This window comes from Azolla caroliniana, unplaced genomic scaffold (genome assembly GCF_043228905.1).
Source record: "Azolla caroliniana isolate FFs.n. ecotype wild unplaced genomic scaffold, voAzoCaro1.0.p SCAF_10, whole genome shotgun sequence".
In the NCBI taxonomy this organism is placed as follows: Eukaryota; Viridiplantae; Streptophyta; class Polypodiopsida; order Salviniales; family Salviniaceae; genus Azolla; species Azolla caroliniana.
Window position 1 is genome coordinate 8,046,793 of NW_028230445.1, and position 70,878 is coordinate 8,117,670.

The 70,878-nt window shown below is 45.0% G+C and overlaps 2 protein-coding genes across 2 annotated transcripts; both read left to right on the forward strand.

Annotated features, from left to right (window-relative positions):
* Positions 1 to 26,906: 26,906 nt before the first annotated feature.
* Positions 26,907 to 32,631, forward strand: LOC147858920 (endoglucanase 24-like). The gene is made up of 6 exons (XM_087326009.1): positions 26,907 to 27,153; positions 27,777 to 28,063; positions 28,646 to 29,086; positions 29,753 to 29,900; positions 31,299 to 31,465; positions 31,953 to 32,631. The coding sequence occupies exons 1-6, from the start codon at positions 26,922 to 26,924 to the stop codon at positions 32,289 to 32,291; spliced, it is 1,614 nt and encodes a 537-aa protein (XP_087182135.1). The 5' UTR covers positions 26,907 to 26,921; the 3' UTR covers positions 32,292 to 32,631.
* A 2,414-nt stretch (positions 32,632 to 35,045) lies between these two features.
* LOC147858921 (cytochrome b561 domain-containing protein At2g30890-like) lies at positions 35,046 to 45,289 on the forward strand. The gene is made up of 4 exons (XM_087325217.1): positions 35,046 to 35,370; positions 35,772 to 35,951; positions 36,115 to 36,263; positions 44,707 to 45,289. Exons 1-4 carry the CDS (start codon positions 35,140 to 35,142, stop codon positions 45,056 to 45,058), a joined length of 912 nt encoding a protein of 303 aa, XP_087181343.1. The 5' UTR covers positions 35,046 to 35,139; the 3' UTR covers positions 45,059 to 45,289.
* Positions 45,290 to 70,878: the final 25,589 nt, after the last annotated feature.

Genomic DNA, 70,878 nt, shown 5'->3' on the forward strand with positions numbered 1-70,878 from the left:
GGGACGTGAAGCACATTCATAAGCTTCCCTTTTTGTCCAACATGACTCAAGGGAACTTCTCTAACATGCACGATCAGGTGAGGAGTGTCGTCTTCGGTTTCGACAACTCTCGGTTGCTCCGGCTTTTCCAAAAACGAGAACCACTCTTCATGGCTAGTCATGTGGTTTGATGCTCAAGAGTCAACATACCACACTTCCTCCAATCCGGAAGTAGTCTTCTTCATTGAGTTCACCTTCTGCTTCATTACAAAGGCTAGCCTTTTCCCGGTCTTACCAGTCTCGGATCCTTCTGATCCTTCTACGTAGTGCGAGCTTTGTCGATTCCCTTGTCTGGCCTTGCCGAATGTGAATTTATCTAAATTGTTGCGCTTCTTCTAGCACTCGTTCGCTTGGTGGCCCTTCTAACCACAATACCAGCATTCTGTGTCGGCTTTCGATTGCTGGTTTCCAGCGCCGCCTTGATTCCCCTTGCTTGTGCATGGTCCGGAACTGTTGTCGGCACCATCTATGTGCCTCCGATTCTGCTCTTGTCAACTGCCGATATTTCATGCCAACCCACCTCGTCCTCCACGCCCACGGGGCCGATCCGCCTCCGTGTACAACATCGGGTTGTCCGATTGAGTAGTCCTTAACCCACTCGCGTGGTTTTCTTCGACCATCAGCATTGATTGTAGGTCGAAGAACGGTGGTTTCTCCCGGATGCAAATTGTTGTCCGGATTGGCCCGTATCGATGTGCTAGACCACTGAGGCCATCTAGACCATCTCGTCCTCGTCCATCGTCACGTTGATGGAACCGAGCGCATCGCAGATCTCCTTGATCTTGGCGGTGTAGTCGATGACTGACATGTCTCGTTGCCGGATACTGTTGAACTCTTGTCAGAGCTGCAACTTCCGAGCTGTGGTACTTGCGACAAAAATCTTCTGGAGAATTTCCCAAGCCTCTTTTGGCATTTTTACATCCCTGATGTAGCCACGCATATGATCATGCACACAGGACGCGAGGCAATACAATACTCTGCTCGCTCCTTATTCCCATACCGAGAAGTCCTTTTGTGCCGAATCCGGCGCTACTACATTTGCTCCTTCCACGTAGCTCTAGAATCCGTGCCCCAACAGGTACTGTTCCACTTTATACGACCATGACGCATAATTGCTCCGATCGAGCTTTCCTGTTGGAAGCAAGCTCGCCATACTTTTGTCCATATCTTCCTTCTTTTTCGGTCTGTGCTTTTCCGGAAGTTATGGTTCATCTTTGGAAATTGCTTGTCGGCAGTAAAGGTTCTCAACCCTCTCGCTTTGATACCATGTCCAAGTTAATATGCATAAGTTTTGACAAACCGGATTATTTGGATAGCAACAGAAAACAAATACAAGGTTTAATGGAAGCTTGAATCACTAAAACAAAGAGCGGAAGAGACAGAGAGAGCAAAACAGTAAGCTTAATTCAAAATAATAATACTCTATATTTACAAATGTTCTACATAACACTTTTTATACCAATCCTTAAAAGGACTAATAAAACTACTAACAAGTACTTCAATGCTCATACGAGCGACTGACACTGACTCCCAAAACTATGCCTACGTACTAGGCTAGATTCATAGGCCTCTAACGGCCTACCAGTTCCAATCTGAACCGCCTCTCTAATCCGGCTCTTGGTTCCAGATACCGATCCGGATACTGATCCAGCTCTCGCTTATTCTGTCGATCCGGATATGGTTGAGCTTGTCCGCTTAACAAAACTTGACTCAACATACCAGCAAAGAAAGGAACCGACAAAGGAGTCCACCAAGGAGAGAAAATTCCAATGCTAGATCCAAGTCCATAGGTAAGCTGACATGCTTTTACTGTGGAAAGAATGGACACTTTCAAAAGGATTGCCGACACCTCATGAAGGACAAGAGTGTCGGCAATATTGTCCAACCCAGGAAAATTCCTAATGAAAAGGACACATCGGTTGTAGCTATGAGTGCAAAGGAGATTTTGTTCATTTGTGAGCAGGCAAACACAAATCTTGAAAGTGAAGAGTACACCATGGTAATCGACTCGGGTGATTCTCTCCATATAACTCCGTCGAGTGAGTGCTTCTCGACTTACATCGTTGGAGATCATGGCTATGTAAATATGGGAGACAATGGTGAGTGCAAGATAGCCGACATTGGAACTGTGTGCCTGATGACGTCGACAGGTTGTCAGCTGACATTGATGGAAGTTCGACATGTCCCAAATATCAGATTGAATCTGATATCGGCTAGAAAGTTCGATGACAAAGACTATAGTGGTAGCGTTTGGAATGATAAGTGGAAGTTTTGCCGTGGAAACCTCATAGTGGCAAGAGCACAGAAAGAGGGTACATTGTATATGATGCATGACCGACTATGCAAGTCGGTAGTGAATGTGGCACCCGACTCAAATGGAGAGTTATGGCATAAGAGGCTCGACCACATGAGTGTGAGAAGAAAAGCGCAGAATATTGCTCGGCCACAACCGAGTCTTGAATCACAGAAATGGGAATGAAACACAGAAATGGGAAGTGGAGAGTACACAAAAGAAATACACAGGATGTTTATGTGGAAAACCCAAATAGGGAAAAACCATGGGAGCCCACGGATTCCAACTATCACTATACGAGACAAGTACAATCAGAGCCTCGGAGGCAACGACCTCGAGCTCTGTATCTTTGCCAACCGGCGGTTACAACAGAGTATTTCTCTATATCTCACACTCTCTCCCTCTCTATCGCTCTCTATACAATAGTTACAACAATATGAACAACAACACTCAACACTTACATAAAATGATTGCCGTAACTCATATTTATACTTATATGAACTTAGGTCTATTTACAAATATAGCCTCAATAGGCTTACTCAAAACATATTTACAAATATGTCTTCTCTTCCGGTTCTCACCGGGTCCTCTTCATTCATAACCGGATCCCATCCAGAGGAACCGATTACCCAACAAAGTGAAAAAGGAGTGCACATCCTAGCTGACCAAGAACTTCTCCCAAAAGTGAAAAGAGTACAGTTGGAGAAGTGTCAATTGCTTAGCTAGAAAGCATAATCGAGCGGCATTCCACACAAGAACACCGAGAAGAAAAGAAGTTGCATTGGAACTAGTACACATGGATGTGTGCTATGTAGATGCTCCATCGCATCGAGGTGGACAGTAATTTGTAACGTTTATTGACGACTATAGTCAAAAGACATGGGTTGTTGTGTTGAAGACGGAGGATCAAGTAATGTCAATGTCCAAGGAGTTTTAGGCAAGAACGGAATGAGAGTCAGGTTGGACGTTGAAGGCTATCCGAACTGACAATGGTGGCAAATATAAAGGGCAGTTCGAGGACTACTTCAAGGCCCAAGGCATTCAAATCGAATTTGGAAACAAATTGTGGTTCTCGATCAGAAGTGATATCGTACCTCAACATGTCGGATCTTACCGAGAGAATAAATCACCTCATGGAAGCCATGCATCAACTTCAACTTGAGAATGACAACCTTCAGGAATCATTACAGAAACTTCAAGTTGGAACACCGATGGAACTTGAAGAAAAAATCAACTCTCTTCCTACATCAACAAATGGTCTACCTATCGAGCCTGTGTTGGGAGACAGGTCCCTCCGGATGGGAAGGGAGAAGAACAGTGCTGATGAGGAGTACCCGGCTACGGAGAGCCGGATGGTGCAGACCCGGTGAGAACCGGATGAGGAGTACCCAGCTACGGAGAGCCGGATGGTGTAGACCCGGTGCGAACCGGATGAGGAGTACCCCGCTACGGAGAGCCGGATGGTGCAGACCCGGTGAGAACCGGATGAGGAGTACCCGGCTACGGAGAGCCGGATGGTGCGGACCCGGTCAGAACCGGATGAGGAGTACCCGGCTACGGAGAGCTGGATGGTGCAGACCCGGTGAGGAGTGCTCTCCGGATGAAGAGACATATTCATAAATATGTTTCTGAGAGTCCATCGTGGCTATATTTGTAAATAGCCAAAAAGTCATATTAGTATAAATATGACTTAGGGCAAACTTTAGTGTTGTTGTTATTTTCTTGTTGGTGTAGAAGAGAGTGTGTGTAACAGTGTACAGAGAGTGAGAGAGAGAGGAAGAGGTCGTTGCCTCTGTTGTAACCGCCGCCTGTGGCAAAGATCGTGAGCACGAGGTCGTTGCCTCCGTGAACTCACTATTGTACATTCTAACATAGTGATAGTTTGCAGCCTGTGGGCTGCCGTGGTTTTTTCCCTTATTTTGGGTTTTCCACGTAAACATCCTGTGTAATTTTTTTCTCTCCTTTGTGTTGTGTATTTATTTCCCGTTTTCTGTGTATGATTCTAAGCTCGGTTGTGGCCGAGCGCTGCGCATAAGGAACGAGTAGTTCCCATCAACTGGTATCAGAGCGAAACGACACAGAAAATGGACGATTCGTTGGGAGGCATGTTCAAGCTCACCGGCTCCAACTATTCGGTGTGGAAGTCGAAGATGAGGGACATGCTCGTGGTTAAAGACCTCTGGCTGCCGGTTCAGTTCGGGGACAAGAGTCCGGACAAAATCGACGTCGCGATATGGGAGGTGATGCACATGAAGACAACGGCGTACATACGGTGCTTCATCGACATGAGCCTGTACAACAACTTCAATGAAGAGAGCAAGGCTCATGAGCTCTGGGAGAAGATCGGCATTATGTTTCAAAACAAAAATGTTGTTAATCAGGTTTCGGTATTCCGGAAGCTAGTAAGACTCTGGTACCAAGATGGCTCCAGCATGGCGGAGCACATGAATGCCTTCCAAGGACTGATACACCAGGCAACGTCATTGGAAGTACCTCTCGCCAACGAGGTATTAGCACTACTCTTGGTCGGTTCCCTCCCGGATAGCTAGGAGACGTTGGTTGTCACTTTGGGCAACACCGGGCCAGAAGGAAAGCGGTTATCCCTAGCAAGAGTAAAGTTGAGCTTGCTAGATGAGGAGGCGCGTCAGAAAGATAAAGATACGAGCTCCGACTCCAAGGCGCTCCTTACCGAATCGGAACGCGGAAGACATAGAAACCGTAGTCCCCAAAACCGGGAGAAGTCGGGGACACGGTCAAAGTCAAGGGGGAGGCCCATTTGCTTCTATTGCGGCAAGCCGGGACACTTCCAAAAGAACTGTCGGCATTTCCGAAAAGATAAGGAGACCGACGGTACCGATTCGAAGCGGACCCCGGACCGGAACGGTAAACACCGGAGGGGGCCGGACCGGAAGGGAACGACGGCAATCGCGGCAAGTGAAGAAGAGTTGATGCTCATCACCGAGGAGAGTGAGATAAACCTTGCCGGCGATGAGATGACCTGGGTGGTAGACTCCGGAGCGTCGTTCCACCTTAGCCCGGACCGGAAATGCTTCTCATCCTACTCAGCCGGTGATCACGGCTGTGTCCGGATGGGAAATGAAGGTACATGCCAAATTGTCGACATAGGAGACGTGTGGTTGTCAACACCAACCGGATGCAAGTTGTTGCTGAAGGATGTTCGACACGTTCCGGAGGTTCGACTGAACCTGATATCAGCCGGTCCGCTAGATGATGAAGGCTACACGGGTAGCATCCGGAACGGTGTCATGAAGTTCAGCAAAGGGAGCCTAATTGTGGCTCGGACCCGGAAGGTAAACACGTTGTACCTCATGAATGCCCGGTTATGTCCGGAGGAAGTGAACGTGGCATCCGACACTGCCGGTGAGCTGTGGCACAAAAGGTTGTGTCACATGAGCGAGAAGGGGATGAAGAGGCTTGCAGACGACAACCTCATTCCAGTGAAGAACGTGCACTTGGAGAAGTGCACTGATTGTCTGGCCGTTAAGCAAAACCGGACCTCCTTCCGATCAAGGCCACCGATGAGACGTAATGCGCCACTGGAGTTGGTGCATACGGATGTATATCAAGTGGACACGAAGTCACATGCAGGATCGCAGTACTTCGTGACGTTCATAGATGACCACATCCGGAAGTTGTGGGCCACACCGTTGAAGACGAAGGATCAGGTGCTATCCGTCTTCAAAGAGCTCCACGCGAGAGTGGAAAGAGAAACCGGCCGGAAGCTGAAGGCGGTTCGAGCAGATAACGGAGGAGAATACCGGGGGCAGTTCGAGGAGTACTGCCGCTCGAAGGGAATCCGGCTCGAATTTACCGTGCCGAAGACGCCGGAACTAAACGGATTGGCCGAGAGGATGAACCGGACCATAATGGAGAAGGTCTGGAGTATGCTAGCGCATGCAAATCTACCCAAGAAGTTTTGGGCTGAGGCATTGTCGACGGCGACATATGTGATAAATAGATCACCCTCAGTACCCTTGGATGGAGACACGCCACAGAGAGTATGGACCGGTAACGAAGTATCCTACCAGCATCTGAAGGTATTCGGGTGTCTTGCGTACGTGCATGTAGCTAAGGACCGGAGAGGGAAGTTGGATCCAAAGACCCAGCCATGCATATTCCTCGGTTACGGCGACGATGAGTTCGCCTACCGAGTGTGGGACCTGGTCGACAAGAAGGTATTCCGGAGTCGAGATATTATCTTCATGGAGGACAAGACCCTTGTCGACTGGGAGTCAGAGAAGAAGATAATGAACTCTGAGTTGATCGGTAAGGATCGATTCTACGATGAGCAGACCCAACCGACAAGAGACCGGTTAGCACTCGAGGAACCAGCTGGTTACGGTGAGGATACCGAACCGGCAGAAGAAGAAGTAGAGGAAGCTGAAACCGGAACCGGCCAAGACCCCGAATCAGATTCAGATGAAGAGCAAATAGAGGAGCCGGTCACCGAAGCCCAGAGACGGAGATATCCTCTCAGAGAGAGAAGGGCCCCCCAGAGATTTCTGGATGCAGAGCATGTGCTATTAACTGATGAGGGGGAGCCAGAAAGATTCGAAGAAGCGAAGGATGACATCCACAGCCGCAAATGGTTAAGTGCCATGTAGGATGAGATGGATTCCCTGCATGAGAACCATACGTACAAATTGGTGGAGTTGCCGAAAGGAAAGCGGGCACTCCGAAACAAGTGGGTGTACAAGTTGAAACCGGGAGATGCCGGCAAACCCCCGAGATACAAAGCCAGGATCGTGGTGAAGGGGTTCCGGCAGAAGAAGGGCGTGGACTTCGACGAGATATTTGCCCCGGTAGTAAAGATGACCTCCATCCGGATAGTGCTGAGTATAGCGGCAAGCATGGACCTCGAGGTAGAGCAGCTAGACGTGAAGACGGCATTCCTTCACGGCGACCTCGAAGAGGAGATCTACATGCAGCAACCGGAAGGATTCGTGGAGAAAGGGAAGGAGCACCTGGTTTTCCGGTTGAAGAAGAGCCTCTACGGGTTGAAGCAGGCCCCCCGACAATGGTACCGGAAGTTCGATTCCTTCATGACCGATCAAGGGTACCACAAGACGCAGGCCAATCACTGCGTGTTTGTGAAGAAGTTCGAAGGAGACGACTTCCTGATACTCCTTCTGTACGTGGATGACATGTTGATCGTCGGACGGGACCAAGTCAAAATACGGATGCTGAAGAAGGCTCTCAACCGAACCTTCTCAATGAAAGACTTGGGTCCGGCAAGACAGATGTTGGGGACGCATATTATCCGGAACCAGTCAGTGAAGCAATTATGGCTCTCACAAGAGAAGTACGTGACAAAGGTGCTTCACCGGTTCAACATGTCAGATGCGAAACCGGTCGGATCGACACTTCCGGCAAATTGCAAGTTATCCGGTAAGCAAAGCCCGACGACGAAAGCAGAGAAGGCGAATATGATGAAGATTCCATATGCCTCTGCCGTCGGAACCTTGATGTACGCAATGGTGTGTACCCGACCGGATATAGGATACGCAGTCGGAGTGGTGAGCCGGTTTATGAGCAATCCCAGCAAGGAGCACTAGAACACGGTCAAATGGATACTCCGTTATTTGAAGGGTACTTCAAATATGTGTCTCCGATTCGGCTTCGGAAAACCTCAACTTGACGGTTTCACCGATTCGGACATGTCGGCTGATGTGGATACCAGTCGGTCTACATCTGGGTATGTAATGACATATGCAGGGGGAGTTGTTTCGTGGCAGTCGAGGCTACAGAAGACGGTTGCATTGTCAACCACGGAGGCGGAGTACATGGCGGCTGTGGAAGCCGGCAAGGAAATATTATGGATGAAGGACTTCATCGGAGATCTCAGTATCCGGCAAGATGAATGCCGACTCTATTGCGACAGTCAAAGTGCCATCCATCTTGCTAAGAATGCGGCCTACCATTCCCAGACAAAGCATATCCAGCGAAGATATCACTGGATCCGGGAAAGAGTAGATGACCAGGAGTTCGCACTGACAAAAATCCACACGGCCGAGAACGGGTCAGATATGTTGACCAAAGTGCTGATACCCAACAAGCTGGATGTATGCCGGAAGAGGATCGGACTAGTAAGACACCCCATGCCGGAGTGAAGGGGGAGTTTGTTGGGAGACAGGTCCCTCCGGATGGGAAGGGAGAAGAACAGTGTTGATGAGGAGTACCCGACTATGAAGAGCCGGATGGTGCGGACCCGGTGAGAACCGAATGAGGAGTACCCGGCTACGGAGAGCCGGATGGTGCAGACCCGGTGAGGAGTGCTCTCCGGATGAAGAGACATATTCGTAAATATGTTTCTGAGAGTTCATCGTGGCTATATTTGTAAATAGCCGAAAAGTCATATTAGTATAAATATGACTTAGGGCAAACTTTAGTGTTGTTATTTTCTTGTTGGTGTAAGAAGAGAGTGTGTGTAACAGTGTACAGAGAGTGAGAGAGAGAGGAAGAGGTCGTTGCCTCTGTTGTAACCACCGCCTGTGTCGAAGATCGTGAGCACGAGGTCGTTGCCTCCGTGAACTCACTATTGTACATTCTAACATAGTGATAGTTTGCAGCCTGTGGGCTACCGTGGTTTTTTCCCTTATTTTGGGTTTTCCACGTAAACATCTTGTGTAATTTTTCTCTCCTTTGTGTTGTGTATTTATTTCCCGTTTTCTGTGTATGATTCTAAGCTCGGTTGTGGACGAGCGTTGCGCATAAGGAACGAGTAGTTCCCATCAGCCTGGTTCCTCGTCTATGCTTTCTCCGACTCTTTCCCATCCCACTACAAGTTTGGAGCCCAATATTAGTTTACTTGACGTGTTCGATGGCACGAGGAAGCACTTCAGAGGGTTCATAAATCAGATCAAGCTTATTATCCAACTACAGCCTCAACGGTATGCGGATGATTTTCATCAAGTTGGTCTCATTAGGACCCTTCTGTCCGGAGCTACACAAGCCTGGTTTGCACCATTGGTCGAAACTTCATCACCACTTCTACAAAATTTTCCTACCTTTCTAGCAAAGTTTGAGGCAACATTTGGGGATACGAACCGATGTTGAACTGCCATCACCAAACTCTATTCCTTACATCAAGGTATGTGTCCGATATCCGTTTATGCCTCTGAATTTAGACAATTAGCATGTGATGTTTAGTGGGATGGCCAGGCTCTCTATGACCATTTTCGTCGGGGCTTTCAAAGCGAGATTAAAAATTTACTACTCAACTTTCTGGAGCCTATGTCATTGTTGCAAGCCATCATGCACGCAGCTAGTTGTGATAATCAGTTGTTTGAGCTTCGTTAAGAGGAACGAGCAACTTCAAGGTGGAAACCCTCTTCGAGATCTTCTCCATCGTCATCATGCGATGACCCCGTGCCGATGGAAATTGATCGAGCTCGCGCCCCGCCACTCACCGAGGGTGAATGGAGGTATCACCAAACCAACAGACTATGACTATATTGTGGTGCATCCACCCATCTCATTCGTTTTTTCCCAATCAAGAATAATCAATGACAAATATCTACAAATAATACGACAAGACGGCCCCAACAACGGGAAAACAACAGTGTCCAACTACAATAGGAGCCATGTGGTTGGACAATCTACATTCGTGGCACTCCCATAGTTCGGCTACATCGACAGAAGATTTCTCCTTTCTGGTAAGCATCCATTTCAAGTCCATTTCAATTAGATCCTTAGCACTTCTAGATTCTGGGGCAACAACGTGTTTTATGGACGAAAGGTTCGTTCATAAACACAAATTCCCGGTTGTCCGATTGTCCAAGACAATCCTAGTGGAAGCTATCTATGGACGCATGCTTTCTTCGGGGGCAGTCACCGAAGCCACTGTCCCACTTATCTTACAGCTCGGGGACCACCAAGAGGCCTTAACGTTTTATGTTATCACTTCACCGCGACATCCGGTCAATCCACGGTTTGTCTTGGATGAAGGCACAGAATCCACTTGTTGATTGGCGCAATCATTCAATTACTTTCTCCCAAACTAGCTCGGAGGTGCAAACAATATCTCATGTTGTTGCAGGCGCTCACCCTCCCATTAATGCAGGAATCAGCTCCAAGGTGGATGCTCACATCCTAGTCACAACAAGGAAAATAGTGCATAGTTCCTTGTCGAGCAATCCAATGAGGACATCTACTGACTCACTACCGTCCAAGTATGAAAACTTCAAGGACGTATTTGAGAAAAAGAATGTTGATCACTTGCCTGAGCATCGATGCTACGACTGTCTAATCAATCTGCAAGAAGGTGTCAGTCCTCCCTTTGGCCCAATTTATGGGTTATCAGAACCAAAACTCCAGGCACTCCCAATGTATCTCGACAAGAACCTTGAAAAGGGTTTTATTCAACCCTCAAAATCACCAACAAGAGCTCCTATTTTGTTTGTGAAAAAGAAAGATGGATCCTTACGCCTCTGCGTCGACTATCGGGGTCTAAACAAGATTATTGTTCGCAACTGCTACCCACTACCTCTCATCCCAAAGTTGTTGGATCGACTCCGGACTGGGAAGATCTTCTCCAAGATTGACCTACGAGGAGCATACAATTTGGTACAGATCAAACCTGGAGATGAATGGAAAACCACCCTTAGAACGCGCTACGAACATTTCGAGTATAAGGTAATGCCTTTCGGCCTCACTCATGCTCTTGTAGTATTTCAGCATATGATGAACGACATATTCCGAGAATATCTAGATCACTTTGTTGTGATCTATCTAGATGATATCTTGGTCTTCTCTTCGAACATCAAGGAGCATACTCAACATGTCAGGTTAGTCCTTGCCAAACTTCGTGAGCACGGACTCTATGCTAAAAGTGAAAAATGGGAATTTGATCGTACTTCTGTAGAGTTTCTTGGCTATGTCATTTCGACACAGGGAATCACAATGGACACACGGAAAGTCAAGACTATCCAAGAGTGGGTTGTCCCAACTCGGGTATGAGATGTGCAATCATTCCTTGGTTTTGCCCATTTTTATCGTCGCTTCATCAAAGGGTTCTTAGTGATCGCACAACATCTCATTGCTCTTACCCACAAGGATACTACTTTCGAATGGACAATAGCTGTCCAAAAGGCATACGACTTGCTGAAACAAGCCTTTACTATGGCACCAATCCTTTTACATCCTGACCCAACTAAGCCTTTCCAAGTCGAAACGAATGCTTCCAAATTTTCCATTGGGGCGATCCTCTCCCAACCAGATGAGGTCAGTGTGCTTCACCTAGTGGCTTACTACTCCTGCAAATTCACAGCCCCAGAAATCAACTACCCCATATATGACAAGGAGCTTCTCGCTATTATTGATGCTTTTGAAGACTGGAGACCCTATTTATCCGGGGCACAACACCATATCCAAGTGATTACCGATCACAAAAATCTAATATACTTTTCTACCACACGAACCTTAAATCGTAGACAAGCACGATGGTCGACCTTCTTGGCAAACTATGATTTTGAGATAATCTTTCGACCCGGTGCTTAACACACAACGATCGATGTCTTATCCCGTTGGTTTGATTTCGAACGCACTCCGGAGGATGAAGCCTATGTTCAACAGTCCCAGAGTTTGTTAAAGCCTAACTGTAAACGTAAGTGTTTGCGGAAGCGTAAAACAGAGAACAACACACACACAGAGACAGAGAGACAGAGAGACAGAGAGAAACAGAGAGAGCAGAACGTAATTTCAAAATTATATCAAGACTCTGTATACACACTGTGCTAAGTAGCACTATTTATACAAGTCCTCTTGGGACTGACAGAAGTACCATGTACTTCAATGCTCACACGAGCATCTAACACTTACTACGAGACTATAGCTACCTAGTAGTCTATCCTATACTAGGCTTCCGATTGGACTTCCGGTTACGGATTGCACCCGGCCTCCACTGCTTGCCGGTTCGGTTGCTCACCGTCATACCGATCCGTTTCGCCCGATCCGTCTCGCTTACCGGCTCCGGCTTATTCAGCCGATCGGGCTCCGGTTGAGCTTGCCGCTCAACACTCCCCCTCAAGCTCAACCTGAGGTGGGGTCGTAGTGTCGACCTCTGTGGCAGTCGGTTCTTCCAACCGACTTCTCCTAGCGTCACTCCGCCTTGCTCGCGCTCCTCGTCCAGTCCGGTTCCGTTTGCCTCGACCCCTTTGGTTCTGCGCGCCTCAACCCTCTCGGTCGGCATGTCTGCTCAATAGGCCCATCTCAGCACTCACGTTGTTGTGACTCCAGCGCTTGCCAATCCGTCGGTTCTCCCACGATGGCATCGACTTCCGCTGTGTCCGTGTCCCCTTGGCCTTTAGTCGATCCGACTCATCCGGATCCATCTATTGATCCGAGTCAGCTATCTCCGAATCTACTTCCGGCTTCAGGCCTCTCACCACATCGGACCACTTCCGAGTCTTGGCCTTCTCCATGCTTCCCTCGGCTTCTTCAGCCGGTGAACCGAAATCGAATTCTTCATTCGACTCTGTATCATGGTCAGTACCGTCGTGATGACCTCCGCACAACATGCGCTTCTCTTCCTGAGTGCACAACTCTTCTTCACAGCCGGTTGCTCCGACCTGTTCGGATGTGTCGACTTCCTTCATCGACTCGACTTCCTTCATCTTCTTGTCTCCTCTTCTTCCAGCTCTCCTCTTACCGACGGGTTCAACAATTTTTTGGCCTTTGCCCGTTTCGGTAGAGACTTTGCCCTTGCTTCTCCCCCTCAAGTGCGGCACTTCGAGATGTTGAATACCAAGCCTGTCGGTAAAGTGCGGCAACTTGTCCGATCCGAGCGGTTTGGTGAAGATGTCGGCAACTTGCCGATCCGTATGAACATACCGTAGGTCAACTTCACCGCTCAGGACCCGCTCACGCACGAAGTGGTAGTGCACCTCGATGTGCTTTGTGCGAGCATGGAACACAAGGTTCGTGGCGAGCTGCAGGCTGCTCATGTTATCGGAGTAAATCGGGATCGGGGTGGGTACCTCGATCCGCAAGTCTCGCAGCAGTCGCCGAAGCCAGATGGCTTCACAAGTGGCAACGGTAGCGGCCCGGTACTCAGCCTCAGTGCTTGACAAAGCCACTGTGAGCTGCTTCTTGTTGCTCCACGCAACGGCCGCGCTACCTATGGAGAACATGTATCCGGAAGTGGAGCGGCAATCAGATGCATCGTCGGCCAGTCAGCATCTGTGTAACCGACAAGCTCTTCAGGTATACCTCGACGGTATAGCAGTCCCCGGTCCTTAGTGCCGCTGACATACCGTAAGATTCGTTGCGCGCACTGAAGGTGCTCCACGGTCGGCTTCTGCATGAACTGACTTACCATGCCGACCGGATAGCTGATGTCGGGTCGGGTGATGGTTAAGTAGATCAAGCTTCCGACAACCTGTCGGAACCGTTTCTCATTGCAGGCCGGTCCGGAGTTGGGACGGAACTTCTGGTTCCGGTCCAGGGGTGTGGAGACAGGTCGGCAATCCGTCATGCCGAACTTATACAGCATATTCAACACGTAATGTTGTTGTGAGAGCAATATGCCGTCGGGGGTCCGGATCACTTCGATCCCAAGAAAATAATGAAGGTCCCCCAGGTCCTTCATTTCGAATGTGTCCAACAACTGGGACTTGACGCGGTTGATTTCGGGAAGACCCGGTCCGATGAGGACTAAATCATCCACATACAAGAGTATACATACCGGACCGTCAGAGCCTTGCCGGATGAACAACGAAGAGTCCGACTTAGAGACAGCAAACCCCAGCTTACGCAACCGGTGCGTTATCTTCGCGTTCCAGGCTCGGGGGGCTTGCTTCAAGCCGTAAAGCGACTTCTTCAATCGGCATACCGCCGACTTGTTCATCTCCGATTGAAATCCGGGGGGCTGAGTCATAAAGACTTCTTCTTCAAGCTCTCCTTGAAGGAAGGCGTTATTCACATCCATCTGGTGAAGATGCCACCCCCTTGCCGCAGCAACCGCCAGTATCACACGAACCGTCGTCATCTTCGCCACAAGAGCGAAGGTCTCGTCGTAGTCGATTCCGTGGGTTTGCGCGTATCCCTTCGCCACTAACCGGGCTTTGTACTGGTTAACAGAACCATCGGCGTTGTACTTGACCTTGTACACCCACTTGCATCCGATCGGTTTACAGTGACGGGGAGGGTCAACTAGGTCCCAAGTTTCATTGGCATCGAGCGCCCGCATTTCTTCGTCCATAGCGGCACGCCAATTTGCGTCCTTTGCCGCTTCTGCGTAGCTCTCCGGCTCACGCACTTCTGTCACCTTAGTCATGTACGCATAATGATGCGCCATGTATTCATTGTACCCGTACCGCATGACAGGATCCTTCTGGCGGGTTGATCGGCGCAATGCACCGTCACCTGATTTGAGACCCTTCTTGGCCAGTTCGGTCTTCATTGCCGAAGATCCGCCTTTCTCCTTTCCGGAGTCAGATACGCACCGATCCGACTCATCGTTGCCGGTTTCGAATTCCGGCATCTTCCTCTTCCCCTTCTCTTTGCGCGCGAACCGTTTCCTCGGTTCCTTGCGCGGGGAGAGCACGGCAGAGTCTCCACCACTTGCCGTCTCTTCATCCGACCGGTCCAACCGACTCAATCGCTCGTTCGGTCCACTCAACCGACTCAGTCGCTCGTTCGGTTCACTCAACCGTAACGATTCCAGACTCTCATCTTGAGTCCCGACTTCATCAGCCTCTGTCAGGGGTGATTCAGGCTCACTGGCCTGATCTTCCGGCATTGGGTCGGGATTGGAAGTCGGAGTCAGTACGGAGTACCAGGATGCCGATTCATCGAACTCGACATCCCGGCTAACTCGGACTTCCTTCGTCCGGGGGTTATAGCACTTATACCCCTTTTGCTCTTGAGCATAGCCGACTAGGATGCATTTTTCCGATTTTGCATCTAGCTTTCTCCGCTTCTGATCCGGCACATGCACATACGCTATGCTGCCGAATATCCGAAGGTGTCTTAAGTTCGGCTTGCGCCCGAAATATAGCTCATGAGCTGACACCTTGTCACCAATGCGGTTTTGTATGTAGACGGCCGTCCGGACCGCCTCCGCCCAGTAGAACCGGGGCATGCTCTTCTCCTCCAGCATTGTCCTTGCCGCTTCGATGAGTGTCCGGTTCTTCCTTTCGGCTACACCGTTTTGCTCCGGTGTGTATCTGCAGCTGAACTCTCACCGAATTCCCTTCTCCTGCAGATAACTAGTGAATTGGCCGGAAAAATATTCCTTTCCGCCATTCGACCGAAGGCATTTGATCTTCCTCTCTGATTCCTGTTCCACCATCTTCTGGAGGCTCCGGAAACAGTCGAAGACTTCGCTCTTCCGCTCAATGAGGTAGATCCAAGTATGTCGAGTATAGTCGTCGATGAAGGAGACGAAGTACCGGCTCCCGCCAAGGCTTACACTTTGTGCCAGTCCCCACACATCCGAATGGATGAGATCGAGCTTGTTACGGCTCCGGTTCCGTTCGGTGGGGAATGGAAGCCGGTGTTGCTTCCCAAATTGGCAGGCTTCACAAATTTCGGCTCTCCGGCCGCTGAACTTCGGCAAACTGAAAATGACTTGTTTCGTTTGCAGATCTTGAAGCCTCTGGTAGTTGACGTGGCCTGTCCGCTTGTGCCACACGTCGATGTCCGACTCAACCTTCTGTCGTTTCGCGAACAGAGCGGTGCCAAAGTCATTGGTGTTGAGGATAAACATCCTCCTATCTCTGCGCCCTTGCGCAATGACTTCGCCCTCATCCTTAATGAAGCACTCGAGGTGCATAAACCGCACCTGCATACCCTGGTCGACAATCTGACCGACGGACACCAGGTTCTTCGTGATTGTCGGAATGTGTAATACGTTCATCAGCTTCCCTTTATGTCCGACGTGCCTTAGAGGGACTTCTCCGACGTGCACGATTGGGTGAGGAGTGTCGTCTCCGGTTTCGACTACTCCTGATTGATCCGGTTTCTCCAGAAAGGAGAACTACTCTTTGTGGCTCGTCATGTGGTTCGACGCGCCGGAATCAACATACCACACTTCCTCCGTTTTGGAAGTGGTCTTCTTCATTGAGTTTGCCTTGTGATTCATCACCAAGGCTGGCCCCTTACCGGCCTTTCCAGTTCCGGATCCTCCTAATCCGTTTGCGTAGTGCGAGTTTTGTCGGCCATCCTTACCGGTCTTGCCGGATCCGGATTTGTCCGAATCGGCACGCTTTCTCCAGCACTCACTTTCCCTATGGCCTTTTTTGCCACAATACCAGCATTCCGTAGCGGATTTGTCTTGCCGGCCTCCGGCACCGCCTTGACTCCCCCTACTTGTGGAAGTCCCGGAACTGCTGTCGGCACACTCATAGTGCCTTCGTTCCTGCTCTTGCCGGCCGCCTCCATTGCATGCCGACCCACCTCTTCCACCACGCCCACGGAGCCGATCCGTTCCCGTGTACAGCATTTGGCTGTCCGGGGATGCACTGGTAGATGCACCGGCGTGGTTCTCCTCTACAAGGAGCATCGACTGTAAGTCGAAGAATGAGGGGGTATTCTCCCTTGTACACACCACAGTCCGGAACGCTCCGAACTTGGACGCCAGGCCTCCGAGACATACCTGCACCATCTCGTCTTCCTCTATGGTAACATTGATAGAGGCGAGCGAGTCGCAGGTTTCCTTTATCCGGCCCGTGTAGTCTCCCACGGACATGTTCTTCTGTCGAACATTGCTCAACTCTTGTCTGAGTTGCAACTTCCGGGCAGTGGTGCTTGCGGCGAAAACCTTTTTCAGGTTCCCCCAAGCATCCTTCGGTGTCTTGGCGTCACGGATGTGGCTGAGCAGCTGATCGCCGACACTGGACGCGAAGCAGTACATCACCCTGCTTGCCGCCTGTTCCTATACCGGGAAGTCCTTGTGTGCCGAGTCTGGCACCGCATCATTCGCTCCTTCGACATAACTCCAGTACCCGTGTCCAAACAGGTACTGGTGCATCTTGTAAGACCAGGATGCGTAGTTGCTCCTGTCGATCTTCTCCACCGGGAGCGACGTAGCCATGCCTCTATCCATGTCTTCTACTGTGTCTGTTTTCGGCCTGTTAGGGTTTTCTTCTCAAGAGTAAATGTTTGCAGCAGAGATTCTCAACCCTCGCGCTCTGATACCATGTAAGCGTAAGTGTTTGCGGAAGCGTAAAACAGAGAACAACACACACACAGAGACAGAGAGACAGAGAGACAGAGAGACAGAGAGAAACAGAGAGAGCAGAACGTAATTTCAAAATTATATCAAGACTCTGTATACACACTGTGCTAAGTAGCACTATTTATACAAGTCCTCTTGGGACTGACAGAAGTACCATGTACTTCAATGCTCACACGAGCATCTAACACTTACTACGAGACTATAGCTACCTAGTAGTCTATCCTATACTAGGCTTCCGATTCGACTTCCGGTTACGGATTGCACTCGGCCTCCACTGCTTGCCGGTTCGGTTGCTCACCGTCATACCGATCCGTTTCGCCCAATCCGTCTCGCTTACCGGCTCCGGCTTATTCAGCGGATCCGGCTCCAGTTGAGCTTGCCGCTCAACACTAACCAATTCTACAACTTCGCGACTTGCTTGCTCCGGGATGACTCTTTGCTCAAGCAAATAGCAAAAGCCACTACGATTGACAAGTTCGCCACAGAAGTCAAGGCAAGTATCACAAACCCCTCCCATGAACCCAAAAGACCTGATTTAGCTCATTTTACAATTCAGGATAATCTTTTGTTTCAAGATAATCTTTTGTAAGTCCTAGAAGGTGAACAAACTATCACGAACGGGTGGAATGAGGCTAAGTACTAAGAGAGAGTGAGAGCATAAGCAAGATCACAAGATTTTCAAAGACAAGTAGACGAGGCTCAATATTAAGAGATAGTGGGGGAGAGAGCATAGACAAGCGAACAAGCAAGAGAGAGGATAGACAAATAAACAAGAATTGTATATGGTTTCGTAACTGGTGTTGTTCACCTTGATTGTAATCAAGGTGCACCCCAATATTTATACAAGAATGTGGAGGTATGCATGAAAGCTAGAAGACTTCTAGAGAGTGTATGGAAACTTCTAGAGAGTGCATGAAGATGCATTCTCTAGAGGTTCTTGAAAGTTCTAGTGATCAATCTATAATGAAATAAGTTGAGTCTTACACAATACAATAATGCATAGATGGATGTAGCTCAATTCGTAAGGTTGCCCAATAAGACCAAAAGGTCATGGGTTCAACCCCCACCATTCCATGTGGCATCCTGTCTATGATAGACATTGTCTTCTTGGAAGACAAGACAATAGATGACTAAGAGGCAAAAGTCAGAATCGACTTCCCAATCGACTCCCACTACCACCAACTTAAGGCCAAATGAACCGACACCAGTCGACATAGCTAGCATGCTTTTATTGTAGAAAGAATGTACACTTCCAAAAGGACTACCGACATCTCAAAAGGACAAGAGTGTCGGCAATAATGTCCAACCCAGGAAGATTCTTGACGAAAAGGACACATCAACTGTAGCTATGAGTGCAGAGGAGATTTTGTTCATTTGTGAGTAGGCAAGCACAAATCTTGCAAGCGAAGAGTGCACCTGGGTAATCGACTCGTGTGCATCCTTCCATATAACTCCATTGGGTGAATGCTTCTCGATTTACATAGCCGGAGATCATGGCTATGAGAAGATGGGAGACAATGGTGAGTGCAAGATAGCCTGCATTGGAATCGTGTGCCGAATGACGTCGACAAGTTGTCGATTGACGTTGAGGGAAGTTCAACATGTCCCCGATATTAGGTTGAGTCTTATATTGACTAGAAAGTTGGATGACGAAGGCTATAGTGGTAGCTTCCGGAATGGTAAGTGAAAGGTTTTTTGTGGAAACCCCATAGTGGCAAGAGCACAGAAAGAGGTCATACTGTATATGATGCATGACCGGCTATGCAAGTCGGAAGTGAATGTGGCACCCAACTCGAGTGGAGAGTTATGGCATAAAAGGCTCGACCACATGAGTGAAAAAGAAGTGCACATCCTGGCTAACCAAGATCTTCTCCTAGAAGTGAAAGGAGTACACTTGGAGAAGTGTGTCAAATGCTTAGCCTGAAAGCAGTACCGAGCGGCATTCCACACAAGAACACTAAGAAGAAGAGAAGTTGCACTGGAACTAGTACACACAAATGTGTGTTATGTAGATGCTCCATCGCCGAGGTGGACAATTATTTGTAACATTTATTGACGACTATAGTCAAAAGACATGGGCCTTCGTGGTGAAGACGTAGGATTAAGTCCTGTCAATGTCCAAGGAGTTCTAGGCAAGAACCAAACAATAGTTGGGTCAGAAGTTGAAGGCAGTCCAAGCCGACAATGGTGGCGAATATAAAGAGTAGTTCGAGGACTACTTCAAGGCCCAAGGCATTTGAATCGAATACAAAGTGCCAGGGATCCCTGAGTTGAATGGGCTTGCAAAGAGGATGAATCGAACAATCATAGAGAGAGTAAGGACCGTGCTCTCTCATGCTAAACTACCGAAATCATATTGGGTTGAGGCAATGTACATAGCTCTTTACCTTATCAACAGGTCCACCTCAGTACCATTGAAAGGTGATGTCCCATAGAGGGTGTGGACAGGAAAGGATTTCTCCTAGCGATACCTAAGGGTGTTCAAATGTTTAATTTATATGCATGTGGCTAAGGATAAGAGGTCAAAACTCGACAACAAGTCGAAACCATGCATATTCATGGGATACTCAAAGGATGAGTTCAGCTACAAGCTGTGGGACTTAGTCGATAAGAAAGTAGTGAGGAGTCGGGAAATAAACTTCTTGGAAGACAAGACAATACAGGACTAAGAAGCAGAAGTCGGAATTGACTTCCACTACCACCGACGTAAGCCCAAATGAACTAACACAGTCGGTTGTTCGAAGATAGCCAGTTGGCACACGTAACATGCTTTTATTGTGGAAAGAATGGACACTTTGAGAAGGACTGTCGACACCTCAAGAAGGACAACAGTGTCGACCATAATGTCCAACCGAGGAAGATTCCTGATGCAAAGGGCACATCAGTCGTAGCTACGAGTGCAGAGGAGATTTTGTTCATTTGTGAGCAGGCAAGCACAAATCTTGCAAGCGAAGAGTGCATCGGGGTAATCGACTTGGGTGCATCTGTCCATATATCTCTATCGAGTGAGTACTTCTCAACATACATAGACGGAGATCATGGCTATGTAAAGACGGGAGACAATGGTGAGTGCAAGCTAGCTAGCATTGGAAGCGTGTGCCTAATTATGTCGTCAGGTTGTCGACTAACGCTGAGGGAAGTTCGACATGTCCCCGATATCAGATTGAATCTGATATCAACTAGAAAGTTGGATGATGAAGGCTATAGTGGTAGGTTCCGGAATGGTAAGTGGAAGTTTTGTCATGGAAACCTCACAGTGGCAAGAGCACAGAAAGAGAGCACATTGTATATGATGCATGCCCGACTATGCAAGTCAAAAGTGAATGTGGCACCCGACTCGAGTGGAGAGTGATGGCATAAGAGGCTCGACCACATGAATGAAAAAGGAGTGTGCATCCTGGCTGACCAAGAACTTCTCCCATAAGTGAAAGGAGTACACTTGGGAAAGTGTGTCAACTGCTTAGCCTGAAAGCAGAATTGAGCGGCGTTGCACACAAAACCACCAAGAAGAAGAGAAGTTGCATTGGAACTAGTACAGACAAATGTGTGCTATGTAGATGCTCCATCGCATCAAGGTGGGTAGTTATTTGTAATGTTTATTGAAGACTATAGTCAAAAGACATGGGCTTTTGTGGTGAAGACAAAGGATCAAGTCCTATCAATGTTCAAGGAGTTCTAGGAAAGAACCGAACGAGAGTCGGGTTGGAAGTTCAAGGTTGTCCGAACCGACAATGGCGACGAATATAAAGGGCGGTTCGAGGACTGTTGCAAGGCCCAAGGTATTCGAATCGAACAATCATGGAGGGAGTAAGGAGCATGCTCTCTCATGCTAAATTGCCGAAATTGTATTGGGTTGGGGCCATGTACACAATTGTTTACCTGATCAACAGGTTCCCCTCAGTACCATTGATAGGTGATGTCTCACAGAGCGTGTGGACTGGAAAGGATGTCTCCTACTAACACCTAAGGTGTTCGGATGTTTAGTGTATATGCATGTGGCTAAGCATCAGAGGTCAAAGCTCGACAACAAGTCAAAACCATGCATATTCATGGGATATTCAGAGGATGAGTTCGGCTACAGGCTGTGGGACTTAGTTGATAAGAAGGTAGTGAGGAGTCGGGACATAGTCTTCTTGGAAGAGAAGATAATAGAGGACTGGAAGAAGCAGAAGTCGGAATTGACTTCCTAGTCGACTCCCACTACCACCAACTTAAGGCCAAATGAACCAATAGAGTCGGTTGTTTGGAGACAGCCAGTCGGCATAGCTGAATCCGAGTCGGTGGACTCGGAGCAACTGACAAATATAGATGACTCAGAATTGGGTAACTCCCAACGATCGATTGACACATATGAACCCGAGCCAAGAGTAGAGTCGGAAAAGACATCCGAGGTGGAGCCGAGAACGAGTGGAAGGAGATACCCACTCAGAGAAAGGAAAGCATCCATGACATATGTCAGTCAATACATCCTCTTGACTGATGAAGGTGAACCAGAGTGCTACAAAGAAGCCATAAGTAATGAGCACAAGGAGAAACGGCAGAGCGCAATGCAAGATGAGATGGACTCCTTCCATGAAAACTACACCTATGACCTAGTAGAACTACCGAAATCACCAGTCGTGAAGATGACATCCATCCGAACTGTTCTGAGCATAGCTGCTAGGATGGACCTAGAGATCAAACAGTTGGATGTCAAGAGGGCATTCTTGCACGGGGAGATGGATGAAGAGATCCACATGCAACAACCCGAAGGCTTTGAGGAGAAAGGGAAAGAGAACCTGGTGTGTGGATTGAAGAAAAGCTTGTATGGTCTGAAGCAAGCTCCACACCAATGGTACACAAAGTTTGAATCCTTCATGACGGAACATCGGTTCCAGAAAACACAGATTGATCACTGTGTGTTCGTGAAAAGGTACGAAGAAGACGATTTCTTGATTCTCTTATTATATGTAGATGACATGTTGATAGTAGATCAAGACACAAGGAAAATCGGGAGCTTGAGGAAAGCCCTAGGAAAGTCGTTTGCCATAAAAGATCTTGGACCGGCTTAACAGATCTTGGGGATGCACATAGTTTGAGATATAACTAAGTAAGTGTTGTGGTTGTCACAACATAAGTATGTGACAAAGATCCTAGAGAGGTTCAACATGTCGGAAGCAAAGCCGGTCGGCTCTATGTTTTTGACCAACTGCAAGTTAAATGCTAGGCAATGTGTGAGAGGGGAGAGAGAAAAGGCTGAGATGAAGAAAGTACCATATGCCTCAGCCATCGGCAGTTTAATGTACGCTATGGTCTGCACGATGAAGACTAGAGAAGTCGACAACACACCCAAGTACAAAGCTCGCATTGTGGTGAAGGGGTTCCAACGGAAAAACGGTGTTGACTTCGACGAAATATTCGCACCAGTTGTGAAGATGACATCCATCCGAACTGTTCTGAGCATTGCTACAAGCATGGATCTGGAGATCGAACAATTGGATGTCAAGACAACATTATTGCGCGGGGAGCTGGATGAAGAAATCTATATGCAGCAACCCAAAGGCTTTGTGGAGAAAGGGAAAGAGAACCTAGTGTGTAGACTGAAGAAAAGCTTGTATGGGTTGAAAAAAGGTCCACACCAATGGTACAAGAAGTTTGAGTCCTTCATGGTGGAACATAGGTTCCAGAAAACACAAGCTGATCATTGTGTGTTTGTCAAAAAGTACGATGAAGGGAACTTCTTAATTCTCTTGTTATATGTGGATGACATGTTGATAGTCGGACAAGATACGAAGAAGATTGTGAGCTTGAAGAAAGCACTAGGCAAGTCGTTTGCCATGAAAGATCTTGGGCCGGCAAAGCAAATCTTAGGGATGCACATAGTTCGAGATAGAACTAAGAAAATGTTGTGGTTGTCACAAGAAGAAATATGTGACAAAGATCCTGGAGAGGTTCAACATGTCGGAAGCAAAGTCAGTCGGCTCGGTGTTGCTGACAAATTGTAGGTTGAATGCAAAGCAATGCTCAAGGAGTGAGAAAGAAAAGGTTGAGATGAGAAAAGTATTGTATGCCTCAGCCGTTGGCAGTTTAATGTATGCTATGGTTTGTACGAGATCAGACATAACATTTGTTGTGGGGGCAGTAAGTTGATATATGAGTAATCCAAGTAGGGAACACTGGGCAACTATGAAATGGATACTCAGGTACTTGAAAGGCCCCTCGGGTGTGTGTCTTAGGTATGGTGTCAGAAAACCTATGCTCGAAGGCTGACTCGGACATGTCGGGGGATGTAGACTTAAGTCGATCCACTTCAGGGTACGTGATGACCTATGCAGGGGGAGCAGTGTCGTGGCAGTCATGACTACAGAAGTCTGTGGCGTTGTCGACCACATCGGCAGAGTACATGGCAGTAGTAGAGGCCGACAAAGAGCTAATCTAGATGAGAAATTTTCTCAACGAGTTAGGGATGAAGCAAAGGAAGTTCCTACTTCATTGTGATAGTCAGAGTGCCATACATCTAGCACTGAATGTTACTTACCACTCCCGAACCAAGCACATACAAAGAAAGTATCACTGGTTGCGAGAGAAAGTGGAAGAAGAAGAGTTTACCCTTGTGAAGATCCATACTGGCAACAATGGATCTTACATGTTGACAGAGAACCTACCGATGGACAGACTCAGAGTTTGTCAACAAAGGACAAGGCTAATCGACTCCACCCATAGGAGTGAAGGGGGATTTTGTTAGGAATATGTCCATCCTATGGGAGGAGCCGATTGGTCGGACAGATACAAAATACAAAATAGAGAAGCGACAATTCTTCCCAACCCGTCTTGTGTAAGACGATGGCTAGCCATGGATCCTTCATTTGATAGAAATGATTGAGCACTTCCTCAAATTTCCCCATTCTCAACATCTCGAGTATCACCACAAACTTTCAAGCCATAACCAAGTACAAATGTGTTTGGCAAGATATTATGTGTTTGCGTCTCCTTCATGAGGTTTAGTGCTTCCTCACCATGCTCATGTTCTACATAACCAATTATTAGTGCAGTCCATAGGATCACATGTTTGACTGGCAAGTTGTCAAAAGTTGGTGTGCTACTTCAATCAATCCAATTGCCAATAAGAAGATGTTTGTCGAATCCTTTCTTAATTATCTCAACATGCATTTGCTTGATGAATACTAGACTATTGTATGATTTTACGCTGCAAAGTAATGGTATAGTGTCTTGAGAAACACGTTTTTGTTACATTTTCTCAATACAACAGATTACCTTCTCAACATCCCCACATTTAGTATATTGTGAAATTAATGCATTCCACAATACTACATCTTTACTCGTGAGTTTGAGAGACACATGTTGAGTTTCTGCAAGACGGCTATATTTAGCCTAAACATTAGTTACCAAAGTCCTATTGATAAGAAACTCCTTTTCTAATCCCTTGAGGAAGATCGAGATATATTTTGTGATTATCATGCGATAAAACTTTGGCATGTAAGCATAAAAGTACAACCCGTTTGTTGCAACGCAAGTTCGATTCATAAACGTTTTTAGATAATAGTGTTAAGTATAATGACATGATGCCTAATCTATCAAATGATCCAAGATCTTGGTGTATGAACATCATTTGACCTGCCATATTGACCATGTAGAAATTTGCGTGAATCGATTGGCTTTGATAAACCTTAACAAATGTAGAGAAATTTCCAACGATACAAATCTATTTATGAAATGATGAAAGCTAATCTATATGTACAAGAACATCAAGGTTTACAATGTGAAATACCATAAGAATAAATAAGGCAGAATAAGGATTAATTTGAGAAGAGTTAAGAAATGATACTAGGCGCGCTCAATGTAGGAGATGTAAGGACCACATTAATATATGGGAGATGATGAGACGGGAGGAACATGTTAATAAATGATTGAAGTCGTTGCATTGATCTCAACTAATAAAGTGACTATTTTCATTTAAGAAAAAGAGCACCACCGACATTGTTGTTGTTGCTCTAGACAAAAAGAAATATTTTAAATCGAGTTCTTTTATCGACATTGCCTTTTGAAAGGAAAGTTCCAAAAGATAGTGAAGGGAGAACAAATAAATATCACTCGTACTTTGTCTTTATAAAGGTGTCATGAGATTTATAATTTTTGCCATGTTTGCTAAAATATATTGTTCTCTATGTTTGGTTACTTCATAGATACTTTTTGCAAACAAGAGGTGATGCATCACATTGTTCTTTGATTATAATGCCTTATCAATCAAGGATGTCATGTAAAACGTCCCTCTACGAAACAATAATATTGTGAAATTAAGTATTCTTGTTGAAATAATATTTGAGACACACCGTCACACGAGGAGGTCTCAAAAACAAAGAAAATGTGCTGAAAATAAGTGGAATGTGTACTCTTTTAATCTAAAAGAAAAAATCGAGGGTGCCAATTGGTTGATGCGGTCACAATCCCTAAAATGGCCGGTTTCGGAGCATTTGCAAGAGAGATCAAATGAATTTAGAAACAAATCGACATGATGAAATGATACATGTCTAAGATGATTGACGAACAACAATAGACAACATATGACGAGGACGACGACAACAAACGATAGACGACAACAACAAACGAGAGATGACAACAACAGACACTAGACAACAACAAGGGCAATAGACAATGAGGATGACAAACGACAAACAACAATAGACAACAGACAACAGACAACAGACAATAGACAATAGACAACAGATGACAACACACAACAAAAACTAACAACAAACGGCGATCACAACAAACAACAGATAACGATGAAGACAACAACAACAACAACAACAACAACTAAACAGAAAAAATCAATAGAGAGGCTAAACGCAATCAGGATGAAGTGCCTCAAAACAAGGGATTGCCATCATTCTTTTTGTTCAATTATTATCCCCAATTATAAAGAAAGTTGCGCCTCGAAGCACAGGGGTGATGGGGGGGGGGGTGTTTCCTTCAAAATTGGCATCGAGGGTGTGGGTGCCCGGGCACCAACATACGCAGAGGCAGGTGGCAGGTGGCAGACAGACGGATTGTATGCGTTGCGGTTCCTTTGAAATTGGCATCGAGGGTGTGGGCGCCCGGGCACCAACATACACAGATGGCCGAGACAAAGCGAGACAGACATGGTCTGGTCCACCCAAAACAAACCAATGATGAAGTGAAAGATCACCCACCAACAAAAAAACAAACAAATACATTCCATCACTTCCCTTCTTCTTCTCTGAGATCTCTCTCTCTCTCATATTCTTCCTTCTTTTCCTTCCTTTCCGCGTGACCCATGTGAAGCAGGCAGGCAGGCAGAGGCAGAGGCAGCAACACAGAGACAGAGGAAGGCACAGAGAGAGAGAGAGAGAGAGAGAGAGAGAAGGGGTAATGGGGGGGGGTAAACGTAGCAAAGGATGTTTTGGGTGGACCATCGTCGTGATCGTAGCTGCCATCGTCGTGGGCGCCATCGTCGGCACTCTTGTTTACAGCCATCACAAGAAGAGCAGTGCTGCTCCATCTTCCCCTTCTTCTTCTTCCTCACCCTCCTCTACTTCCCTTGGATCTGCTTCCTATACTCAAGCTCTTAAACTCGCCCTCACCTTCCTTGACGTGCAGAAATGTATGCATCTATCTCTTTTCCTTTTGCTCCTCCATTCCTTTTTTGAACAGAAAGAAAAAAGAAATTTGCATTCTTATCTGATGTTAGGATATACATTTTGTTCTTTTTGTTTTGCCTCTATTTCTTTTTGAAGAAATTGATATTTGTTGTGCCATGCGAAAGAACAGAATGTTCGATGCCATTCTCGACTCCATTCCTTGAAGAAACATTGCCCTGTCCAAAAGACGTTAGCCATTTCTTGTTTCCCTTTTCAATGTCGTTTTCTCTTTAGCTATTTGGCCTTTGCTCAAAGCTAAATTAGGTAATATGTAGAAACATATGTCAATTTTCCTCTGTTGAAACCACATTTTAGAGAAACCAAGTTTTACCCGATGTTTTGCCATTGTCGAAGCTACATTATGCAGGGGCATTCCTATCTATTTCTTGACGCTGTTTTATATACATTCTTATGTAGCTGATGCGAGGAAATGTATAATATCTTCCTTTCTTGAAGCTACATTCTTTTGTAAAAAAAGGGTTTTTACCATTTCTTGAAAATTTGTGGTTGTTTCAAGAAACATTGTTTTGCAATGTAAAGAAGAAAACATTATATGCCATTTTTTCATTGCGTATTTTCTGTGTAGCTGGGAAGCTTCCTTCTGACTACTCGGTGGCTTGGCGGGGTGATTCGGCATTATCAGATGGGAGCGATGTGGATGTTGATCTTGTCGGTGGAATGTATGATGCCGGGGATCACATCAAGTTTAGCTTTCCATTGGCTTTCACCTCCACTTTGCTATCATGGAGTGTGCTCGAGTACAGCTCACAATTTTCTTCGGTTGATTTGCTTGATTCAACCAAAGCCCATATTAGGTGGATCACTGATTATCTTCTCAAGACACATAACTCGACCGATGAACTCTACTTTCAGGTTTGTAGCTCTTGTAATGGAAATACTCTATTATATTATTATTTATTCCTCCCCACCCCTCTTTTTCCTTTTAGAAGCTGCCCAATCTATTGGTTGCATTGTGTGGAAAACGTTTTATATTTTGGTATGAAAATATGGGTACTGGTTTTAAAATCTGCATATCTATTTGAGTATAGTCAAATTTATATGCATGATATGAAAAGGTTGTCATCTGTTATTTTGAGAAGCTTGAGTTTGAAAGTTATTCTATTAAGACTTGTTTGAAAAGCTGTTGTAAACTCTATATAATTCAGGGTTTATTTATCATAAATAATGCAGGCTTTTTTCTAAAAATAGTTGAGTTTTGCTCATGAACTTATCTTGATTTGTATCCTGTCTATCAGTAACAATGGCAAAGTCGAAGGAAAAATGTGTTGTTTCTCCTACCAGTGTACCACTGAGTTACACATAACCATCTCTGTTTTGTCCACAATCAATATTCCTCTCTGTATCCTTTGCATGTTTAATTCGTTAATACATTCAAAAATATGTGAAAGTACCAGATTGAGCTGTGCACATAATGAAATGTCTTGATTGATTTAGGTTGGGGATCCCGCTATTGATCATGCCTGCTGGCAGCGCCCTGAAGATATGGATGAAAAAAGACCATCTCTCAAATTAACTACAAAGTCACCTGGTTCCGATATTGCTGCTGAAGTAGCTGCCGCATTGGCATCAGCCTCTTTGGTCTTTCGGAAGGATGATGCATCGTATTCTTCTGAGCTTGTAAAGCATGCGAAAGAGCTTTTCAATTTTGCTGATTCGTATAAGGGTTTGTACACTGCTAGTTTTCCCGCTGGAGAAACGTATTACAATTCAACCGGTTATGGAGATGAGTTGTTGTGGGCTGCTTCGTGGCTTTTTCATGCGACGGGGAAGGAAGAATATTTAACATATGTCACGGGAACTGCTGGTGAGAACTATGCTGAATGGGGTGAAGCTCCAGCTTGGTTTAGCTGGGATAATAAGCTTCCAGGCGTTCAGGTTTGTCCCCTGCTAGGTTTATGAGCTTAGAAATATTTTTTGAGCTAGATTAATCTTGATTTAAGACAATAATCAAACAGAAGGCATAGATTTTAGGCTTATGTGCATCCCATAGTATCAAACAAATTTAGGGGTTATTAGTCTAACACTTATCTTGGTGTAGGGATGTACACCTGCATTCATCTTGAGCAAACCAGTACTATAAGGAATGAAGGGAAATGCCCTCTCCTTAATTGTCTCTTTAGAGAGGAATATGAATGTAATGAAGGAATCTACATAAGAGGATAGCTAGCCTTTCATACATATACATATATTCATAATCCAGGTCATAGCCATCAAGGCTCTGGATAGACAAATCCATGATCCATCCATATACAAATGGGCATATCTCTAGTGTTGTTATTGACTTCTAATTAAGATTATGTGTGCGAATAACGTGCTGTGGATAAATTAACTTTCATACATGAATTTATGGAAATAAAAAAGATAGATAAGTAAGTTAGAGGCGCTATATTGTTGCTCCTTACGTTGTTTATACAAGGTCGAGTCATCATTGCTATGATAATACATGCACCATATATGGTGCATTGATGGAGCAAAAATTACTATCTGTTGTTTTATCTCCAGGGTAAAATGTGATAGTAGCTAATCCTCTCTTGGTTGTAGGTGCTTTTGGCAAGATATCAACTTCTCCAGGGAGGAGGAGGATCTACCGCAGAAACAAATGGGCTATCGAAATATCGGAGTACTGCTGAGGAATTGATGTGTGCCCTTCTGCCCAACTCTCCCACCGCAACAACAAGCCGCACTGATGGTAGGTCTTAATAATTCTTTTCAGTTCATGTGTGCTCTTAATGGTTTCGCTGGCTTTGCTATATCTGACTCCTTGGTAAGATATTTCTGTTTTTCACCCAGAATTTACTTGTGCTTGTATTATTATTATTTTACTAGAAACTGCTGAAATGATTAGGCATGTTCCTTATAGCTAGCAATGGGTCCGGTTCGGTTTCTTGGCCTTGAAACCAAACCAAACCAAACCATACCATTTATTAATAATAAAAACCGAACCAAACTGTTTTAAAACTTATGAAGCCATTTAAACTGAACCGTTTAGAGCCGAACCGTTAAACGAAACTGTTTAAAGCATAGGAGAAACCAAACCGTTTACGAAAAATTTAAAACCAAACCAAACCAAACCATTTTTTATTGATATTAATCATTATACTTATTATAAATTTGTGTGAGAAAATCATCATAAATTTATTCATCATACTCATCATAAATTTTGTTATCATACTTCTCATAAAATTTGTCATCATACTTATCATAAATTTGGTCATCATACTAATCATAAATTTGATCATCATACTTATCATAATTGATCATCATAAATGAAAAAGAGACTCTACATATAATACATATAAAATTTAATAAGTTAAAACAAGAGTTTAAAATTAAAAATTGAAAGTTAGAGCCTATAGAAAATATTTATGAGTATTTTTTAACCTATAAACCTATAAACCTATAAACCTTTAAACCTTTAAATCGAACCACATAAACAGAAATTGATAAGCCGATAAACCGATAAACCGGTCAATTCAAAACCGAACTGAACCGAACTGAAACTGATTAGTAACATTTGAAACCAAACCAAACCGTTTATTTATCTTTGAACCTATAAACCGTTAAGCCACGATTTTTCAGTTCGGTTCGGTTTGAGCCGAAACCGGGCCCATTGCTACTTATAGCTTTGTTTTCATTGTTTGTAGTATGGGCCAATTATATTTTCAACTCTCACATTTGTTGAAAGTGAGTTTGTAAAGCCATTTGTTAAGAGATCAGTGTCAGTCAACTGTAATGATCTCAAGCAAAACATGAAGAATGTTTTTTGCAATGAACTTGGATTAGATGCATGTCTTTATATTTGAACCCCACAATTGTAAATTTATAAATCGTAAGCTTTATGACTACTCCCATCACATTTATATGTTAAAATCTGTAATTTCTAAAGGACCTCTAAATGTAATGCTTTCAGCTAGTGCGTCAGCATGAGATGCCATCTCTTAACTCCTCTCGGTGCCCAATTATTTTGATGTGGCTAAATGAACTAGCATTATGTTTTCAATCATTTCAGACTTAAAAATTGTGAATTTTAAGGATCTAAATACTTTTGTATGATAAAAATATTGCTTATTCCTCTTCTGCTTTGCAGCTGGACTTATATGGGTTATACAATGGAATCCAATACAACATGCAGTGAATTCTGCTCTAATGGCTCTCATGTACAGTGACTATATGTTTACATCTAAGTCAGGGAACCTAAAGTGTTCAGGAAAAGATTTCTCTTCACAGGATCTTCGAAACTTTGCTATATCTCAAGTATGTATGTTTCAACCTTTGACTGTGTTTAGTCAAAATTAACATCTTTTACCTTTATTAATTAATAATTCATGACTGTCCAACTCATTCTTTCTAGAAACCTTAAATTCAACTATCTATTTCAAAGGGTTGAATAACATATTTACGAAGGGCGTAGTGTAATATTTCGAAAACCTACAATGTTACATTTCATCTAATACGCAATATGGATTGTACTTTTAAAAAATCGCCAAATCTCTGATTGGGTAAATAGTGAGTGTGATAGCCCCAAATAGTCCTGGTTTTAAGCCCATAAATCTTCTGGGCATAACCTTGAAAACGTATAAAGAGCTTTCATAATCACCCAATATAAATCGTAATTTTTACAAACTCTCCTGATCTTTGATGGGGCAACACATTGGTGACCATCCCTGCATTAATCAAAATTACCTTGTTCCTTTTATGTTATTTCATAACACATTCCATTGTGAAATCACATGTGATGCAGGCTAATTACCTCTTGGGAAAGAATCCTGAAAGCTTGAGCTATTTAGTAGGCTATGGCTCAAAGTATCCACAACAAGTGCATCATAGAGCAGCTTCAATACCTAGTGATGGGGTCACTTATGGATGCAAAGATGGGTTCCAATGGCTCTCAGTAACTACCCCAAACCCTCATGTTGCTAATGGTGCTCTAGTTGGTGGTCCTTTCCGGAATGATAGCTTCATTGACAGTCGCAACAATACAATGCAAAATGAACCTTCCACTTACAACACTGCAGCAATCGTGGGTTTGCTCGCTGGTTTGGTATCGTCTACCCAAGTATCACTCGTTAGCTGGACGTGATATGGACATGATATGATTTTGTATGGTGGGTGTATTATCTGTATCATTCATTATTTGAAATATTTTTTCTATCCATTCATCATGAGAATGAAAAGGAGATCAGAGTTTCGCACACACAATGGGAAGAGTTTCATAGTACTTGATATAGTGTGTAGGCATGTTTGCTATTCAATGAAGATGAATGATTAATATGGTTTGGAACAAATATACTCTATTGATGTAACGCATGAAAAACAAATCAAGCATGTCATTGCAACAAAAAAATTATGTATACAAATTTGTATATTATTCAAGGCACATGATATTAAAAAGCAATTGGTAATCCCTTCATTATTACTCATATCATGGCCACTAAAACAATCATAGATATCTTCATCAAAATTTGCTAGATCTGACTGTTTCACCATTCAATCCAGTTAATTGATGATGATTTTTATTTAGATTTGATTTCTAGCTAGCAAACCTTAAAGTTTCCCAAGTACAAGAGTCTATAAAGTTCTTTCATACCACACCTAGTAGAGTTTGGAGTGGCTTTTGGTTAAAATGCTAGGATGAAAATATATTGAATGTTCCTCTTGTTTTGTGAACGCCTTGACATTAATGGATTGGTCGACCACTTGAGAATATGGAAATATCTACATATTCTTTTATCTTGCAAAGACCATTCATTTCCCAAACGATCTTCTTGATGGTAAATATTGATAAGACTTGGACATAAACTTTATGCATGAATTGTCAGATTTATTTTAAGATCTTCAACTTTGACTCCATAAAACCTTGCGAGATCCAAAATTTATATATGGAATTTTGATGTTTGCATGCAATGCCTCATTGATTTTAAAATCGATATTTCTTGCCCTCAATTCTTAAGCTATACACAATGGATTAATGTATGTAAGTTTGCAACTAAATTTATGAGTTGTTATTTGTGATTTTTGTGCAATGTATGAAAACTATATCTCATTAGTTTGTTGACACCAACTTTCCTTGATATGGCACATGCAAGTTTTGTATACTGTTGTGCTTATGCCCACTTGATGAACTCTTTATGCTAGGGTGACATTTAAAGAGGATTTTTTGATGTTCATAGGCTTTGATTTCTAGGTAAGCAAATCTATTACTAACATTGCCCTTGTCAATAAGGTGAACAACATGTGTTATCCTTCATTGGATGCCTATTGTCATTCTCACCAACCAAACGCTATGTTGATTATTCAGTGATGGCAACATATAATAATAGAGCATAATGTCGAGTGGTATGTTATGTCCAGTAACTTAGGACCTAGTGACCAATCCTTTTTGCAAACAACATAATTTACATTGATATATTAAATTTTCATCATCTAGATTTGAAACAAAGCATTTGCATTTTATCGATATCTCCAATTCTTCCCTACATTTTGGATTGTTCATCATCTATATTTGAGTCAAGCATTTGGACATTATGCGATGTGTTACTTGAATGCCAAGGAGATTGGATTTGTAGAGTTGGAAATGCTTCGTGACTTTAACTACTCTCTTTAGGGAAGTATGTTTGAATGCTTACAATGTGGATGTACGACGCTTGATTTGTACATATTAGGGTGGTACCAAAGGCAATTTAGACAGTGGCTTAGTACATGATCTTGTATCGAAAAAATATGCTTAGCACGTTCAACTATATAAAGAAGAACAAAATAATACAAGATATCTATCAATTGTAGATAATTTGGAATCCCAATAAAATTCGCACATGGTTATTTTAACTACTTTTTGTTTATAAACATGTTTACATTTTATCACTAAGTCATGATATACATTATACTCATAAAAATCCACTTCATAAAATTTCTTCACTTTATGTACTCTCCCTAGATTCTCGAGAAGGTTTTTTAAGGCAATTGATGTGATGAAACTTGCATCGTGACATCTACACTGAACAATTTGCCCAATTTTTTTTCCATCTTTTACAATGTGAAATTGCCCCAAGTTTTATTCCCCCCCAAGGTCTTAGTTACCCCCCATCTCTCTTGAGCAATAATGTGGCATTTGGGCAATGAGAGGGTCCAATGACATCTATCATAAGTTGATTAAAGATAGTTGTCCTTGTGACGAGCATCATTGGTGTGCAAAATCAGATGATGCCATATATGTTTGTTTTTTGGTGATTCTATGTGGGTGTGATATTTGAGCAATTATGTGGTCGAACACGGAGCCTCCTTTCCTTTCGTTTTGAGGTTGATAGGGCAGAGTGGGGTCATTATGGCATTGGGGGAAATAACGGAAACTTAGGGGCAACAGGGAGATGGAGAAATCGAAGATATGGGGAATATAGATGATGAAGAAGAAGAACGTGTGGGGAGATGGGATAAAAATTACTTCTTGTCCACCATGATGCTATAGCTAAAATGAATTTAAAAAACATGTACATATACATACATACATAGTATGAAGCATAAATACCATTCGTGCATCCGCATTCGCGAACATTCTTATCATTCGCGTAAGAAAAACACCCTCGAAGTATGGTAAATACCATACTTTTGCACTCATTATTTATTATAAGGTAATTGTTTTTAGGGTAAGAAAGTTAAGGTAAAATCTGTAAAAAAAACACAAGAATGTTTTCATAACATACACATTCGTTTGCATACGTATGAAAACGAATGTTTGGGCTAATGAACACGAATATTGCATACATTCCTACATATATACATACATTCCTACATACCTACATACATATATTAAAAGTAGATCGTGCAACAATAGAGTGGATGGAGCTCAAGAAAACCCCAACCCTTAGATTTCTTCTTTTTGTTTGAAGGAATGAAATGACTGATTTGTTTAGCCTCAACATCAGACAAGCAAGATGAGAATGAAGAAGAAGGAGGAGGAGGAGAAAGTGCTATGTAGATACAATGTAGCTAGTGTGTTGCTTCTCTTCCTATGTCTAGTGATGTTACGACATTGTTTGTCTACGTTACCAACACCTTCTTCTTTGTTTGTTGTCGTTGCCGCGGCTGCCACCACACATTCCCCATCACACCTCTCTCCTCAACAACATCGACTCCATGATGGTGATATGTCCCATACCGATAAGGTTTAAACTTGTCTTTCTCTATGTTCGTGTTCGTGTCCATGTCCATGTCCTTTTCCATGACCGTGTCCATGCTCATGTCCGTGCGTGCGCGTGTGTGTGTGTAAATGTCCATGTCCATGCCCATGTTGATGTCCACATTTGTGTCCATGGCCATGTATGAATTTCATAAAGCAATTACACTAGTCGTGGCAACTTTCTGTGTACTCGGCAACTTTCCTGTGTAATCATACAACCATGGCTATTTGTTACCTCAAAACTATTGAGGGAGCCTTGCCAACTTAGAAGTGTTTAATGGGATTTATATAATGTTTGCATGCGTTGCACACACTTTACTACTCATACTTCACATGCATAATCTAGTCTGCATATTCTATAAATTCCACTAATAAAGACTTGTATAGGAACCACTCAACAATACAATCAAAGTTCATGCTTGGCTTATGTATATCTCCACGGGCGTCCTGTTGCCATTGGGGGTATTTGTAGCTCGCTTCATGAAAAGCTCTCAGAATAATAACAAAGATGATCAACGATCGTCAAGGATAGTCGACATCCTCTACTACACCCACGTTACTCTTCAGGTTTTGATACTTTGTCGTCATATTCATGGATCATAGGATAGGTGTCCAATGCTGTCAATTTAAAAGGAGTATCCATCCTATACCATGTCTTCATCGATACATTATGTATTTGTTATGCAAATTTAATGACTGAGGTATATTTAAATGCTCATTGTTTTTGTAGACTACAGGAATTGTTGTGTTGACGGGGGGAGCCATCTACTCGTTTCGGAACTTTGGTTATGAATTCGGGCATGCACATCAAAAGTTGGGGATTTGTTTGTGGTGCATCCTTTGGTTACAACCCATTATTGGCATTTTGAAGCCTGCCTAGTTAGTGTTCAACCTAGCTTTTGTATTTTTTCTTACCTTTCTAGTTAGCTTGTTGTTTTGTGATCTAGTATATTAACGAAGCTAGTAGAATTTAGTCCACATCTAAAAACTAGGGGAGAAGCATGATGCAAATATGTTGATAAATAAAAAGAAATACACTAAGTCATATTAAAAAACCATATGTACAAGTTGTTAAAAAACTAGGAGACAATCGTGATACAAACACGTCGATAAATAAAAAGAAATATACTAAATCATGTGGCATCCATACATCATCCCCAAAAATGATAAAATAAATGGAATGTGCTTTAAGATAGTGTTCTTCATGTACACAAAAATAATTTTAGTTTGGCTAGGACTATATGGCTTCTAATTTCTTAGTTGTAAGCTTATTATGTCCACATGTGTTTGGATTCTAATCAACAATTTTACCTACATAATAGAAACCTTGACTATAGTTTTTGGGAACAAGATGAAATTTACCATATAGTTGGTTCTTTTCATATTTAATCTTACAAAGTGCATGTGGAACTTAACTATGTGTTAGAAATAATGATGCATCTTGTTGATCTTGCATTAGCTAAATGTGAGCTAAATTGCCATTGAGTGATAATCCATCATAAACAATATAATTCTCCGTTTCTCTAAAATTAGAATTCTCTCTTTCGGTCAAAATTTAACACATGTTAGACAAAATTTAACACATGTTAGAGCCCTCCTCCTAATAGCCTATCCATTTCTCCAGTGTCGTCCTTTGATTAGCAACTTCCCTAAGTAGTAGAGCATTAATGATTTCAGATCTCATAGTCCATCCACCCCTGTTTCCATGGAGTATGTTGACTTGAACTTGTATTGGCAATGACATAATCCGTCTCCAACATTCTATACTTATTCTTAGACCTTCTGCAATGTATCCCCATGACATCCCCTTACTTGATCCAATTAGTTGATCACATTCATCTTTGATACATGGGTTCTATAGGATATGTTGACTAAGCCAAGCAGGTTCGGAATTAGGTTGATCGCACTTGAGCCCTCGTCTAATATCACACCACATTGTCGTGAAGATGCACATGCGTGCGTGCTTCACTTGAGCGGCACCACTGGGGTCTCGGACCGGCGAGGATGTTCGCGAACTTGTCAAAAAGACGATGATGTGGATAGGAGTCGAGGAAACCAATGTCACATTTGAAAACATCAAAAGATTGACGATTATAAGAAGAACAATAAGAAGTATATTTATAAGAAGAATTTTATATTGATGGTGATGATTATGGTGATATCACCTATTGACCCCTATTAGACAAGCCCAACTAGAGGCTTTTATAGGTCTCTCCATGCTTGTGACATGCACAAAACCATGGGCTAAAACCATGGTTTTTTGCACATGGTTTTGCTTATGACATGCACAAAACCATGGTTTTGTGCACACTGTACGTTTGTTTCCTATGGAATACTGAATATGACAAGGAAATACAAAATCTAAAGCACTTAGTAATAGCTTTAGTGGTAAGCTAATTGCTTCCTATCTTGGAGGTGCAAGGTTTAAATCTTACTTGCACTCAATGCCATTACGCCCTAGGTTTATTTATTATTGATTTATTTTCATTTTTACAAGTATTTGTGAAATGTGTGTGTATCCTCAATTTTTGACTTTTTCTTGCACTAAACACACCACACCACATCACGACATCCACCCCCACCGAACTGCACATCCTCCGACATGTGCCAAGAAGGAAAAGAGTGATGAGGTGCCTGACCAAAGGTTGTCAACCTTTGATTTGCTCCTTTCTTGCGCCTCGCCGACACTGTCTTTGTCCCTCCATTTTGAGCTCCTACATTCCTTCTAGCCGAACCATCGTTGCCATCCGATCCACCATATCGTTCGCTCGTGCACTTTGCAATACCATGGTCAGTAGTCATGGCCCCCTTCGCCCCTCCTGAGCATAACCCTTCATGTATTGTACATTTGTTGTGTTTGTCCCGACCATCTCCTTGGTCATCAAACTTCCTCTTATCGTCCTTTCTCGTCTCATGGTTGCCTTTCCTCATGCTCACCAGCCTCGACCGGGTGTTGCGGCTCGTCTGCTTCGACCTTTGGCTAGGCCGACTCAACTTCTATCTGGATTGGTCTCGACCAATTAGCTTTTGTCTTGGTCGGCCTTCGTTTAGATTCGCATTCGGCCGAATCAGACTCAGACAATCGGCTTCAAGCGAGTCTACTCCCTTCTGGATCGAGTCTGACCGATCGGGTTTGGCTGGATTGGGTTTTGGTTGGGTCGGGCTTGGTTGATTAGCTCTCATTCAGGTCGGCTTCAGTTTGGGTCAGAATACCACCCACGTCATCTTCCATCCGGATTAGGGGCTTTGGATTGTGAGAGGGGATCAATAAGACCCAATCTTCCTCTCGACTTTGGTGATGTGAGTATAGGCTAGGCCACCTTGACCTGAGCTGCATGATCTTCCTTACCAGACCAAATGTAGTTGCATACCAGTCAATGAATCAGGTGTATGCTTTTCTTGGAGATTGTTTAACATGATAGGTTGTACCATCCTGTTGCGAGTTGTAGACAAGTATGTGAAAAGATATGCAGAAGCGTGCATGAGAACTTGTCGTATTATGCTCAACAAGCAACACAGAAAATATGACAAAAGAAGAAAATAGAGGCGTAGACTCAGGTTGGAGCTCTAATGGAAGTTCTTATTTCGCTTGCTCTCTATAACTCTACACTCAGAGATTCAAGAAGAAAATTCATTACAATGTTAGGGTTGAGCTTATATACTCATTCCCTAACTAGAGGACATGTTCACATTGCGGTTACAAAGTGGAAGGAGTCGGCCTTTTATGCCAACAAACTCCCTCGTAAAAGGATTACTCTTCCTGCATAAAATGTTAAGGGGTTATCTCCCTTGTAAACCTCGATTACAATTTAATCTAAAGTTATAGTTACATTTCAGTTGGCATATAGTTGAGTCGGCAGAGATAAAGTCGGTAGCTAGCTTGATTCAGATAGTCATCCGGGTCGGCTTGTCTGAATTGGTCAAATTGTCTCGTCTTACCTCTTGTTTGGTGCTCGACACTCTTCGGCTCGATCGCTTGTCATAGTCCCATCCTTGTCCTTAGTTCTTTGAAGCGATGTTCTGGGAGTGGCTTTGTCAAGCAATCAATGATGTTCACCTCGGTGTCGATTTTCCGGACTTTGAGCTTCTTCTCTGTTACAAGCTCCCGAATATGATGAAACCATACCTCTATGTGTTTCGTCTTTGCATGATAGACTGGGTCTTGAATGAGGTGTATTGTGCTCAGTGAGTTGCAATAGATGGTCAACGTTGGGTGGTCGATTCGGCTTGTCACTGAGAAGTCGGTTGAAAATCGGTGCAGCCAGATTGCTTCCTTCCCTGCCTCTGATGCTGCTATGTACTCGGCCTCTATGGTAGATAGGGTCATGCACACTTGCAGCTTCAACCTCCATGATATGGCGCAGCCACCATAGGTGAAGATGTAGCCTGATGTCGACTTCCGATTGTTTGTATTTCCGGCCTAGTCGGAGTTGGTGTAACCTTCGACTTCGGTTGGATTTGCTGATCCGAAAGTCAACTGTGCATCTTTGGTTCCTCTCAAGTAACTGAAGATGTGTTTGATGGCCTCCCAATGCTTCCGTCCTGGGTTCGACATGTAGGTGCTGACGACCCCTACGACATGGGCAAGGTCGGGTGGGGTCGCCACCATCACGTACATTATACTTCCTACGACCAATGCATAGGGTATCTTCCTATTGAGCTCTCTCTCCTTATCCGTCGAAGGAGAATCTCTATTGGGCTTATCCGAGTTCCTTCATCACAAAATTGTTGTGAAGGCTTTGCTTTAACTTTCCGATTTTGGCACGATTGCTCCCTGCAATCAACATGTCGTCAACATAAAGGATCAGGTAGATCTGGGACTCATCGGCCAGTTGCCGAGTATACATACATGGGTTGGAGTCGGATCGTCGGTATCCAAGCTGCCTGATGTAGGAGTCGAATTTTTGGTACCACATTCTCAACGCCCGTTTTAAGACATAGAGGCTTTTCTTCAATCTACATATGAGGTGACTTTCCTCCCCTGTCGCCGTGAAGCCTGCCAGTTGAGACATGTAGATGTCTTCATCCATATCTCTGTGTAGGAATGTTGTCTTTACATCCATCTGCTCGAGCTCTAGGTCATTTGTTGCCACGACCCCAAGTAGAAGGCGAGGGGTGGTCATCTTGACGACTAGTGAGAATATCTTGTTGTAGTCGACTCCATGTTCATGTTTGAACCCTTTCGCTACGAGCCAAGCTTTGTATTTGGGCTTCTCTGAAACGCATACATATTTGTATCTAAATACCCATTTGCAGGGCAGTGGCTTTCATCCAGCTTGTAGTTCGACTAGCTCCCATGTATTGTTCTGATGATCTCCTCATATGCCTGTAGGAGGTCTTCTTTAATAGTGTCCCAAAGGCTTGTGAAGAAGTGAGGGGTGAGGCCAACGAGGCAACTATTTGCATCCAAATCGGAGAGGGCCTCCCATATCTCGATGATTGACAAGGGACGTGTGAGCCATGTATTCATTTCCGTCGTGACTTTCTGGGGTATGCTCTGGAGGATAATATCTTCTCTTGTGTCTTCCCTTGAGGCCATACTATCTTTAATAAATAGTCTCTTATAGTAGGTTGTAGTGATATTCCTCATTGTTGGGAATATGTCCCCCCAGTGGGAGGAAGAGCCGACTGTTCGGAAAGCCGACTTTCGAAGGGTCGAAAACAATGATTCGAGTGTTTGAGATTCAATTGTTATTATTATTACGGTAATAATAATGATGATGTTAGGAAATTGGTCACTCCAGATGGGGAGAGAGAGGAGCCGAGTTCGGCCTCGGCCGAAACCAGAATCGTGTATATAGCCAACTCGGGAGACTATACTTGTAAATAGTCTCAATGTGCGGCCCATGAGGGCTAGGTATGTAAATAGCCAGAAAGTTGTGTAAGTATATATATGCAACTAGGGAAAAATTTAAGATGCAGAATAGAAGAGAACATAACTGTGAGTGTGAGATAGAAATCTGTGTGCCGCGCCATAGTTGTGTGAGTAACAACAAACGTGAAGAGCCCTGTGTGGCTGATACACTCGACAGAGTGTTGTAATCCTCTCAGTGTTGTATATCCACTATCCATAGTGAAGATCTATTCCCGTGGTTTTTCTCCTGTTTTAGGGTTTCCACGTAAATCTCTGTGCATAGTTGTCTACCTTTTTTTTGTGATTCGTATTTTAGCATTGTCTGTTCATTGTGATTTAAATTCCGAAACGGTTTCTCAACACTCATTTCTTCCCCATCCTCAGTGGTCATTCCATCCTCTCGGTTGAGGCTATGCATCACTATTCTAGCACGCCTCTGTCCCTTGCATCAGAAGAATTCCTTCGTGGTTTTGTCCCCTACTTGAATCCAGCGAGCCATACTTCGATGAAACTCCATGGCATAGATTGCCTTTTTTACCATGACAACCTATCCCCTAATTCAACTACATGACATGTATCTCTGTTGGAGTCGTTGTAAGGCTATTAGTCCCCGTTTTGTCATTTGTCACTTTTCTTGAGCATCCAGTTCTGGTCTTGACAATCTCGTGTAATAGATTTGAAGCTCTTGTTAGTTTAACTAGAAGTTTGTTGGATGCTGATGAGTCATTGACGGGTAATGACCATTGGGTGGTGAGTTGTTCCTTCAGCTTTGTAATTGTGTAAATAGTGTGTGGGATTCGAGGCTGGAATGGACCCCACTTTCGGTGCAATTGAAAATGGCCGATTATTGGGTAATTGTTGGAGAAAGTCATGCCTGGAGTTATGCGACACCATCCTCCCTTCGCTTTTAGGGCCTCACCTACATAAATAAGGTCATGCGAGATAGGGTGGGTCCACCGTTCCGCCCATATGATCGGGAAAATAAGAGAGAGTCCCTTTTTCATTGGAAGTTCTCTGAATACTATATATCTCACAACTTAAGGTGGACACATAACTTCTCCCATTGTTTACGTTCCCTTCCTTGGAGAACTATGGGAGTGTTGTTAGAGCTATAGTGAAGGGATTCAATCATATTAAATCCCCTCCAATGCACCACTCCTCCTCACCCGCTACTTGTAGGTAGATGCGCTCCCAGAATGTTGCCCTTGCATTGCCAACGTACAAAAATGCGCCATACCAAGTATAAGTGATTCCTAGTGTATTAAGCCTTGGGCTAGATGTTCCCGAATCAAAGTGCAAACACCACCATGATTTCCATCCTCCCCTATTGTTGGCTCCCAAATTGTTCACTGCAATCCTAGTAGAAGGTCTCAGACTTCCTTTGAATGGGTACTATGGAGGTGGTGTTCTTGCAACACGATGATGTTAGCAGCACCCCCTAACATATACTCCTCAAGATCCCTTCTCAATTTCCATCTGTTTTGCTGATCTAGTTGACTCATGAGCCCTTGCACATTCCATGTTACAACATTCATAATCATGGAACGGGGTGGGAGATTTCCAGGTGTTCTTGATGCTTTGCACAACAGACCGTGAGTGGGGAGCACTCACTATGTAGAATTCTAGTCATTTTCACTGATGGAATGATGGTCCAAATCCATGAGTGGAGTTTTTGGGCTATCTAGTGAGCTTCAATATCCCCTTCCTGCTTCTCATAGAAATAGAAAAAGCCTAGAGTTAGTTGAGTGTCTATGATAGTTCGCAGATGGATGTGGCAGCGATGAGGTTCCTCTTTATCCATGTTGGGCTAGAATTTTGTGTTATTCTAGTGCTTCTTTAGTTCGTGCATGAGGTCTTCATCTCTTATTCTTGTTACAAAACACGTTGCTTGGGTACATAGCGTATCTTTAATCTTGGACCTGGACCAAACTTCTTGTGCTGGAATCAAGAGTGGAAAGGAGATTGAGGTCATCGGTGCTCCATTATTGTGTACCGCCGATACATGTACCCTTATTTTTTCCATTGTCTTGTGCCCTATACCTAGCCATTTCAAGGTGTTTTGCGGGTGTGGTTCAAGGTCCTGGCTAGAGGTATCACACTCAGTTGTGTCTGGGAAGATTATGATATGAGGGGTGACATTCTGACTTGTGCCTTGGTTTGTTGCTTCTCCATTGGGTGCAGCTCTGCTCAAGCTTCGCATTAGGGTCTTAACATGATTTATCCTTCATCGCATCCCTATTTTGTAAGCTTTAATGAGAAATTTCTCTTGTGTGCTTGGAGTCACCTTAGGCCTTTCATTGGGGTTTAAGAAAGTACTTGGGGAGTGTTCATCAATGGGGTGGGGAGAGCTCTTGTAGTAGATCAAATCAATTGGGACTCAAAGGTGATGGAGGATTTTGTGGTTGTAGAGTTTTGCTTCTTTAGCCTGTTCAGTAGTGTTAGTTCCTCGTCCAACATCATACCGAAGGAGTTTCCAATAGTAGGAAGTAACATGTTGTATTCTAAGGATAAGCCAGGAAACAACATTGTTACCCTTTTCATGGAATCATCGTGTTGCGTGGCCTTCTCTGGGTAAAAACCATGTATCCATTTACGCATGAACATCCATGTGTTTCGGACATGGCGGGGAGACACTACTATGACGTTCGCTACGGAATCCTTGTCCTCTGGGACGATTTGATAGAAACCGTTGCCAAGGTTGGACTTCCTTTATACCACCTACTTGTCAATGGTATTTTCCCTGCAACATGTCTCGCAGTAATCCTCTATTTGGGTGTGATCGCACCACGTGGCATATGACCATTTTCCGCTCAAGGCGATCTATCTCCTACTCAAGCCCCTTTTTTCTAAATTCTAACCGTCAACGTAAATAAATACTTTGGTGTAGAGTAAAACCACTCCACCTTATAACAAATCAGTCTTTAAAATACCCATGTCCCCGATGACATGGAATTCCATTAGCTTGAGCTCCGTCTATTGTGTATTACCTTTTATACTATCCAACGAACCTTTGAGATTATGCACAATCTCTATTAAAATCCTAGAAATTATTTGGGTAGGTCTTTCAGTCACATTTTGAAATACCTTCAAACATTGAGTCTTCCAAATATACCAAATTGTAATACTACTTACCAATTGCCATTTTGAGGTTTATCGGTCTCTATTTGTGAATTCAAAGGTATCAATGTTTTTTCCATCAAACCATGTCTCATCAACATAAATAGTTGTTATTTTAAAGCAAAGAATGATTAGAGTGGGGGATAAAGCTTGTGAGTTGATGGTTAGGTAGAGAGAATTTGTTTAAGATTTTTTTTCATTAAACTATGATACCCTGAGTAAATTTTATATTGTCAATATTTTTTCGAATATAAAATTGATCATCCATGTGAGTTCTAATTCCTATATTTTTTCTTGATTTTTCCACTTTTTGAACTTGCTAATGTAATTCAAACCAATAATTTTGTGCAGTGGAGGAAGACTAAGGCCAATGTGGTATGGCATGCATTGGTTATTTGGAATTGGGTCAATTATTGTTTCTATTTTAAACATTTACATGGGGATGGATTTTTTGGAATCACGGACAAACAAAAGCATTCACAACTTCAAAATTGGCCTTTCAATCCAGATTGCATTCATGGCAATGGTATACCTTGCCCAAGATAGATGGGGTTATATGCTTCAACAAGGACGTCGTAACGTCACAACATCCATTTCTCCTCGATCCCCCCTACAATCTACTATTCTTCTCTCACCTGTTTCCTACTCCGTGGTCCCCTCAACCTCCAGGAATTACCAAATGCGTCACTATCTTCCATCTTAAAATGTCTATCAAAATAACATGTTCATCAATAGATTGTCATGCTATAGGAAACTTAGTTTAGTGTCAACTTCTATGTTTAAAGTTAATACCTCGCCATGAAGGCATCTAAACATGATGTTGAAGAAAGAGTTTTTAACATGTAGGAAAAACGAAGAATCTTGCCAATTCTAATCATACCATTGATGTATGTATCTTTATCACATTGACACTAACAAAAATTCAACTTTTGAACCACGAGCTAAATATCATTGAGCCCTAACAAAATTTAAATGTGGATAAACTCATAATAAAATACATTAAAATAACTCCTAAAACCCAACATGAAAGTATTCATACATCGTATGAGATACTTTAGACATCTCCAACAATTTGATCTATTGTTTAAATCTTCATGAGCATATGTTGAAAAAACTCATTGTTAAAATTAAATAATATAAAGATATGATGATGTCATGATCTTTGCAATGTTAATGTTGGGGATCAAGGTTTCCAATAGTTGGTGTAAACAATAGTGTAACAAAATGTTGTGTAGGTCCAATCGATAATCACAATATGGCAATTGAGTGATAAGAATGTGTCAAGCATTTGGATGCTTTCTGGTAGAGGAGTAAAAAAGTGCCCAATAAGCATGACAAAAAAGGATGCCAACCATGAAGCAGAGTATTTTTCAAGTATAGGGGGCATAGGAAGATATGTGCATAAGAGCCTTTGGATGTTTTTTTTAGCTTTGAGAGTGCTTTATTAGAATTTGAGCCATATCTTTACCTTGGGCGAAGGAGTGTAGGTGAAGCGGTCGACTCGACTTCTTCTATCATGAGAGGGTAAATAGTCGAGGTTGACCCAAAAAATGGCACAAACAGTAGTGCTAGTGAGAAGCCGAACGCGATCCTGTTGAGAGACAAGCTCAACATCGGCCGGATCGGCTGAGCAAGCTGAGGACCGGATCGGTTGGGACCGATCGGTTAGGCCGGATCGGTTGGAAACTGGTACGCAGACCGGTGCATAGGAAGGCCGGATCGGGGCAGAAACCGGGAGGCCATCGGAAAGATATTCCGCAAGCAATATATTTGGGAGTTAGTGTAGGGGCTCCTTAATGAGCATTGAAGTACTGTTAGTACTTCTATCTGTCCGAAAAGGACTTGTATAAAAGTGTTCATTGAATACACACGATGTACAGATTGAGTATTATTTTTGAAAAAGTTCTTGTGTTCACTCTTTCTCTCTCTGTCTCTCCCATGCGTACTGTGCAAACCTAAGCTTTCCATTAAACCTGCGTTTTCTGTTTTTCGGTTTCCTATATCGCTTCCGCACGCCATTCTTTTCATGGTATCAGAGCAGGAGGGTTGAGAACCTCTGCAGCCGACTTTGCTTGAAGGAAAAACCAATGAAGAAGAACAAGAAAACCGATGGATAGAGGAATGGCTAGCTCGCTTCTGACGGATAAGCTCGACAGAACTAACTACGCATCTTGGTCCTACAAGATGCACCAGTACCTTCTTGAGAACGGTTACTGGAGCTATGTCGAAGGAGCGAATGACGCGGCACCCGAATCGACACACAAAGACTTCCCGGCGTGGGAACAATCGGCGAGCAGAGTGCTGTACTATTTCGCGTCTTGTGTGGGCGAACAACTATTAAGCTACGTTCGGGATGCAAAAACGCCGAAGGGTGCATGGGAAAATCTGAACAAGATCTTTGCCTCGAGCACCACAGCCAGGAAGCTGCAGCTCCGACAGGAATTGAGCAACCTGTGACAACGTGATTTGTCGATGGCTGACTATACCTCGAAGATCAAGGACATATGTGATCCTTAGCTTCCATCGATGTGAACATCGAGGAAAGCGAGATGGTCCAGGTTTGTCTTCGGGGTTTGGCATCGACGTTCGGGGCGTTTCGAACTGCTGTGTGTACCCGGGAGAATATGCCGTCCTTTTTCGACTTACAGTCGATGCTCTTGGTAGAGGAGAACCACGCAGGTGTGTCAACGAGCATGCAAACCGATAGCAAGATGCTGTACACAGAGGGAGATAGACCCCATGGATGTGGAGGATGAGGCAAGTCAGTGTGCAATGGAGGCGGCCGACGGGATCAAGGAAGGAGGCACCGAAATGATGGCGACAACAATTCCGGATCCACCTTCCGGAAACAGGGGGAGTCGAGGCGATGAGAACCGGCAAGGGAAACCCGCCACGAAATGCTGGTATTGTGGCAAGAAAGGCCACAGGGAGAGCGAGTGCTGGAAAAAGCGCGCCGAGTCGGAGAGAACCGGTTCCGGATCTGGATCCGGACATACCGACAAAGGAAACCGGCAGCGATCGCACTACGTCGAAGGATCCGGAAAAGCCGGAAAAGGGTCTGCCTTCGTGACGAGACACGAAGCAAACTCAATGAAGCAGACCACCCCGAAATTGGACGAGGTGTGATATGTCGACTCCGGCGCATCAAATCACATGACGAGCCATAAGGAGTGGTTCTCGTACCTAGAAAAACCGATGCAACCGGAAGTAGTCGCAACCAGAGACGACACTCCGCATCCGATCGCGAATGTCGGAGAAGTTCCCCTGAGCCATGTCGGGCAGAAAGGGGAACTCATGAACGTGCTACACATCCCGACAATCACGAAGAACTTGGTGTCGGTTGGATAGATCATCGACCAAGGGATGGAGGTCCGGTTTACACACCTCGGGTGCTTCATTGAGGAAGAAGGCCGTGTTATTACGCAAGGGTGCCGAGATGGGAGGATGTTCATCCTCGACTCTACTGACGGTGGCATTGCAATGTTCGCGAAGGGACAAAACGTCGAGTCGGACATCGACTTATGGCACAATCGGATAGGCCACGTCAACTACCCACGGCTTCAAGACCTGCAATCGAAACAAGTGGTGTTCGGATTGCCCAAATTTAGTGGCCGGAAGGCACAAATTTGTGAAGCCTGCCAGCTTGGGAAGCAACACCGACTTCCTTTCCCCAACGAGCGTAACCGGAGCCGGAACAAGCTCAACTTGATACACTCCGATGTCTAGGGGCCGGGTCAAAACGTTAGTCTTGGCGGGAGTCGATATTTCGTCTCCTTCATCGACGACTACACGAGGCACACGTGGATCTACCTCATCGAGAGGAATAGCGAAGTCTTCGACTATTTCCGGGACCTCAAAGGGTTCGTGGAAACGGAAACAGGAAGAAAGATCAAGTGCCTGCGGTCGGATGACAGAAAAGAATATTTTTCCGGTCAATTCAACGGTTATCTACAATAGATGGGAATTCGGCGCGAATTCAGTTGTAGATACACGCCGGAGCAAAATGGCGTGGCGGAGAGGAAAAATCGGTCGGTTGTGGAAGCGGCACGGGCAATGCTGGAGGAGAAGAGCTTGCCCAAGTTCTACTAGGCCAAGGCGATAAGGACCGCGGTATACATCTGAAACCGAATCGGAGACAAAGCGTCGAGCACGAGCTATATTTCGGAACGAAGCCAAACTTGCGACACTTACGAGTTTTCGGTAGCATTGCGTATGTGCATGTGCCGAAGGAGAAACGGAGGAAGCTGGACGCAAAGGCCGAGAAATGCATCATGGTCGGTTACTCGGACAAGCAGAAGGGTTATAAGTGTTATAACCCTCGCACCAAACAAGTGCGCGTGACCCGCGACGTTGTGTTTGACGAGTCCACGTCCTCGTACTTGCCTCCGACTCCGGACCTCACCTCCAATCCAAGTTCCGACAATGAGGTCAGCGAGGCCGAGGTGCCTCCGAATGAGCCTGAAATTGGGACCCGCGAAGAGAGTCCGATTTCGTTTCGGTTAAGTGAACTGAATGGACGACTGAGTCGGTTCGACCAGTCCGATGAAGAGCCTGTGAGTAGTGGAGACTCGGCCGTGCATTCCCCGCGCAGGAAGCCGAGGAGACAGCTTACGCACAAAGAGAAAGGGAAGAAGAAGGTGTTGGATTCCGGGACAGATAGGAACGAGTCAGACCGATGTGACTCCCACTCTGAGGGAAGCAGTGAAGGGTCTTCAAGAGTGAAGTCCACATCGACCGAGAAGACCTCGACATCGGCTAATGACCGATTACGCCGATCTACCTGCCAGAAGAACCCAGTTGTGCAGTTCGGATACAACGAGTACATGGAGCATCATTATGCGTACATGACCCGTGTAGCGGAAGCGCATGAGCTGGAGAGCTACGCAGAAGCGGTTAAGGACACGAATTGGCGCGCTGCGATGGAGGAAGACATGCACAGATTGGCGGAAAACGAGACCTTAGACCTAGTTGAGGCATCGAAGGGTGTGAAGCCAATCGGATGTAGGTGGGTGTACAAGGTCAAGTACAACACCAACGGCTTAGTCCACCGATACAAGGCCCGGTTAGTGGCAAAAGGCTACGCGCAGAAACACGACATCCACTACGATGAGACGTTTGTGCCGGTCGCGAAGATGACGACCGTCCGTGTTTTGCTGGCGGTAGCTGCGGCAAAGGGGTGGCACTTACATGAGATGGATGTAAAGAATGCGTTCTTGCAAGCCGAGTTTGAGGAACAGGTGTACATGGTAGAACCCCCCGGATTTCACTCCGAAACGAACACGTCGGCAATGTGCCGATTGAAGAAGTCCCTTTACGGACTGAAGCAAGCCCCGCGTGCCTGGAATGTGAAGATCACGTAGCAACTGTGTCGGATGGGCTTTGTAACGTCTAAATCGGACTCTTCCTTGTTCATCGGGAAAGTTCGACTCAGTCCTGTCAGTATTTTACTATATGTTGATGACTTGGTCATCACCGGCACCGACCTAGGTGAAATCGACCGTGTGAAGCTCCAGCTTGTGGCATCATTCGACATGAAGGATTTGGGGGATCTTCATTACTTCCTCGGGATCGAAGTGATCCGTACCCCTGAAGGCATATTGATCAGCCAACGCCATGTGTGTTGAGTATGCTCTTCAAATTCGAGATGGCCGATTATAAGTCCGTCTCGACTCCTCTGGATAGAACCATCAAGCTTCGCCCCAATTCCGGAAAGGTTTGCGACCTGACGAGGTTCCGACAAATTGTCGGAAGCCTTATCTACTTGACAATCACCTGACCCGATCTCAGTTATGCGGTCGGGGTGATCAATCAGTTCATGGCGCGACCTACCGAGGAGCATCTTCAGTGTGCGCAACGTGTACTACGGTACGTAAGCGGCACTAAGGACCGGGGACTGCTATATCGGACTGGTACAACCTCGTAGTTGGTCGGCTACACTAATGTTGATTGGGCTGGTAACGCCGCTGATCGTCGATCCACATCCGGATACACGTTCTCTCTTGGGAGTGCCGCGATAGCGTGGAGCAGTAAGAAGCAGCCAACAGTTGCACTGTTGAGCACTGAAGTTGAGTACTGAGGAGCAGCTGTCGCGACATGTGAAGCCATATGGTTGAAGTGGCTAGTTAAGGACCTGCAAGAGGAGGTGTCCGATCCGACGACGATCTACTACGACAACCTCAACAACATCCAACTCGCGAAGAACCCGTTTTCCACGCACGGACCAAGCACATTGAGGTGCACTACCATTTTGTCCGTGAGCGTGTCCTTTCTGGTGAAGTCGAACTTCAGTATGTTCCGACGGATCGGCAAACTACCGACATCTTCACCAAGCCCCTTCGTCTGGACAAGTTGCGGCAGTTCTTGGGTGCGCTTGGGTTGCATCACCTCGACGTGCCAAACTTGAGGGGAAGAACAGTCTCGAAATACCGAGCAAGGGAGCAAGAAGGGAGCGGAAGAGGTCGCGACACCGAGTCGGATGACGAATTCGACTTCGGATCGGCTGAAGAAGCCGAGGGCAGATCTGCAGAAGAGTCCAAAAGCGGACATAAGGGGAGCAACCGAAAGAAAGAGCCGAAGCCAACCAAGCATGGGGGAGATGACGCCGTCAAGGGTGAGAAGACCGAAGACGAGTTGGAGACAGCCAACTCGGACGAGAGCGAAAACTGATCAAAGGTAGCCGAGTCGGTTCGGATGTTTGACTCGGATACACTGAATCAACCGAGGGCCAAATGGAAAAGAAGGAAGCAGGAGAAGCACCAACATCGCGACAACAAGGGAGTTGTGAAGGGCCGTGGGAGGAGACAAGCCAACCGGAAGGGTCGAAGCGCGCGGAGTTGAACATGCCGAGGAGCGCGAGCGAGGCGTGGAGCCAGGAGGAACCCCGGAGCGGTGATCCGAAAGATCCCGAAGAGCTTTAAGTTGAGCTTGAGGGGGAGTGTTGAGAGACAAGCTCAACATCGACCGGATCGGCTGAGCAAGCCGAGGACCAGATCGGTTGGGACTGATCGGTTAGGCCGGATCGGTTGGAAACCGATACGCAGACCGATGCGTAGGAAGGCCGGATTGGTCCAGAAACCGGGAGGCCATTGGAAAGATATTCCGCAAGGAATATATTTGGGAGTTAGTGTAGGGGCTCCTTAATGAGCATTGAAGTACGGTCAGTACTCTTTCAGTCCGAAAAGGACTTGTATAAAAGTGTTCATTGAACACACACGATGTACAAATTGAGTATTATTTTTGAAAAAGTTCTTGTGTTTACTCTCTCTCTCTCTCTCTCTCTCTCTCCCGTGCGTACTTTGCAAACCTAAGCTTTCCATTAAACCTGCGTTTTCTGTTGTTCGGTTTCCTATATTGCTTCCGCACGCCATTCTTTTCAGATCCCCACTAGGAAAGTGAGCAGTTGTGATCCCCACCAGAACTAGAAGGTGAGCAAATTGAAATCGATCCTTGTCAAAAGAAAGTGGAGCAAAATGTAGAACAAAAATGAAAATGGAGTGCAAGCGAGCAATGATTCGATCCCCACCAAGAAAGTGAGCGGTTGTAACCCCCACCAAAACTAGGAAGGTGAGAGATCAAAATCGATCCTCACCAAAGGAAAGTGGAGTGAAACTTGAACCAAAATGAAAATGGAGTGCAAATGAGAAATGATTTGATCCCCACCATGAAAGTGAGCGGTTGTAACCCCCACTGTAACTATGAAGGTGAGCGATTGAAATCAATCCTAGCCAAAATCGTGATGCAAAATGATACGTTTAGATGATGATTTTGACAATGAAGAGGGTGAAACAATTATGATAATGAAAGACCATACAAAGTAGTGTTGATGACGATGAAGATTGGGCAAAGTAGCATTTGATGAAGACAACAAGAGGTGCTGAAAATGATGATGTCGAAGACAAGGCAACGAAGACGATGATGATGAGTAGGCGTCTCTAAAACTAAGGATGTTGATGACGTTAACTCTGGAAGCAAGGAAGGTGATGATGGTAACTCTAGAAGCAAGGACGATAACGAAGATGGGTGATGCTTCCAGTTCGAAGGGATTCAAAATGTCACGAACACACCAACTACGGACTCGGACAAAGCATGGATGATGGGGCTACGAGTGTGGAACTTTAGAAGTTGGGAATGACACAAGAGCATGAAGACAGAGATAAAGATCAAGGAGACAAGATGGAATGAAACGAGAATACTAGGTTGATGTGTCAATGACTGGCGTTGAATCCCTTGAAAGGGACCAATGAAGTTACAAGTATTTATACAAGTTCTGAGATTGAATATCTAGACTAGAATATACTCGAGAAATATCTCTAAAATATACCTGTCTAGAATATACCATACAATATTTCTAGAATATACTAACGACTAGGATATTCTGATTTTGAAATGTAATATATCCTAGACTATAAACTATTATATACAAATGCATGCTCATATCAAAATGGTTGAGCATGATATCTTGTTGATGTGAGGTTGTAGGTTCAATCCTCACCAACTATGTATTTTATGTCACCATGTCGTGACAAAACCCAAGAATGTCCCCCTCAAGCTCAACTCGTGAACTTATCTTCCTCATTTATTCTTTTCTTCTCTTCTCCTCCTCAACGTACTTCAGGTCTTAGGATTTATTTTTCGTCTTCTTAATGAATTTAGGGTTCTTACTTCTTGTTTTATTTTGGAAAATTATCACCATTGTAATAATTTACCTCAAATTCTTATAAACCTTATTTTATAAAGGGTTTTTTTTTCTTAATAAAAAATTTCTAGCCTACAAAGTAGTCAATCTAGACTTAGCATTGTGAAATCCATTCATAATCTCATGTTTTTTTCTGAAAAAATATTCTTAATTAGTAGAAATTCTGCATACATGATGAAACAATTAGGCTGAAAACATTACAATGGCTTTAGCCATGATGACCTATGAAAACCACAAATAAGGGTAGTGAAAGACAAAAGAAAAGACATGAGACATCGCATATGTAGTGAACGTAGAACATTGTCCTCCGTTTGAATGTAACCATGTCCTCCGGCTCCATAATGATAACAGTTATCCTTCTTTTCCTTTCACCTATTCTCCAACTTGCAACTCCTATAATGTTACATGAGGTATGATGAACCATATTGACATAGAACGCGGTGGGTTGCCTTGGTCTAATGCGACCATCTCCTTCATCTCCTCAACCATCAAGAATATGCTTCTAATCTCCACACCATCAACACTCATCCTTTTCAAAAACTTAAGAAGTATTCTTCATGTTTCCACATCAACCATCTCACCGGTTACCACCAAAATCCTGTACCTACAACAACAAAATGTCGGGATTTCGGTCCCTCCGGATGGGATTTTGAGAACCGGATGCAGAAGACCCGGTGAGAACTGGATGTAGAAGACATATTTATAAATATGTTTTTTTTAGTAAGCCCATGGAGGCTATATTTGTAAATAGTCCTAAAGGCGTATTAGTATAAATATGACCTAGGGCAAACACTTATGTGTGTATTGTTGCTATATTGTTTTATAGAGAGAGCGACAAAGAGCGCGATAGAGAGAGAGAGTGTGAGATACAAAGAAATACTCTGTTGTAACCGTCGGTTGGCGAAGAAACAGAGCTCGAGGTCATTGCCTCTGAGTCTCTAATTGTACCCCCTTCTCTCCATAGTGATAGTTCGGAGTTTGTGGGTGTTGAGAGACAAGCTCAACATCGGCCGGATTGGCTGAGCAAGCCGAGGACCGGTGCGTAAAACGGATACGCAAACCGGTGCATAGGAAGGCCGTATCGGTGCGTAAACCGAAAGGACGTTAGAAAGATATTCCTTGTAAGGAATAATTTTGGGAGTAAGAGTCGAGGCTCATTTATGAGCAGTCAAGTACTATCAGTACTTGTGTCAGCTCGATTTTCAGGGCTTGTATAAAAAGTGCTCACTGAGCACATCCTATGTATAGATTGAGTAAAACGGATACGCAAACCGGTGCATAGGAAGGCCGTATCGGTGCGTAAACCGAAATGACGTTAGAAAGATATTCCTCGTAAGGAATAATTTTGGGAGTAAGAGTCGAGGCTCATTTATGAGTAGTCAAGTACTATCAGTACTTGTGTCAGCCCGATTGTCAGGGCTTGTATAAAAAGTGCTCACTGAGCACATCCTATGTATAGATTGAGTATTATTTTTGAATTAAGTTCTGTATTTACTCTCTCTCTGTCTCTCCCATGCGTACTGTGCAAACCTAAGCTTTCCATTAAACCCGCGTTTTCTATTGTTCATTTTTCCTATATTGCTTCCACACGCAATTCTTTTCATGGTATCAGAGCGCGAGGGTTGAGAACCTCTGCAGCCGACGCAACCAGGAGTGGTCGCAACCAGAGACGACACTCTGCATCCGATTGCGAATGTCGGTGAAGTTCCTATTGAGCGGCAAGCTCAACCGGAGCCGGATCGACTGAATAAGCCGGAGCTGGTAAGCGAGACGGATCGGGCGAAACGGATCAGTATGACGGTGAGCAACCGAACCGGCAAGCAGTGGAGGCCGGGTGCAATCTGTAACCGGAAGTCCAATCGGAAGCCTAGTATAGGATAGACTACTAGGTAGCTATAGTCTCGTAGTAAGTGTCAGATGCTCGTGTGAGCATTGAAGTACATGGTACTTCTGTCAGTCCCAAGAGGACTTGTATAAATAGTGCTACTTAGCATAGTGTGTTGATAGAGTCTTGATATAATTTTGGAAATTACGTTCTGCTCTCTCTGTCTCTCTCTGTCTCTCTTTGTGTTGTTCTCTGTTTTACGCTTCCGCAAACACTTACGTTTACATGGTATCAGAGCATGAGGGTTGAGAACCTCTGCTGCAGACATTTACTCTTGAGAAGAAAACCCTAACAGGTCGAAAATAGACACAGTAGAAGACATGGATAGAGGCATGGCTATGTCGCTCCCGGTGGAAAAGCTCGACAGGAGCAACTACACATCCTGGTCTTACAAGATGCACCAGTACCTGCTTGGACACGGGTACTGGAGTTATGTCGAAAGAGCGAATGATGCGGCGCCAGACTCGGCACACAAGGACTTCCCGGTATGGGAACAAGCGGCAAGCAGGGTGATGTACTGCTTCGCGTCCAGTGTCGGCGATCAGCTGCTCAGCCACATCCGTGACGCCAAGACACCGAAGGATGCTTGGGGGAACCTGAAAAAGGTTTTCGCCGCAAGCACCACTGCCCGGAAGCTGCAACTCAGACAGGAGTTGAGCAATGTTCGACAGAAGAACATGTCCGTGGCAGACTACACGGGCCGGATAAAGGAGATTTGCGACTCACTCGCCTCTATCAATGTTACCGTAGAGGAAGACGAGATGGTGCAGGTATGTCTCGGAGGCCTGGCGTCCAAGTTCGAAGCGTTCCAGACTGCGGTGTGTACAAGGGAGAATACCCCCTCATTCTTCGACTTACAGTCGATGCTCCTTGTAGAGGAGAACCACGCCGGTGCATCTACCAGTGCATCCCTGGACAGCCGAATGCTGTAGACGAGAACGGATCGGTTCTGTGGGCGTGGTGGAAGAGGTGGGTCGGCACGCAATGGAGGCGGCCGGCAAGAGCAGGAACGGAGGCACTATGAGTGTGCCGACAGCAGTTCCGGGACTTCCACAAGCAGGGGGAGTCAAGGCGGTGCCGGAGGCCGGCAAGACAAATTCGCTATGGAATGCTGGTACTGTGGCAAAAAAGGCCACAGGGAAAGCGAGTGCTGGAGAAAGCGTACCGATTCAGACAAATCCGGGTCCGGCAAGACCGGTAAGGATGGCTGGCAAAACTCGCACTACGCAAACGGATTAGGAGGATCCGGAACCGGAAAGGCCGGTAAGGGGCTAGCCTTGGTGATGAATCACAAGGCAAACTCAATGAAGAAGACCACTTCCAAAACGGAGGAAGTGTGGTATGTTGATTCCGGCGCGTCAAACCACATGACGAGCCACAAAGAGTGGTTCTCCTTTATGGAGAAACCGGATCAACCAGGAGTAGTCGAAACTGGAGACGACACTCCACACCCAATCGTGCATGTCGGAGAAGTCCCTCTAAGCCACGTCGGACAGAAAGGGAAGCTGATGAACGTATTACACGTTCCGACGATCACGAAGAACCTGGTGTCCGTCGGTCAGATTGTCGACCAGGGGATGCAGGTGCGGTTTACGCACCTCGGGTGCTTCATTGAGGATGAGGGCGAAGTAATTGCGCAAGGGCGGCGCGTCAAACCACATGACGAGCCACAAAGAGTGGTTCTCCTTTATGGAGAAACCGGATCAACCAGGAGTAGTCGAAACTGGAGACGACACTCCACACCCAATCGTGCATGTCGGAGAAGTCCCTCTAAGCCACGTCGGACAGAAAGGGAAGCTGATGAACGTATTACACGTTCCGACGATCACGAAGAACCTGGTGTCCGTCGGTCAGATTGTCGACCAGGGGATGCAGGTGCGGTTTACGCACCTCGGGTGCTTCATTGAGGATGAGGGCGAAGTAATTGCGCAAGGGCGCAGAGACGGGAGGATGTTTATCCTCAACACCAATGACATTGGCACCGCTCTGTTCGCGAAACGACAGAAGGTCGAGTCGGACATCGACGTATAGCAGAAGCGGATAGGCCACGTCAACTACCGGAGGTTTCAAGACCTGCAAACGAAACAAGTCGTTTTCGGTTTGCCAAAGTTCAGCGGCCGGAGAGCCGAAATTTGTGAAGCCTGCCAACTTGGGAAGCAACACCGGCTTCCATTCCCCACCGAACGGAACCGGAGCCGTAACAAGCTCGATCTCATCCATTCGGATGTGTGGGGACTGGCACAAAGTGTAAGCCTTGTCGGGAGCCGGTACTTCGTCTCCTTCATCGACGACTATACTCGACATACTTGGATCTACCTCATTGAGCGGAAGAACGAAGTCTTCGACTGTTTCCGGAGCCTCCAGAAGATGGTGGAACGAGAATTAGAGAGGAAGATCAAATGCCTTCGGTCGGATGGCGGAAAGGAATATTTTTCCGGCCAATTCACTAGTTATCTGCAGCAGAAGGGAATTCGGCGAGAGTTCAGCTGCAGATACACACCGGAGCAAAACGGTGTGGCCGAAAGGAAGAGCCGGACACTCGTCGAAGCGGCAAAGACAATGCTGGAGGAGAAGAGCATGCCCCGGTTGTACTGGGCGGAGGCGGTCCAGACGGCCGTCTACATACAAAACCGCATTGGTGACAAGGTGTCAGCTCATGAGTTGTATTTCGGGCGCAAGCCGAACTTAAGACACCTTCGGATATTCGGCAGCATAGCGTATGTGCATGTGCCGGATCAGAAGCGGAGGAAGTTGGATGCAAAATCAGAAAAATGCATCCTAGTCGTCTATGCTCAAGAGCAAAAGGGGTATAAGTGCTATAAACCCCGGACGAAGGAAGTCCGAGTTAGCGGGGATGTCGAGTTCGATGAATCGGCATCTTGGTACTCCGTACCGACTCCGACTTCCGATCCCGACCCAATGCCGGAAGATCAGGCCAGTGAGCCTGAATCAGCCTTGGAAGAGGATGATGAAGCCGGGACTCAAGATGAGAGCCCGGAATCGTTGTGGTTGAGTGGACCGAACGAGCGACTGAGTCAGTTGGACCAGTCAGATGAAGAGACGGCAAGTGGTGGAGACTCTGCCGTGCTCTCCCCGCGCAAGGAACCGAGGAAACGGTTCACGCGCAAAGACAAAGGGAAAAGGAAGATGCCGGAATTCGAAACCGGCATCGATGAGTCGGATCGGTGCGTATCCGACTCCGGAAAGGAGAAAGGCAGATCTTCGGCAACGTAGACCGAACTGGCCAAGAAGGGCCTCAAATCAGGTGACGGTGCGTTGCGCCGATCAACCCGTCAGAAGGATCCCATCGTGCGGTACGGGTACAATGAATACATGGCGCATCATTATGCGTACATGACTAAGGTGACAGAAGTGCGCGAGCCGGAGAGCTACGCAGAAGTGGCAAAGGACGCAAATTGGCGTGCCGCTATGGACGAAGAAATGCGGGCACTCGATGCCAACGAAACTTGGGACCGAGTTGATCCTCCCCGTCAATGTAAACCGATCGGATGCAAGTGGGTGTACAAGGTCAAGTACAACGCCGACGGTTCTGTTAATCGGTACAAAGCCCGGTTAGTGGCGAAGGGATACGCGCAGACCCACGGAATCGACTACGACGAGACCTTCGCTCCTGTGGCGAAGATGACGACGGTTCGTGTGGTACTGGCGGTTGCTGCGGCAAGGGGGTGGCATCTTCACCAGATGGATGTGAAGAACACCTTCCTTCAAGGAGAGCTTGAAGAAGAAGTCTTTATGACTCAGCCCCCCGGATTTCAATCAGAGATGAACAAATCAGCGGTATGCCGACTGAAGAAGTCGCTTTACGGCTTGAAGCAAGCCCCCCGAGCTTGGAACACGAAGATTACGCACCGGTTGCGTAAGCTGGGGTTTGTTGACTCTAAGTCGGACTCTTCGTTGTTCATCCGGCAAGGCTTTGACGGTCCGGTATGTATACTCTTGTATGTGGATGATTTAGTCATCACCGAACCGGGTCTTCCCGAAATCAACCGCGTCAAGTCCCAGTTGTCGGACGCATTCGAAATGAAGGACCTGGGGAACCTCTATTATTTTCTTGGGATCGAAGTGATCCGGACGCCCGACGGCATATTGCTCTCACAACGACATTACATGTTGAATATGCTGTATAGTTCGGCATGTCGGATTGCCGACCTGTCTCCACACCCCTGGATTGGAACCAGAAGCTCCGTCCCAACTCCGGACCGGCCTGCAATGAGAAACGGTTCTGACAGGTTGTCGGAAGCCTGATCTACTTAACCATCACCTGACCCGACATCAACTATCCGGTCGGCATGGTAAGTCAGTTCATGCAGAAGCCGACCGTGGAGCACCTTCAGTACACGCAAAGAATATTACGATATGTCAGCGGCACTAAGGACCGGGGACTGCTATACCGGCGAGGTAAACCCGAAGAGCTTTTCGGTTACACAGATGCTGACTGGGCCGGTGATGCGTCTGATCGCCGCTCCACTTCCGGATACATGTTCTCCATAGGTAGCGCCGCCGTTGCGTGGAGCAGCAAGAAGCAGCCCACAGTGGCTTTGTCAAGCACTGAGGCTGAGTACCGGGCCGCTACCGTTGCCACTTGTGAAGCCATCTGGCTTCGGCGACTGCTGCGAGACTTGTGGATCGAGGTACCGACCCCGATCCCGATTTACTGCAATAGCATGAGCAGCCTGCAACTCGCCAGGAACCCCGTGTTCCATGCTCGCACAAAGCACATCGAGGTGCACTACCACTTCGTGCGTGAGCGGGTCCTGAGCGGTGAAGTTGACCTACGGTATGTTCATACGGATCGGCAAGTTGCCGACATCTTCACCAAGCCGCTCGGATCGGACAAGTTGCAGCACTTTACCGAGATGCTTGGTGTTTAGCATCTCGACGTGCCGCACTTGAGGGGGAGAAGCAAGGGCAAAGTCTCTACCGAAATGGGCAAAGGCCAACAAACTGTTGAACCCATCGATAAGAGGAGAGCCGGAAGAAGAGGAGACAAGAAGATAAAGGAAGCCGAGTCGGCGAAGGAAGTCGACACATCCGAACAGGTCGGAGCAAGCGGCTGTGAAGAAGAGTTGTGCACTCAGGAAGAGAAGTGCATGTTGTGCGGAGGTCATCACGACGGTACTGACCATGATGCGGAGTCGAATGAAGAATTCGATTTCGGTTCACCGGCTGAAGAAGCCAAGGGAAGCATGGAGAAGGCCAAGACACGGAAGTGGTCCGATGTAGTGAGAGGCCTGAAGCCGGAAGTCAAATCGGAGTGTACCGATTCAGACAAGAGTTGGAACGAGTCGGAGACAGCTGACTCGGATCAACAGATGGATCCAGATGAGTCGGATCGACTGAAGGCCAAGGGGACACGGACATAGCGGAAGTCGATGCCATCGTGGGAGAACCGACGGATCGACAAGCGCCGGAGTCACAACAACGTGAGTGCTGAGATGGGCCTATTGAGCAGACATGCCGACCGAGAGGGTCGAGGCGCGCAGAACCAAAGGGGTCGCGGCAAACGGGACCGGACCGGACGAGGAGCGCGAGCAAGGCGGAGTGACGCCAGGAGAAGAACCGACTGCCACAGAGGTCGACACTACGACCCCACCTCAGGTTGAGCTTGAGGGGGAGTGTTGAGCGGCAAGCTCAACCGGAGCTGGATCGGCTGAATAAGCCGGAGCTGGTAAGCGAGACGGATCGGGTGAAATGGATCGGTATGACGGTGAGCAACCGAACCGGCAAGCAGTGGAGGCTGGGTGCAATCTGTAACCGGAAGTCCAATCGGAAGCCTAGTATAGGATAGACTACTAGGTAGCTATAGTCTCGTAGTAAGTGTCAGATGCTCGTGTGAGCATTGAAGTACATGGTACTTCTGTCAGTCCCAAGAGGACTTGTATAAATAGGCTACTTAGCACAGTGTGTTGATAGAGTCTTGATATAATTTTGGAAATTACGTTCTGCTCTCTCTGTCTCTCTCTCTCTCTCTCTTTGTGTTGTTCTCTGTTTTACGCTTCCGCAAACACTTACGTTTACAGTTCCCTTGAGCCATGTCGGGCAGAAAGGGAAACTTATGAACGTGTTACACGTCCCGACCATCATGAAGAATCTGGTGTCGGTCAGGCAGATCGTCGACTAGGGGATGCAGGTTCAATTTACACATCTTGGGTGCTTCATTGAGGAAGAAGGCCGTATTATTGCGCAAGGGCGCAGAGATGGGAGGATGTTCATCCTCGACTCTACTGACGGTAGCACCGCAATGTTCGTGAAGGGATAGAAAATCGAGTTGGACATCGACTTATGGCACAAGCGGATAGGCCCGCAACTTAAGGACCTGCAATCGAAACAGGTGGTGTTCGGATTGCCCAAATTTAGTGGCCAGAAGGCACAAATTTGTAAAGCCTGCCAGCTTGGGAAGCAACACCGACTTCCCTTCCCCAACGAGCGTAACCGGAGCCGGAACAAGCTCGACTTGATACACTCCGATGTGTGAGGGCCGGCACAAAACGTTAGTCTTGGTGGGAGCCGATATTTCGTCTCCTTCATTGACGACTATACGCGACACACATGGATCTACCTCATCGAGAGGAAGAGCGAAGTCTTCGACTATTTCCGGGACCTCAAAGGGTTCGTGGAAATGGAAACAGGAAGAAAGATCAAGTGCTTGCAGTCGGATGGCGGAAAAGAATACTTTTCCGGTCAATTCAATGGTTATCTACAACAGATGGGAATTCGGTGGGAATTCAGTTGTAGATACACGCCGGAGCAAAACGACATGGCGGAGAGGAAAAATCGGTCGGTTGTGGAAGCGGCAAGGGCAATGCTGGAGGAGAAGAGCTTGCCCAAGTTCTACTGGGCCGAGGCGGTAAGGACCGCAGTATACATCCATAACCGAATCGGAGATAAAGTGTCGGCGCATGAGCTATATTTCGGAACGAAGCCGAACTTGCGACACTTACGAGTTTTCGGTAGCATTGTGTATGTGCATGTGCTGAAGGAGAAAAGGAGCAAGTTGGACGTGAAAGCCGAGAAGTGTATCTTGGTCGGCTATTTGGACGAGCAGAAGGGTTATAAGTGCTATAACCCGCGCACCAAACAAGCGCGCGTGAGCCGCGACGTTGTGTTTGACGAGTCCGCGTCCTGGTACTTGCCCCCAACTTCGGACCTCACCTCCAATCCGAGTTCTGACGATGAGGATAGCGAGGCCGTGGTGCCTCTGGCTGAGCCTGAAGTCGGGACCCCCGAAGAGAGTCCGATTTCGTTTCAGTTAAGTGGACCGAATGGATGACTGAGTCGTTTCGACCAGTCCAATGAAGAGTCGGCGAGTAGTGGAGACTTGGTCGTGCATTCCTCGCGCAGGAAGCCGAGGAGACGGCTTACGCGCAAAGAGAAAGGGAAGAAGAAGGTGTCGGATTCCAGCACGGATAGGCACGAGTCAGATCGACGCGAGTCCGACTTCGAGGGCAGCGGTGACGGGTCTTCAAGATCAAAGTCCGCGTCAACCGAGAAGACCTCGACATCGGCTAATGACCGATTACGCCGATCTACCTGCCAGAAGAATGCAGTTGTGCGGTTCGGATACAACGAGTACATGGCGCATCATTATGCGTACATGACCCGTGTAGCGGAAGTGCGTGAGCCGGAGAGCTAGGCAGAAGCGGCTCAGGATGCGAATTGGCACGCCGCGATGGAGGAAGAGATGCACGCATTGGCGGAAAATGAGACCTGGGACTTGGTTGATGCATCGAAGGGTGTGAAGCCGATCGGATGTAGGTGGGTGTACAAGGTCAAGTACAACACCGACGGCTCAGTCAACCGATACAAGGCTCGGTTAGTAGCGAAAGGCTACGCGCAGAAACACGGCATCGACTACGATGAGGCGTTTGTGCCGGTCGCGAAAATGACGACCGTCCATGTTTTGCTCGCGGTAGCTGCGGCAAACGGGTGGCACTTACATCAGATGGATGTAAAGAATGCATTCCTGCAAGGTGAGTTTGAGGAACAGGTGTACATGGTACAACCCCCCGGATTTCACTCCGGAACGAACACGTCGGCTATGTGCCGATTGAAGAAGTCCCTTTATGGACTGAAGCAAGCCCCGCGTGCATGGAACGCGAAGATCACGCAGCAACTGCGTCAGATGGGCTTTGCGACATCGAAATCGGACTCCTCACTGTTCATCCGGAAAGGTCGACTCGGTTCGGTAAGTATTTTACTATATGTTGATGACTTGGTCATCACCGGCGCCGACTTAGGTGAAGTCGATCGCGTGAAGCTCCAGCTTGCGGCATCATTCGACATGAAGGATCTGGGGGACCTTCATTACTTCCTCGGGATCGAAGTGATCCGCACCCCCGAAGGCATACTGATCAGCCAACGTCATTACACACTACATATGCTCTTCAAATTCGGGATGGCAGACTGTAAGTCCGTCTCGACTCCTTTGGATAGAACCCTCAAGCTACGCCCCGAGTCCGGAAAGGTATGCGACCCGACGAAGTTCCGACAGATAGTCGGCAACCTCATATACTTGACCATCACCCGACCCGATCTCAATTATCCGGTCGGGATGATCAGTCAGTTCATGGTGCGACCTACCGAGGAGCACCTTCAGTGGGCGCAACGCATACTGCGGTATGTAAGTGGCACTAAGGACCGGGGACTGCTATATCGGACCGGTATAGCCTCGCAGTTGGTCGGTTATACCGATGCTAATTGGGCTGGCAAAGCCGCCGATTACCGATCCACGTCCGAATACGTGTTCTCTCTTGGGAGTGCCGCAATAGCGTGGAGTAGCAAGAAGCAGCCGATAGTTGCGCTGTTGAGCACCGAAGCCGAGTATAGAGGAGCGGTTGTCGCAACATGCGAAGCCATATTGTTGAAGCGGCTACTTACGTACATGCAAGAGGAGGCGTCCGATTCAACAACGATCTATTGTGACAACCTCAGCAGCATCCAGCTCGCGAAGAACCCCGTTTTCCACGCACGGACCAAGCACATTGAGGTACACTACCATTTTGTCCATGAGCATGTCCTTTCTGATGAAGTCGAACTTCAGTATGTTCCGACGGATCGGTAGACCGCCGACATCTTCACCAAGCTTCTTGGTTTGGACAAGTTGCGGCAATTCGTGGGTGCGCTTGGATTGCGTCACCTCGACGTGCCAAACTTGAGGGGGAGAGACGTCCCGAATGATCATGGAAGGAAGCAGGAAAGGAGCGGAGAAGACCGCAACGCCGAGTCGGATGACGAATTCGATTTCGGATCGGCTGAAGAAGCCGAGGGTGGATCCGCGGAAGAGTCTAAAAGTGGACATAAGGAGAGCAGCCGGAAGGAAGAGCCAAAGCCAACCAAGCATGGGGGAAATGATGCCGTCAAGGGCGAGAAGACCGAAGACGAGTTGGAGACAGCCAACTCGGACGAGAGCGAAAACTGATCAAAGGTAGCCGAGTCTGTTCGGATGTTTTATTCGGATATACTGAATCAACCGAGGGCCAAGCAGAGAAGAAGGCAGCAGGAGAAGCGCCAACACCGCGACAGCAAGGGAGCTGTGAAGGGCCATGGGAGCAGACAAGCCGACCGGAAGGGTCGAAGCGCGCGGAGTCGAATAGGCCGAGGAGCATGAGCGAGGCGTGGAGCCAGGAGAAGCCGGAGCGTAGATCCGGCGGAGCAGGCGGAACCTCAAGTTGAGCTTGAGGGGGAGTGTTGAGAGACAAGCTCAACATCGGCCAGATCGGCTAAGCAAGCCAAGGACCGGATCGGTTGGGTCCGATCGGTTAGGCCGAACCGGTGCGTAAAACGGATACGCAAACCGGTGCGTAGGAAGGCCGTATTGGTGCGTAAACCGAAAGGCCGTTAGAAAGATATTCCTCGTAAGGAATAATTTTGGGAGTAAGAGTCGAGGCTCATTTATGAGCAGTCAAGTAGTGTCAGTACTTGTGTCAGCCCGATTGTCAGGGCTTGTATAAAAAGTGCTCACTAAGCACATCCTATGTACAGATTGAGTATTATTTTTGAATTAAGTTCTGTGTTTACTCTCTCTCTGTCTCTCCCGTGCGTATTGTGCAAACCTAAGCTTTCCATTAAACCTACGTTTTCTGTTGTTCGTTTTTCCTATATTGCTTCCGCACGCAATTCTTTTCAGTGGGCTCCCGTGGTTTTTCTCTATTAGGGTTTTCCACGTAAACATCTTGTGTTCACTCTTTAGGTCCCATTTCTGTGTTCTCCATCCTCATTTTCTATGATTCCAGACTCGATTGTGGCCGAGTAACATTCCGCGATTCTCATCACAAAATGAGTCTAATTTCATCCCACAGACCATCATCCCACAGACCATCATCACTCATCCTGATCAAAAACATAAAATCTACTTCATTAAGTCCACATCAACCATCTCGTTCTCGCCGATTACCATCAAAATCCTGTACCATCTCGTTCTCGCCGATTTGTAATCTCATGTTCCTTGTGCTAATCATGTGTTTCATTCTTAACTTTGCGCATTAATCATTGTTGGACTCTGCTTTCCCTTTGGCTCTCTCTTCTCTTTGAATCTGCCTTCCCTTCAACTCTGCTATGAGGAGACTTCGACTCCGACGAGCTTTCAAGTGTAGTGACCTTTCAACTCCTAGGAGCCTTTGACTCTGACAATATTTTGACTCTAACGAGCCTTCGAGTCACCCATCGTCTTTGGTTCAAGTCCCATGTGGTCCAACTCAGATTTCACAAGCATCCATGTAACTTCACAATATCGTTCCTCAAATGTTAGCAAAAAGTTTATCACTCTATGTTCAACCTTAGTAGTATCAACTATATTGAAATGAGTACAATGGAAATTAATAATTGTAGATCTAGAATGTCATTGGTTGCAATATGGATCTTTGAGGACTTGGATCTTGGTGTCTAGCTAGATGCTTGGCATCTAGCAGCTCCCTCATTTACAGTTAATGCATTACAAAGTAAAGCTTGCTCCTTATTTCTATGGCATCTATACCAACCTTAGATTTCATTACAATGACCAATGATAACTTGTGATAATTTAAACACCTTAGGACAGGGAGGAACTAGCCATCTATAGTTAAACATAATTACATTTAAATTATGAAAACATGTTCATGTACTATATAAAATTTGATTGTAACCATCAATGTATATATTACATAAGTGATTCTAACCCTATCTATATATCTATCAAAATATGATTCTAACCCTATTACAAAGCTATAATTTGATTCTAGCCCTATCTACATAATTGTTAGAATCTGATTTTAACTCTAACTATCTATATATATTTTAGAATCTAATTGTCACCATCTAAAATATATATATACATTATATCTGATTCTAAGCTTCACTACATATCTATCAGAATAAGATTTTAACCATTAGTGTATATACGACATATTTCATTCTAACCCTAACTACATATAAGTTAGAATATGATATTAAACATCAATGTATATACGATACATGTGATGCTAATCCTAATTTTAGCCAAAATCTTATTCTAACCATCAATGTATAAATGATACAAGTGATTCTAACATTGACCTCATATATGATAGAATGTATTTCTAACCCTAACTACATATGTGTCAGAATGTGTTTCTAACCCTAACTATATATCTGTCAAAATGGGTTTCATGCTATTAGAATGTGTATACAACATACATGTGTATTAAAACATAGGAGTGTGGAGCTCAAAACCCACACATTGTTTTGGGTCTTGGGTATAATGTGAATTGGGAGACTATTCTCGATTTGGAGGTGGTTAACAATGTATGGCTTTGACAACACAATACCATACCTCTATATAATGAAACATTGTAGCTACTGATGAGGACACCTCATATTGCAACATGCTAATTTGGACCATGTATTTTAAGCGAAAACAATGTTGATTAACTATGTATTTTAGGCTGGAAAGCAGGAGATCAACTTTGGAGCTAAGAAGCACCATTATGAACACTTTGAATATTTGGGTATGAACATGGAATTTTATTGTTTAGTTTTTTAGTGACTCGCGTTCATCTCCAAGGTTTAAATGTTTGGATGTAGGATTTATTGTTTGGGATGTAAAATGTAGGGATTAGGATTTACATTTATAATTTGGAGTTTAGGATTTAGATGTAAATTTTGGGGTTTTGGATTTATTTACTTATAAAGTTTAGATTTGGAGGTGTGGATTTCAATGTATGTGGTTTACATGGCTTAGTCAACATGGTTTTAGCATTAGGGATTTGTATTTAGGATTTTATGTGCAAGGTTGTTAAGGTAGAACCTAGAGTACCAAAAAAAACAAAGTGGCAAGGAATTCAAGGGAACATAAGAAAAATGGCTCCAAAGAGTTTGTCCATGCATTTATGAGGTGAAGTAGATTGGCCTAAAAATAAAGTAAAGGATCCTAGCATTAAATAACGAGCATGAGAATTGACTAGTGCTATAGAGTCTTCTACCCACAAGCATTGAACCACAACCACACTCAGCGTACAATCAATTCTTGCAAGTTCACCTTCGGAAAGCATCTTAGCAAGCTCCTATCATAGGTGGAATAAGGGAGGTATGTAGGTTTCTAGAAAAACATTAAACATCCTACAACATAATAAGTTCTTATATTTTCTATTAAGCATGGGGACGATTCTCTTTGGAGCTGATTTCTCAAAGTAATGTAGTATGAAATTGCATGTTCATCTTTTCATTCCATGCCAATGGCAAGTACACAAATAGATTACTAGTGATTGTAATGTTATTTTTGTGTTCTAATTTTCTTGTTTGGTTTAGTTATTTAAGTTTATCTCGATTGTCCATTATGAAAGGTCTACATGTTCATGTTATGTTTATAGGCATAGATTGACACATACATGATATTCGCGATATTCGAGAATATGAAATGGCCTCAAGAATATTATAAAACCATTCCTTTTCAAAATAAATTTACATAATAAAAATTATTTAAATCACTAAAAAATTAATTAATTTACTAAAAAATAATTAATTCACTAATAATTAAATAATTAAGGTTTTAGCCGAAATTAGGGTTTCCGCAAAACCCTGGTCCTTGAGTTTGCAAGCCAAGAATATGACTACATCCGTCGTGTAGAGGATGCAGGTGAGAAGGGGAACTATGGTCGAAATTAGGGTTTTGACTGAATTTAGGGTTTTCGGTGGAAACCTTAATTTTCAGACCGAGAACAAGATAAAAGGGGAGGCGAGGATGCAGTGAAAAAAATTTGAATATTTTTGTTTTTTCAAAAATAAAAGAAAAAACTAATACTTTTACAAGCATTAGTATTCGTATTCGTATGCATTTGTTTTTGTATTCGTATTCGTATGCATTTGTGGGGTCTTCCCTACGAATGCGAATATGTCAATCTATGGTTATAGCCATAGAATGAACCATACGTATCATACGTGCATTCGCATTCGAGAATGATTCAATCAAACGTGTATGGTAAATCATCTCAAAGTTGGATTGGATTGACTAGGGTCTATATTATGTATTGATTCACTCTCAATCCTAATAAGTGGACTCTAATCCATTGTGAACCACCAACATAAGTATGGTTGCAATATTTGCATTGTATCACATGCATACTTTTGGGATGCAAATCAAGACATCTCTATCATCCTCACTTTAGAACTTTACAAAAAAATGAGTATGAACTATAGAGATTGAATCAAAATATGTCATTATAAATTATAATCAAACGTTCAAAAACTCATAAAACGTATAATCGAGAATATGAAGAAAACATGACATAGGCAATAGTAGCATAACAACTTACCACTAGGGTGACCTAATTTCTAATAAGAAAGAAAGAAAGAAAGAAAGAAAGAAAAAGGAACATGACACTAACATAAAATTTTGCCATGACATAGGTAGTAGTAGCATAACAACTTACCACTCAGGTGAGCTAATTTCTAATAACAAAGAAAGAAAGAAAAAGAAGAAAAAGGAACATGACACTAACATAAAATTTAGCCATGACACTAACAAGAGGACATGAGTAAGTTGGGAATCAAACCCAAGACACAAGTGATAGTAACACAACAACTTACCACTAAGTTGTGCTTAGTTGTAATAATAAAGAAATAAAAGAAAAAAACTATTATAACACTAATATAAAATTTTGCTATGACATGGTACTAATGAGATAGAGAGAGAGAAAGAGATGAGAAAATTGGGAATCAAACCCAAGACATAAACAACAATAGCACGACTCCTTATCACTAGGGTGAGCTAAATTATAATGATAATAAATGAAAAAAATGAAAAAAAAAGGAGCACGTATTTTTCCCATTTCAAACGTGTTCATTTCCAAACATTGGAATGCTTGCACGAACACGAATATTACATTCTATGGTTGCAAGAAAAGGAGAGGACAACCATTGCTGGATAAAGGCTAGTCGTTGTCTTTCAACTCTATTGGAGTCACCCTTGAGGCCATCATATTGGCTCTTTAGAGTGGCTATAGCTTCACTCCATTGCACGCTTTGGTTGGAAAAGACCCGTCTACACCGTTGTTTCCATAGAATCCAAAGAGTTATTGGGCTGACCAAGTCCAACAACTTGAGATTTGGCACTAATAGGAGTTGAGTGGATATTGCCGATGGTGGAGAAAAAAATCTCTTGTGCTTTTATAACCAAAGTCATCCCCTATTCCTGATGCTCATAACTGTCAATTGGGGCCTGCCATGATAGCCAACATACATTCCCCCACTTGATTGAGCCTTGCACCTGACATACATTTTAATACAATTGGACACACTATACAATTAGGAGAGTTGAGGTTCCCACGCTGTCATGCACCAACCGATCGTGACTTATGTATTAATAGCCATTGGAAAGTGGTAATTCGCCCCGCATGTTGTTGGTTCCAGAGTTTTTGCCAAAACTTGGTGATAATTGTGTAAGGAACATTATATGTGTGCCAGATCTTTGCAGTAGCTAGCTCTCGGGCGGATTGAGCGGCTATAATATGGAGACCCAATCTAGTTGTGAATTGAAAGAAAGGGATAGGTTTGCTTCCTTGCCCCGCATAAGGATCACACCATGTCCATTGCAAAGGGTCCCAATTGACTTTACGTAGCCATGTGTTTTCATGAGTACATATGTGCCAATCTGGTTGTACTTTGATCGGATCCGGATCTACAATCCATTTTTGCTTAATATATGCTAGTACTCGAATTGCCTTATGTTGTGTTGATGTCTCGTTGTCCTACAATTCAAAGCCTTCAATCCTGTACGATGTGTCCCTACCTCTCGGGATCAAAGAGCCCTCCTCCTTGTAGCATATCCATTTCTCTGTTGTTGTCCTTTGATGAGCAGCTTCCCTAATCAGTAGAGCGTTAATGATTTCAGATCTCATAGCCCATCCGCCCCTGATTCCATGGAGGATGTTGGCTTGGTCTTGTATTGGCAATGCCATAAATTGTCCCCAACATTCTATACTTTTTCCTGGACCTTCCAACATGTATCCCCATGACATCCCTGACTTGATCCAATTAGTTGATTAGATTCATCCCTAATACATGGGTTCCATAGGATACGTTGACTAAGCTAGGCAGGTTTGGAATTGGGTTGATCGCACTTGAGTCCTCATCTAATGTCACACCACACCTTCCACATGGATGCACTAAATCTATCCTCCAGTTGGTGGGAGAAACTAGGTTTGAGATCCAACCTGGTTGGAGTCCTTGCACCACAAATTTGGCGAGTAGGGCTTTGGATTGTAACAGAGGATCAATCAGACCCAACCCTCCTCTCAACATAGGTGATGTGAGTATAGGTAACACCACCTTGGCCCCAACGGCATGATCTTCCTTACTAGACCAGATGTAGTTGTGTACTAGTCATTCCTTGGTTGGAGTCCTCACACCAGAAATTTGGTGAGTAGGGCTTTTGATTGTGACAGGGGAACAATAAGACCCAATCCTCCTCTCA

What these genes read in the sequence shown, in the direction of transcription:
- LOC147858920 (XM_087326009.1), top strand. Translation starts at nt 26,922, where the DNA reads ATGGGGGGGGGTAAACGTAGCAAAGGATGTTTTGGGTGGACCATCGTC. An exon ending in CTTCCTTGACGTGCAGAAAT is followed by an intron (nt 27,154 to 27,776) that starts GTATGCATCTAT and finishes TTTTCTGTGTAG; the next exon opens with CTGGGAAGCTTCCTTCTGAC. An exon ending in GAAACTTTGCTATATCTCAA is followed by an intron (nt 31,466 to 31,952) that starts GTATGTATGTTT and finishes CATGTGATGCAG; the next exon opens with GCTAATTACCTCTTGGGAAA.
- LOC147858921 (XM_087325217.1), top strand. Translation starts at nt 35,140, where the DNA reads ATGAGAATGAAGAAGAAGGAGGAGGAGGAGAAAGTGCTATGTAGATAC. An exon ending in ATATGTCCCATACCGATAAG is followed by an intron (nt 35,371 to 35,771) that starts GTTTAAACTTGT and finishes AGACTTGTATAG; the next exon opens with GAACCACTCAACAATACAAT. An exon ending in ACACCCACGTTACTCTTCAG is followed by an intron (nt 35,952 to 36,114) that starts GTTTTGATACTT and finishes TTGTTTTTGTAG; the next exon opens with ACTACAGGAATTGTTGTGTT.